Below are 72089 nucleotides of genomic sequence, written 5' to 3' on the forward strand. Positions count from 1 at the left end.
TTTTAATGATTTTAAGCAGCCTTTTCTTTACAAAAACACTGGCATGGTTTTGCCTGTAAAATAGGCAATTCCCGGACATCGTAGACTTCGAGGGCCAGTCGTAAAAAATAATTTGATTAATCTGATTTGGTGGTGTGAGATCATAAGGTGTAATATGGGAGCCAACGGGATTATATTATAAAAGTAGAATATTGAAGTGTCTGATTTGAAGCATAAGGAGTAGATCACATCTGTGGGATTTAGTTATATTTAGCATTTATTGAAAGTCCAGGGGCACTCTACAGTAACATCGTGACAAACACATTTGGCTAATCCTGCTTAACTCAGTTTAAATTTTACTTAAGTGTCCAATAAATATATAATAAATACGCCAATTGTCCAAACAGTTGTTTCTTTTCTTTAAACTTGAACCTGTCTACATTTAACGTTTATAACATCTGTAAGCAGCTTTAATTCTCGAAGTCCAATGCGTTAGGGAAATCCTAAAAAGTAAAGTTTTTAGGGAAATAAGTGGCGACAGTTTAGAGGCCATGCAACCAAAAATGCTCTATTTAACGGTTTCGTAGAACAGATGTTTCATATGGGCAAATCATGAATCAATATGTTCAAAAGAATCTAGAGGATCTTTCCTGCCATGTTCGCAAATTTGTAACCCGCGCATTCTATTTTGTTTCCAGTGTAATGGTTAGTGCGCTAACTCTGCCAAAACTCTGCCGCCCGGCTCATTGTTAAAAAACGTAAATATGATCACATCACCCCCATACTTTATGAGCTTCATTGGCTACCCATAAAATTCCGGATTCAGTTTAAATTATGTGTGTTTGCTTACCGGCACTTTGAGGGTACCCTTCCGTCTTACCTCTCCTCGGTTCTCTGTACTTATGTTCTTCAACGCTCCCTCCGTTCATCTTCTGAAAAGCTACTCAGGACCCCGCGTGTTAATTTATCATCTGCCGGTATGCGTTCCTTTCGTTATGCTGCCCCTGTAGCTTGGAATTCCCTTCCCAACAACATCCGCAATATCACTTCTCTTGCTCAATTCAAATGTAGTCTAAAAACTAATTTTTTCCAACATGCTTTCCCTGATTCCTAAGGTTTTTTTGTGTTTCACTGTTTTTCACTGTGTGTCCTTTGGTTCTTTTTTGTTTTCGCGCCCTGAAATCTTGTTGATGATTTTTGGGCGGTATAAATCTGCTCAATATTATTATGATTATTATTATTATTATTATTATTATTATTATTATTATTATTATTATTATTAATTATTATTATTATTAAGGATTGTTGAATTTTCTTTTACCCAAAATATGTCATATTTGAAATAGCTAGGGCAGAAACTTTTGATTTATGAGTGAAAATACCATATTTTAGTGATTAATTTTTTACCAAATAAAAGTAATTTTTACATGGGATTTTTAATGACTTCTGTGTCATGAAAATGTATAAATTCATAAGATGGTTGTTTGGATCAAAAATATCAATCACAACATTGTTAATTAGGAAACGACTACTATGTGTAACTGTGCTCTCCATTGCCACTTATGGCTATGATTCTTGGGCTATGGCCAAGAATGGCACGAAATGAAGTGATATTTATAGGTGTGTTTCTACAGGGGCTTTTGCAAGTGACGTGGAAAGACAGGAAAACGAAAACCTGAATCCTAGCCAAAATAGGTACAGGTCTATCCATCAGAAATGTCATTATGAAGAGAAGTTCAAAATATTTAGCTATATTAATGTCAGGAAACATGATTGTAGAAGTAGAGAAGCAAATATTGGAAGGAGCAATAGAAGGCCAGCGTAGAAGAGGACGTCAGTCAGCATATCAGACTAATGAAGTAAAGCTGGGCATCTCACCAAGAAATGCATGATGCAAAACAATTGGCATCTGATCGAATTACTCTTGTAAAGATCACAATAGAGCTCCATAGCGCCACTTGGTAAAAAGGTAAAGGTAAAGCAGGCGATCCTATATAAACAGTGATTGGAGTGCCCATCTCTCTTTCATTGGCGATTGGGCCAGGCCCCTATGTAATGTTGCTATAGGGGGATCGCTACACCTCCTCCACAGCGAGTCTGTTTTGCTTTCTACAAAGCGAGTCAGTTTGCTTTTTACAAAGCAAAACTTCAAACGAAATTGTAAATAGTTTTACTTTAAAAAAATATATGATGCATCAATCAAAATATTTGCGTCATGATTGGAAAAGTGAGCTGGTGATTGAAAACAAATTTACGTCTCTTTTTACTCAGGCGTAAAGTAATCTTACCTATTACCTTTTCTTGTGTTTCATGAATCGTCTTATATCATACTGTACTTAATGGTTTCCGGCATTTAGTTTAGTATGATAAACTGCATCGGATATGTCACTTTGAATTATGTCACGTTAATGACTTTTATAAAACTTCATTAAGTAAAAGCACTTGAAAATGTGACTCTTACACGATATTGTTTCAAGGTATATGCAATCTGAGGCTGTATCAACTCAGAATATTTCAATAATATTTACTAAACCTTTTAAATGAAAACAGGACGTTGATCATAGTTTTTAACATAAAAGTTAAAGAAGTATTTTGAGAATTGGCACAAATAATGCGTATTTTGGAGAGATTGTAATATGTGACCGTACAGCACGAATGAGCCGTAAATGTCCTCAATTGTATTCTGAGTTACAGTGTAAAATGGGCATGATGGTCGTATTCATAGGTACCTCAATTTGGTGCTACGTGTACCTCATTTAATGAGATACACGTAGCACCAAATTGAAATACCTATGAATATGACCTTCATGCCCATCTTACACTGTAACTCAGAATACAATTGAGGACATTTACGGCTCATTCGTGCTGTACGGTCACATATATTGTGGAGAAATTGGGTCTATGTCACCCACACCAACGAAACCCGGAATAAGTCGCCAGACATGTTTTTAAGTTATAGCGTTCTAAAGATGACATTGCCATCAAAAATTAAATTTGAGATTCTTAAGTTCATGGTATATGATTGTGGGACTAAGTGGACTTTCAAATTCTTAGTATTAGCTTGTTAATAATGTTTATTTAATCAATAATTAACAGTTGAATTGGGATTATCCCTATTCACTTGTGTGTAAAGCAGAAACTAATTTCTCTGCAATTAGGCAACAACATATTGGATTTCCTCCTAAAAGGAAATGAGTATTTCAAAGAAACGGCAAAAACGGAAAATTTTGGCTGTATTCCAAAGTATCAGCAGAATTGATTTTCGGCTAAAATTTCTACGAACATGCGATTTTAAACGACTTTTTAAACGAAAAAGTCAATATCACTTGAAATATTTTAGAACAGGGAACTGAACATCGTGGGTTTTACTGTAGAAACCTATAGTGGGCCTCCTCCTCCCCCATGGGCATCTCTGATAGTCAGTCCTACTCCCAAGTAAGATGGGGTAAAAACTTTATCACTAAAGTGGTGGATCTATGATTAGCTTAAGTCGTTTGGGCGTAAAGGCGGATGAAAAACTTTAGGGGGGCGGTAGATTTAGGGTGAAGGTCGCGTATACTTGTATACACAATTAGCTCCAGCTGTTTTTTATTTGTTTTATTGTTGTTGTTTTTCATCTTGTTAACTTCATATTATGTTACCCTCTCACCTATGTTTCAGATGGACATTTTATTTTTGTAAAGGGCATTTCGTGATCCACAGCCTCATCCCCCCACTTTTCTCAAAAAAGTCGAGATTTTTATGCCACTGGATACCTCTGGCTACAGAGTTTATGTACGAAATATTTCTTGCAGATTAATTCGTTTAACAAAAATATCGTCAAATTTGAATTTCGTCGTCTGGTATACCGAAATTATGGAGCAGTGTAGTACACATCATCATGGAGAACTCGCAAACGCAAAATCAGAATCAACTGAAAGTTTGGGAATAAGGTTTTTTCGTGGATATTTACTGAAAATGTCATAAAAAGAGGATGCTAGGATCACGAATCCTCCTTTTAAAGACCATACATACCAGTGACAAACAATACATAAAAACATTTCGTATAGAGCCCCTCTCGAAAACTATTTCATTGCATACGCATTTGCTCAATTAGCATTTTGTGCAAATTTTACCATGCCGTAATTTTTTATGGACCTTTCCATTTTACATGTGAAGACCTGAGCGCAAGAAGACCGTAAGTCCACTTGGCCCCTCAACATGTATACACTAAAGTTACGTATAGTTTATTGGGGTTTTATAATGTTTAATACATGTTCCAGGTTGAAAATATCATGAAAGGTTGTGAAAGATTTGTTTTGACCCCTGAACATGTATAAAACATTACCAAACTACACGAAACTATACGCAACTTTAGTGTATACATGTTGAAGGACCAAGTGGACTTACGGTCTTCTTACGCTCAGGTCTTCATGTAAAGTCCATGGAGATTAATATTAGAGAAGACTTGAAAAGGCCATGATAGCCTCAGCCACTTATATGCTCATAAAAAACCCGCATCAATTTGCATCGAATTAATTTATTATAATTATATACCTCTAGAGATGGGCTATAGCTATAGCTACAACATAAAATGTCCTATACTTTAAATTACCGGTAGTGGTTTTGAAACAAAGTGCTCTATCTCTATCGTATCTTTATATCAGTGTTAACTATTCTGGAAGTATCAATTTCAGCATACAACTGAGAAGGCTTACTTGAATAATTACCTAATAAACAGTTTAAAGGAAAGTGACCTTATATATTTAGAAAATATTTTTAAAAACTTGTCAAAAATTTCATCCCTTTTAAGCACTCATGCAAAAAGAACATGTAAATGTTTTTTTTGTAAATGTGACCAATTTCTAATGGAATTTATACACAGTGATATTGGTAGTCTAAATTGTTTTTATTAATGATAATCATCATGATCATGTAATATATTGATTTCAAGTGAAAGGCCCTTTTTAATGAGGTAAAGTGGTAGGATTGTCTTTTAAGAAAGGGGTAATATATAATTAAATAATTGTTTGCTTTGTTGCTTTTTTGCTTTTTTTTGTTGTTGCTTTTTTTAATGAGGTGGAAAAACGAAAAATACATTAATTCGATTCTGTAATCTGGTCACAAGCTTTCATCACGGAAAACATAGCATTGCTCAAAAAGAAACTTATATTTCTTACAAGGTCATATCTTAAAATCCTGTCTATCAAATGAACCAAAATTACATCAATACTCTACTCTAAACATGGTTGTTTAATGGCATGTAGAATTGTAATCGTTTTAAGCAAAGTTGAACACTGATGGCGCTATTTATCTTAGATCTTGCTTTCCAAAGGGTAGACACTTTTATAATAGCATTAAAGCATCATAAAAATTAGTAACATAAAGCAAGGAAGTTTTCAAACGCATCATGAAGTCAAAGGAATAATTCATATTACTGGGGAAAATTAAATTTAAAATATATGAAAATAGCGCCCTCAATCTGCACTTAAATATACAGTTTATAGAATAAAAGTTACAACAAGAAAATCTGAGTTAAAAATAGTTTTAGATACATGTCATTGTTTACATATAGCCCTAGCCAGGCAATGCAGCAATGCATACATGTACCTGTGAGATATATGGAACAATGTTTTATAAGGGGCTTAGAGTATCCTAACTCTAGAGCATAGAGCCCTAACTTTAAACACTAACCTAAATCATAACTCTAACTCTATGACATAACCTTAAATCTAAACCCTAACCCTAAATCATAATTTCAAACCCTAACCTTATGTCATATAACCCGAACTCTAAACCCTGAAATTGTTGTATTATCCAAAGGAATGTTTGTGCCAAATCTATTGTTTTTGTCCAGAAATACACTATCATAGTGAAAATAAGGAGTCATTGGCTATTTGCTTTCTTCTAAGAGAAGTTTTTTACTGTTCACTCACGTTTTGAATATTTCAAAGAAACCATTCTCCGTCATCATTGATGACTGATTGATGACTCACCATGCTCAGTGAAATAAACCAACGCGGTATATTGGTGGATTACCGGCCTGTACATGGTACGTATGACGTCATATTCTAATGTCCAAGCAGCAGGCTTAATTGGTCATGCGCCGAGTACGATCAAAGTTTCATCCTATGAAATGTGTCATTATGAAGCGAATGTGTGATAGAAATGCGACGGAGTTGTCCATTTGATGCCGAGTATGTATCTCCACACCACCACATTGGGTTCGTATATTTTAATGCACTCGGTGTTTCTACCGTCCCGACTCAAACGATTCTAGAAGTTTTTCTCACAAGCCCCGCCTACTTTCCCTGCCTTCTCGGCAACCCGGAAGTAACTTTTTCCATTGGTTTGTGTGGTGCAAAATGAGGAAAATACCAATATTTGGCAACGAATTACAGGAATTCCAGTCATAGATCTCGACATAGAATGGATACATTAGGTAAGTAACACTTTCATTTATGTCATATCAAAAAATTGTAGGAGATCTATGACCAGTTTGGTAGATAATCGAGTTAAAATGTGGGCATGTTTTTGGCATGGTCTAGGTGGGAATAACAGGTTCGTACATGTAAACTCAATGGGAATCTCTTACGACTAGGCTAAGGCCCTTCACAATTAATTCTTAGTTTCCTGTTTCATGGTTGAAAACCAGGGATGAGGCGATTTTTAATTATTAATTATTAATTATCTTTTATTTTCTTTATTTTAAAATAAGTGGTCGCAACCTACATCAAGCCATTTTGACAAGGAGCATGCATTTAATTATTTTACTACTATGTTTGATTTTATACATAAGTAATGGTACAATTAGGTTCTATGTTTATTCATCATTATAGATGATATGATAAAAGTCAGAAAGTAGCAAATGGTAGTCATTAAAAGTTATTTTTAAAGAGAAAATCCAAAATATAAATAAAATAATTAAATATTTTGCAATTCTCTACTTTGGATGCGAGCGGGAAACAGGAAACTAAGAATCAATTGTAATTGGCCTAAAATACAACAATATTTTGTAAATTTTCCTCGTAAAGAAAAGATCGGTCAAGGAAACCTATATGAATATGTTGTCAATACTTCACTTGACCCAAATATATGATTTATTTTTGTAATGAGAGAATCGCACATGGAATTTTAGAGGATTTTGATAGCAGTTCCGCACCGTAGAAAAGCTGCTCTGTCATGAGCCGGAAATTCCATCATGAGCCTAGATCCTGATGTGTTTTGCCAATTGAAGCTTCTAACGTTGGCTGAATGTTTTGATGATATCATGAAAGTCAATCTGTGACAAGATGTAATTTTGCTACGGAAAGTGCTATGACAAAACGATTTTCAGTTTTGGCTTTCTTTATAATCAAGGAGTTTAATTTGATATAAAATGATGCAGTGTTTGATGGCAAAATTTGACTGAATTCACCTTTCAGGGGATGTAATTTTCTTCGGCAGGGGTCATGAATATGTCGGTGACTGAAGTCAATTTTTATGACCCCCCTCCATCGCGGATCGCGGGCTAAAATTTTACGACCCCCTATCGTGGGTCAAAAATTTTAGGACCCCCTTCTGTCAAAATTTTAGAGCGGAGTACACGAAACGCGTTAAAATTTTTGACCATAAGCGTAAAGAAGGCGCACGGAGAGCGCAAAAATCTTGCATTGTATAAAGATTGTGTGCACATTTTGTTCAAAAAAAGTGTAAGAAAAGTTACACCAGTCGCCAGCCCTTAATAATTCTATAACCCCCCTATTTTGATTGCAACAAAAATTATAACCCCCCTATTTTTGGTCTTAAAATTCTATGACCCCCAGTATATTCATGACCCCCCCTTCTGAAGAAAATGATAGCCCCCTTATACCTATAAGGGGCTCAGCTGTGCAATAATTATGAGCCCTGGAAGGAGGGTAAAATTGGGGGGGCAAGCAAGCGATCCGAGGGGGGGGGGCAAGCAATTTTTGGCACACATTCATGGGGTGCCTTTTAAATAAAATGCTCTAAAAAGGCTTAGGAAAACAGTATGGAAACGCTGAAATATGCAAATTTTCATGCTCGCTGTGCTCGCAACATATCTAGACCTTTTAAGGTTTGCAAATTGGGATCCCAAAAATTTGGCATGTGTTGGGGGCAAAGATTTTTGGCAGGCCAAAAGAGGGAGGAAAGCGATTATTTGGCAGGCTGAGAGGGGGGGCAAGCTATTTTTGGTGGGTCGTTCGGACATTTTATTACCCCCGATAATTATTGCACAGCCCCTAGCCCCTAATATGGCACATAAATGAACCCTGTGGTGTGCAACCGATGGTGGAGGGGGGATTGGGGGCACCAGTGGCAAAACTACACTTTCATTGCAATCAAGGGAACAGCTAGCTGGGGTAAATCTGCCACCACCGCCAAGGGGGGGGCTGGGGAATACAGATGCATGTGCTCATTTGGGGAAGTGGGTGGGCAAGGATTTCAAACCAAGCCGCTGTAACAGCCCCATGCGGGGGATTGTGCCACTGTCCCAGCTTTACCCTGACAAATTTTCTAAAATCCTCTTTTTTCTTTTTCAGGCCTACTAAAAGGTCAGAGCTACACTGTACAAGTAACAACCAACTGCCAGACACCATTAACCAATGCCACTGTGAGCCATTTCATGTCACATTTTGCAGTGGAGGCAGATGGAAGTCATGGAACAAATGAAATATTAAAAAGGACTGAAATAATGACCGGATTCAGAAACGCACTTCAATCTCACTAATTGAAGAACAATACTTGTGTTGAAAGTCGGGACTCATAAATTAGGTGTAACAGAATGTGTGAAAATTTATTAAGATCTATTAGAAATATTCAATCCAATAGATTAGAATTCAATCTAATTCAATTTTAATATATGGGATTAAAATTGCTTAGATTGATTTTTAACCCCTTAAGATTAAAATCAAATTAGATGTATTCAAATTAGATTTTTAAAAATCCATCCAAATGTTTTTTAGATTAAAAATCAAATAAGATTGAATTCTAGATTGAATATTTCTAATAGATTAGATCCAATTTTGGATTTGTCCCAGATCACAATCACTTAGAGGAATATGCTGAATTGTATTATAAAAATAAAGACTGCACAAAAAGTAACGCAGCTGTTATAAACATGCCTGTAGCGTTTGAACTAATAATTGTGTTCACAATATTTCAACATAGAAAGAAGGATGATTTATTTACGCGCATTTTGATACCCCATTAGTCCAATCTCGTTCAATAATAACAACACAGCAGTGTTTTTAAAGAAAAATACCCGAATTGAAAGTTGCGGTTATTTGTATTGATATGAGGTCATTGATTGAAACCATTGATTGCTGTAAATGGCAACTTTTAAATTTGTGGTTTTTCTTTAAAAGCACTATGTACTGTGTTATCAGTATTGAACGACATTTCACAAATGGGGTATCAAAATGAGCGTAAATAAATCATCCTTCTTTCTATGTAGAAATATTGTGGAAACGATTACTAGTTCTGAACTTATAGGCATATTTCAGCTGTGTTACTTTTTGTGCAGACTTTTTATTGGATATCTTCCGTCACACAATAGAGGATACATGTAGTAAAAAAATCCCCATCATTTATTATCTATTAAGTAGGTGTGTTCAACTGTTTTGGTTTGTTGGACTTCCTTCTTCATACTTTTTAATGAAAAAAAATAGTGCTTTTATTTTTTTTTACTTCCTTACAGATCTCAAAATAAATTAAAACAATGATCAAAGCTACATATTCACCATGCATTTTTGTTTATTTCATGAACTCTTGTCTTTCTAATAATTATGTACCAGAGAAATAGGTGTAAAAATACATTTAGTAATGAAGTATGAGATAATGAGTGCAAAAAGACCACTTATTTACAGTCTATTGGCAGCCACTAGCCTTTTGAGAAGGCTTTTGTTCAGACCTTCATTTGGGGGGGGGGGACCCTTTGTCAAGGCCATTTGGCACCACTTGTCAAGAGGAATGAAGAACACCTTGAAGTTAACAAAGATCAGGGGCACAAAGGCCAAAACTGAAAAACTGCAGGCAATGGCCCTGACTGAAATTCGAGTCCAGCTTGTGTGTTAATATGGTGCCTTCACAAAAGACTACATTGTAGCATTGACTGACATCGGCTAGTCTTTCCTGAAGGCTTTGGGTGTGAATGCATTGATGCACGTCAGTCACAGCTTTCATGAAAGAAACAGTGTCTGCCAATAATAAACTATGAACACTTACACTCCTTTAAAAGCATTTATAAGTCAAGGGTTTACATGTAGGACCTTCTTTTATTTTAGTTTTATGTTAAGGGTTTACATGTAGGGTCTTCTTTTATTTATTTAATAAATAACAGACATTAACGAGGCCTTATCTGCAATAGCTGCCAAGTGTCATATTTTAGATAAATTATCAAAATGTCTATGGGGCAGCTATTGCAGTTAGGCCTTCTGGTCCTAAACCCTTGATTAGTGGACTGGATACTCATCATATTTACGGGGATGAAGGTAAACCAGTAGCAGCTACTAAACAATTTGGTCTACAATTACTCTATCCTGCATCCGCTAATCCTAAGGTGCGCTAGTCATAAATGTCACTAGTCCAAGAAAAAATGGTCGCTAGTCCTAATGGCTGCAGATTTTCCATTGCTAAGGTCTTGTAAACCTTATTTATTTTTGGACTTGTGAACCATTTCCTATTTTTTCGGACTAGCGATCCGTATTTTTGGACTAGGGAAACTTGGCTATACATTGGTTCCCCTCAAGTTCAGTAGTGACGTAGGTGCATATTTTAGTGGGCACCGTATTGAATCGTGTGCGTATAGTTAATTGTGTAGCAAAAAAGGGTGGTTCGTGTGGCGCAGCCATGAGAAGACATTGACGTCACTGCTGAATTTGAGGCAAACCAAAGAAAAGTGCCTAGAACATTTCCAATAATTCCATGCAACTTTTACAGCCTGTAAGGAACTATGCATTACGATTACATCACATGATGTCAGAGTCATTTGTTGAGGTCCTTATTATTTTAATAATTGGAGCAAACATTTACTAGTTAGTTTATGCACCACATAAATTACTATGCAAGTATTTAAGTTCTCATCAAATGTTCACCCTCCAGAAAAGATTTTCTTCAAAAAATTTAATTGTTGACATAATGTTGGGAAAGTTTTCAATGCATGCGAGTGATAGCCCTACTACGGCCTTTTGACTGTGGTGGTCCAAAACCATGCTATATCGTAAAACCTGGCTTTATCCAGAGAACTGCTAAACCCAGACTGCTAATTCCCCCTTTTGGGTGGAGCGGTTAGTGGGTTTTAGCAGTTCTCGGATATAGTGTGTTTAAAAAGCCCTATAGTACGGCTAGCGAGTGATGCGACAGATAACAGATGCCAGCTGTTGACTTCCAAACCATCATCCTCTTTGTCTTTCACGAAACCAGTATCCTCAGTAGTACTGCTGCACCTGGAAATTGGAATAAAATAAAATAATAGCCAATGATTAATTATTACACATTATTATCAGGATTATGGTATCTAGGCTGTTTGTGTGCCTTAAGGGGGTACTACACCCCTGCCCAATTTTGTGCCTATTTGTGCATTTATAGGGGCAAGGACTACAACTACTGCACTGGAAATTTTATATCAGCACAGACAACAGTTGTGATCAAAAAATCAATAACTCAATAACTACTTGCTTTGAGTTGCTGAATTTTCAGTACAGTAGTTGGGAGTCCTTGCCCCTATACATATCTTACTTGTCACCAATGTGCTATAATTTTTTTGTTTTTTTCAAAAAATAAGCACAAAATTAGCCAGGGGTGTAGTACTCTCTTAAAGCCTTAACCCTAACACCAGTAAAAACCACAAAATACCACGATGAAAAATTCATAACATGCATGCATCCCAGGGTCTGCGATGACGCAATCAACACCCGAAGTGTGATATGCTCACGGAATTGCTGGCCGGGCAGCAATAACCCGAGCAGCTACCGGTCCGCGATCGTTCGCTTGGCATGCGAGGGGTCAAAGGTTCGAACCAAAAGCCAAGTCAAAAATTCTTCTTCTTCTTGAAAAATTCGGATCTTCTCTGACTTCCGATACCAAAAAGCATGGGTCAGTGTTAGGGTTAAAAAAGATGTATTTTTCCAGATTAGAGTGTCCTCTACTGTACTATCTTTTTATATTTTTAGATTTTCCTTCCAAAATGATAAATTATTGTAGCAGAGTCATGATATGCTATTTCAATAGGTGTGAGGTCAAAGGTCATAAAGTCAAAAGTAGTCACTTGCAATCATTTTGCAATTTTAATTTTTTTATGAACTGTGAGAGCGGAGACAGATTTAAAGCACTAATCTGTAATTTACTAAGTCTACTAGTCGTGCATAGTTTCATGGGCATAGCCATCTTTTTTAGTAAGGAGGGCAAAATAAAACTTAGGTGGTACACAAAAAAACTCTGCATTGCAAAAAAAGTTGCATCATACAATTATACATAGAGAGGTTGGTATATCATCCATACCGAGCTACATGTAGTGCACACAGCTTTTTGAGCTCTGCCAACTGATCCAAAATTTGACTGCTTCCAGATTGATTTATTGCTTCATATTTATATGACATTGTAGCTGTTTGGACCAGGATCATCTTGGTGTACTTATTTTCTCAATTTGTGCAATATTTCTGGAAAAATTGGTGATTTATAGATATATTTTCTGACTGTGTGGACATATATATGGTGTATTGCTAAGGAGCTGCTATTGTCCTCCATGCATCATCACTTCCTGTTACATCTTGTGCCTAATCAATATCTTTGACAATGGACATCACAATGGACACAATGAACTTCCTCATCAACTCTGTCAATGAAACCTTCAATGGATTTACAAATAGTGCAATATTGGACTCTATGTGGGAAATTTTACCTAGGACATGTTCAACAACTGTAGCCATAAATCCAGATATTTATGACCAACTTATGTACGAACTTTATGCAAGGTATGGTAATCCTGATGATAGAAGTAAATATGGACATATCTACAGATGCCTGCAGCCAAATGATGACAACAGTGAACAATCACAAGTTACAATCACATGCTACGCCAGCACTTACAACATTTCTGTACAAGGGAAACTTCACCAACTCTGGGTTGACAATGTACTTTCGCAAATTCAGGAGAAAATTGCAGCAGAAGATATACCATGTGATCAGCCAATCACTTCTACTCCTTCGCCTACACATCAAAGATCTACAACCTTGCCATGCTTTGAACTAAATGCCAGTCTGAAAGTACTGGGCCTATGGATATCTCGCCATTCTCACCTGCAACATTGACTCAAATGCAAGAATCTCAAACCCCTGCTCCAAGATGTGTTAATGCTACAACACAAACACCCCCTACCCCTGCTCCTAGATGCATGAGTGTGGCAACTCAAACTGCTCCTATCCCTGCTCCAAGATATGTGAATGCCACGAGGCAAACTGAAACTTCCTTGTCATCGAACTTTTGTCAAACTACACCTGCAATTAAGGATCTATCACATATCCAGCCTGCTAACAAGCCAGTTCCCAAGCCTCCATGTGTAATTCCACCTGCGATAACCAGTAACCCATTTGATGTATTAGAGCTGGAGGACATATCAAATGATGAACTACATGTACCTCATGAAACTGTTTATATTCCAGCTGTACCTACCAGCAACTCATTTAGTGTGTTATATGTGGAGGATACATTGGATGAGGAACTGCCTCCTCTCCCCTTGCCATGGATTGAATCATCACCAAAACCAAGAAATAACCCTGCTGCTATCAACTCTAGATCTTCACCATCACCCAAACGCAACAATGTATCAAGAGGATTTACACCGCGCAAACGAACTGTACTATTAATCGGAGACTCGATTCCCAAGCATCTTCAGGGAAGACGCATGTCACGAACTCAACGCGTCTTAAATCGGTGCATGCCTGGTTCCAATCTGGATTATTGGAACAAACTCGGACCTGCATATATTGAACTTGATACTCCTGATGTAGTTATAATGCATCTTGGTACTAATGACATTGATTTCAACTCCCCAGCTGAATGTGCCAATCGTATTCACCAACTTGCTAAAACCTTACTTTGTTTGAGTACGAAACCTATGGATATTGTCATTTCTGGAATCACCATACAAAGGCATCATGGTCGCCGAGTGTGGATTAGGGATTTTAATACAAGAATGAGTGAACTTTGCCATGAACTTGGTTGGCACTTCATTAAAAATGACAACATACTTTCATTTCATCTTGGTGATGATGGTCTTCATTTGAAACAAACTGGTACCACCATACTTGCAAAAAACTATATTTCTATAATCCAGGATCTACGCTATTCTGCTCCTGAAAATTTTCAACTGAAGAACAACCAAACTGTAAAATAAACAAGACTACAGAATTCACTATGAACTCTAAAAAATCTAAAGAGCTTCAAATACATGAACTGAATCCTGATTGTACATTATATATGCAAAGTAAATGTGATATTAAATGTAATTATGTTCCAACAAATGTTGATGACAATAGAGACTTGATCTCAATTGATAAGAATAAGGATGTTTGTGATGTTAATTCTTTGAACTTTCATACAACAGCAAATGTGATTGACAGTATAACTTCAAATAATAATTTAAAAAAATGTGCTGCCAAAGGTATATCATCTTCTTTTGCTAGTCATTCTGAGAATTCTATTTGTGGAACTTGTAATTGTAAAATAAGAGCATCCCAATCTGAAACCACTTGTATTCAATGCTCTCTAAATTACCATATTGATTGTGTATCTATTGAAAATGATAATGCCTCTTACTGGTGCCACTCATGCTTTTACAGAACATGTCTCATTGAACTTCCTTTTTGTAATGAACCATTTATTGATTATAATTGTAAAATGTCTAAGGGGTTTACAATTGCTCATCTTAATATTCAAAGTTTACGAAACAAAGTGGACCATGTCAGAATTTTACTTGATGAAAATAATATTGATATTTTGTGCTTGACAGAAACTTGGCTGAATAATGATGATAATGATAGTAATATTACAATTGAAGGATTTAAATTTTGTAGACTTGATAGAACAACAATGGAGCATGGTGGATTATTATGTTATGTAAAGATGGTATTGTTTTCAAAGAGAAATCTGATTTGCATGATAATGAAGTTGAAGCTCTCTGGGTTGAAATCAATCTTCCTCACACTAGGCCAATTCTCCTTGGAACTGTATACAGAGTTCCTGATTCAAAGGCTGCCTATTTAGACAAATTAGATTTAGTCTTTCAAAACTGTACTTCTATTTATGATGATGTTGTAATAGTTGGTGATTTTAATTTGGATTTATGTAAAAAATGTAACAGTAGTAAATAAATAAAGTTGCTTCTCATTGTAACATGAAGCAACTTATTGATGATTATACACGAATTACTGAAACAACCAAAACAAAATTAGATCTTGCTTTTGTTTCTAATCCTAATCGAGTTTCTGACTCGGGTGTTCATAGTTTTGGTATCAGCGATCACTCCTTAATATACTTGGTACGGAAAAATAAAAAACCAAAAGCTCCTTCAAAAACAATTAAGTATCGCTCAATGAAAAAATTTAATGATAATGATTTTGTTAACTCTATTAAGGGTAAAAATTGGGATAAGGTTTTAAATTGTAATAATGTTAATGATGCATTAAGTGTTTGGAAAGAACTATTCAATGATGTTTGTGATGATCATGCACCTATAAAAGAAAAAGCTTGTGAAAGGATCACCACTTCCTGAATGGATTACTAGGGACTTCATTCAATTAACTAAAGATAGAGATTACCACTTCAAGAAAGCACACAAAACCAACAATCCTGAAGATTGGAAGACTGCTAAAGTGTTAAGAAATAAGGTTAATAATATGAATAAGTCTTTGAAAAAGACTTACTGCTGTAATGCTATTAATGAAAATGTAAATAATTCTAAAAAGTTGTGGTCTACTATTAAAAAGTTGATTCCTGACAATAAGTCTTCCGTTCATGCTGTCAAATCTAATGAGGGAATCACAGCTAATGATAAAGAAACTGCGGACAAATTCAATGAGTTTTTTGCATCAATTGGAAACAGTCTCGCCACTAAATTTAACAGTAATGATTATGATGACAAAGAATGTGCTCTGGGTAATCGTGTTAATGCTCAATTTTGTTTTGATTATATTACACCTGAATTTGTCTTTGATGAAATTTGTAAGATGAATAACAGCAAATCACCTGGTATTAGTAATTTCGATGTAAGGCTTTTAAAATTGGCTGCTCCAGTTATTTGTAAATCTCTGGCTTATATTTGTAATCTTTCGCTTTATACATCTTGTTTTCCAAATGACTGGAAGCAAGCCAAAATTACTCCTATTCATAAGGAAGGTGATAAGTATGATGTAAATAATTATAGACCAATTTCTGTGCTTCCTGTCCTTTCTAAGATTATTGAGCGAGCTATTCACGATCAACTTTACAATTTCTTCACTGAAAATAGCATTTTAAACCCTTGTCAGTCTGGCTTCAGACGTAATCACTCTACTGCTACTACTCTTATTGATGTTTCCGATTACATTTTAAATAACATGAATCAGGGTGTTGTCACAGGAGCATTGTTCCTGGACCTCAAAAAGCTTTTGATACTGTAAATCACAAAATTCTTCTTCAAAAGCTTCATAGCTATGGTGTCACTGGTAATACTTTAAATTGGTTTAGGTCATACTTAAGTGGTAGAATACAATCAGTCAATGTTAACTCTACACTCTCTGATTTTAAGAATGTAAACATCGGCATTCCACAGGGTTCGATCTTAGGTCCACTGTTGTTTATAATTTATGTTAATTCTCTTCCTGAATGTATTGATTGTAAATGTGTTATGTATGCTGATGATACAACTTTGCTTTTCAAATCATCAGACCCATATGCTCTTCAGTCTCAGATGAATGATAGCTTGTTAAAAATTGCTCGGTGGTTCGAAATCAACAAGCTTACTCTTAACATTAAGAAAACTAAGTACATGCTTTTTGGAACAAATCATACTTTGAAAAATTTTGATGACATTTCACTTATCTATGGTAATGAGTCTATCGAAAAGGTTGATAAATTTAAGTATTTGGGGGTCATATTTGATCCAATCTTAACTTGGAATGAACATATCAATTATATTTCTTCAGTTATTTCTAAACGTATTGGTGTCATTCGCAGAGTTAAGTTCTATCTTCCTCCAGCCACATTAAATTTACTTGCCAATGCATTGGTCTTCCCACATTTTGATTATTGCAGTCCTGTTTGGTCAAACTGCATTTCTGAACATTGTAATTCTCTCCAAATTCTTCAAAACAACTTGCTCGTGTTCTTTTGTCTGCTGACATTAGAACACCCATTTCTGATATGATGCACACTCTTTCCTGGGACAGATTAAATGAAAGATGGGATAAACAGCTCCTTGTAACTGTTTTTAAATGTCTTCATCGTGATGCTCCTTCTTACCTCTCATGGCAATTTATTTTTACTTCTTCAATTCACTCAAAATGTACCAGAAGTCAATCTTGTAATACACTTGTCTTGCCATCTTGGAATAATAATTCAGGGAAACGAACTTTTTCTTACAGAGGGTGCCTCAGTGTGGAACAAACTGTCTTCTGATGTTCGAATTAATCTTACATCAATGAATGTGAATATGTTAAAATCACAGATAAGCATATAATTCACACCTTTTCACCTCTGTTAGTATTAAATTTCACTTCCTGTTTGTTAAAATTCATGTCTTATAAAATGCATTTTATCATCTTGATTTGTAATATTACCTACGTGTACATATATGTACACATTTTTCAATTTTGCTTTTCTTTTGTATTATGTAATTTATCTCTTGATATGTAAATTGTTAAAATCTTATATTATTTAATTATTATCAGGGTCTCATGGGAGACCAGTTTTTGTAAACTGAATGAAATACCCTGAATAAAGATTGTTATCTATCTATCTCTATCTCTATCTTTGAGCTTCTAAAAAAGGCTTTATTGGGACGTAGCACGCAAAAATTTCGTATTTTACACTATTTTCGGTCATGATCAGGTTAATTTCGGTAGAAAAGGGTTCCTTGTCCCTTTTCTTTTCTTTTGCCCTTCTGATTTTCTCTTTTATTTTTTGTCAGAGGGGCACTTTCATTTCATATATACCTGTCGTGCCTGAGAATTAAATATAGGAACACATAGGAATAAGGTATTGGCATTTTGTGTGGTGTGCTGCACCCATTTGGCTACAACTTTGTAAATGAAATTACTTACATCCTCCTCAATAAGGAAAGCTGTGCTGTTCGGTTGCAGGTGCTTTGCTTCAGCGTGTGTTTATAGTTCAGATTTTTGGAAGATATGCCTTGCAGAATGGACCTTTCGTGTGCCAGTTTCTGGAAAGACAATACAGTATGACATTGTAATTAAAGCCCTGAATGATTTTTCAAAATTCTGTTTTTACACGATTGCTTTGTAAACATATAGTAGGCCTACATACTCTGCAAAAATCAAGACTTTATGTTTGCTCACTTGCTGTGGGTTGGGATTGAGACTGAAGATGAAGTCAAAATCATATTTTCCTATAGACGAATCAAATTTCACACATTCCTGCACCTCAATGGCGGCCATAGCCGCGACGGGGACCAAACTATCTCACCTAAAATGTGAAATGATGCGCCCTTGAAGGATATTTTAAACTGCATTCTACCACCCGTGTTACACGCAGACAAAAGAATGATGACAGTTTACAACACAAAAGAATCTCACATCAAATTTTAAGCGGTTTAATCCACCCAATTGGGCACTCACAACACCTGTTTGGTGCATGCAGGGACCCTAATAAGGCCAAATAAAAAAATAAACATGTTTCACGTCCCCTCCCGCTTCCTTTTTTGAGGTTTCTTCAAATAAATTTTTATTTTTTGAAATTCGGTTATAACTTTTCAAAATATATGTCTAGGAAGTTAGGATGCTTTCTATAGCCTTGTTAAGATACAAGAAACACGTTAGGAAGGTTTTGTGATCATTTGAGGGGTGTAACTCTCCTCCTTTTCCAGGCATTATTGTATACGCTAAAACACTGAGCTCTAAGTATGGCTATTTACACCAATTTTGTGATAAAAATAGAAAATAAAAAAGACCCTCTTCCTCCTTTTTTTTCGAAAACCCGGACGTGAAACATGTTTTTTATTTTACTTGGCCTAACGGCCGACCAAATCCTGACCATGACTTGGCTCGTTGGATTCGTCTAACTATAGCGAATCCTCACTGCCAGTTAAAATTAATGTTGTGTCGTTTAGTTTTACTTGTGCATTAAAAAAATTAATGAGTTATAAAAAGAAACTCACCTTGCAGAGTCGAGGTACAAACAACACACCCAACATACTCAGCCAGGAGAACGGTATACACATACACGACATACACTGTATTGCAATGATCATGAATGTACAGTCATGACAGTGCATGAACAACAGATCTGTGTGATGCAGTGGTGAATGGGACAAATCTCGTCATGTTTTCGTGTAGTCCGAGGTGCTCTGACGATAACACTCCGATCGCCAGGCAATCTACGTGTACTAGTAGGCCAGTGGGACAACGAAAACGCTACGTGAACGAGCTAGTTTTCGTGGTATATTCGATGTCCGTGGCCTTAAACTGTCCTTATCCATCATGTCATTTGCTTCTCTAAATATTCAGTGAATTGAATACTAATATTACTATTGCAAACTAGTCCAAGCACGTCGCTAAAATGAGGCAAATAATTCGATTTTCGCAACTGGATACTTCTGTCAAGACTACTTCTGTCAGTGTTATGACTGTCGCAAAAACAGCTGATCGAGGTCAGAGGTGAAATCTGTCAATCAAACTACTTTCGCGCATGCGCAAATGGCACACCTGAACTTAGGGAAATATTTTGCCGAAGGCATTGAGGTGGTGTGATGTATCTCAAGGCAGACATGCACGGGGAGGACGTGAGCGATATCTGCATTATTGATTTTGCTGACAGGCAAAGTAGGACAAGGCAACTGGAGATTGGTGGCCGTTATGCGCCATTAGACGCTTGATGCGCATTGGTCACTAAAAGCGAGGCTACAGGATGTGATTGGAACATCGTCTCGCTACATCTAACACACTGTTCCTGACATGCCTAAGGCATGTAGGCCTTTATAAGGCCGGAGTATATGAACGACAGTGACGGTTACATGAAAAGTAAAGCCAATGGGGAAATGTCCACTTAATTTGCAATTGATTTATGATATCGATTTTAACTCGCACAACATCTGTATACGTATGTGACCCAAAGTGACCAAACCAGTTAAAAGTCGCTCGGATATTTGTAAAAAAAACAATATGGGCCATAAAACATGCCTAAAACAATTAAAAACGAACAAGAAATAGTATACATATTTTTAGAGGAAAACAGTGTATTTGACCGGCATGTCATATTTCAACATAAACCTGATAGCTTTAGCACTTTTACAACACCCTCAATCTAAAATAAAGATAAATGAAGTAGATTTGTCAACTTTTGCCTGGTTTGGCCGTGGTGAATTACATATGTGACACATGGAAATAATTTAGTTATATAGATTGAAACTTGAAACTTAAAAAGTAATTTGGGTGCTATATCCTAAGGTTTGCTACATGCTTATATTTTTTTTTAAACATTATATTAATTAAAGCCCATTTCGTTGAAAACAAATCTGGCATATGAAAAGGTATGGCTACAAAAATGATTTTCTTATGCATCTACGCACAGTTTCCACTTCGATACACCCGGGCACACCCCTTTCCAGCACAGCGCGTCTAGCCTACTACGCAGTCGGTGTTATACTACACAGTTAAGTATAGCATTAGATCTCACACCACCAAATCAGAGTCCCATAGAGATATGTGCTAAATTTGCCTTAAGAAAACGTCATTTTTTCTTCACAGGAGCGACTCAGTTTTAAACGACAGCTATGATGGTTGAAATCAGCCCTTGCCTGGTCATTATTTTTTACGACTGGCCCTAGAAGTCTAAGATGTCCGGAAATTGCCTATTTTATTTTATTCAAGATGGCACCGGCGGCCACCATCTTGGATTTCTGGATAAATATGAGTTCGTAATGTCAAAGTAATGTCAAATTTGAAATCCTTGTGGTCGACTTATCCAAAAGAGTGTCTTTGTACCCAATTTTAGGTCCTCTTGTTCAAAACTAAATTTTTCAAGATGATGCCGGCCACCATCTTGGATTTCTGGGTGAAAATGATGCCGTAATGTCAAACTAATGTCAGAATCGGAATCCTTGTACTCGACATACCCGAAAAAGTGTCTTTGTGCATGATTATAGGTGTTCTGGTTCAAAACTTAAATTTTCAAAATGGTGGCGGCGGCCATTTTGGATTTTGGCATCTAGCGAAAAATGCCGGGATTTTCGCGAGGGACATGGTGGCTATTTTTTTTCTAAATGGTCCATAGAAGTCGAATCAATCGTCAGTGGTCACCAAATTGAACTTTTTCACCTAACTATAAGGCTTAATTACTGACCTTAACTCTAACCTAACACTAACCCTAACCCTAACCTTAATACTAATCCTAACCCTAATTTTAACCCTAACCCTAACCCCTTTTCTATATTCGGACTAGAGAACCTCGGATTAGCGAACTTAATTTAGTTTTCGGACTTGCGACTCTTCGGACTAGAGAACCTTCGGACTAGCGACCCTTCGGACTAGTGAGAAGTCACGGTGAAATGAGTGACTGACGTAATACAGTCTTGACATTTAATATGGAATATTTCTTCACGGGTCTGCATAAACCGGCCTAAATATTAATTGGGGTGTGTCGTGAGATGGCGTAAAATAATTGTTTGATAGAAAATGTGCTTTCCGTGAGTTTACAAATTGCGGATTTAAGGAGGTTGAATTAATTTCGGACTTTATGCAACATTGTTCTGTTATTATCAAATTTATTGAGGTTTGAGGTGATATTTACTCAACTTCGTCAGAAACTGGTATTCGGCAGAGCTAAAATGCACTTAAATAGAGGAGCTTAAAATATGGCTCTTAAAAGTATTCAGAAAATTTGAATGTCACCCATTGCAATCTCATTCATGAATTTTTTTAAGCTTTAGGGACCGATCGTTATTTACGGCAGGGGGGGGAATGGGTGTTTTGGCAAAAATATCGACAACAAATTTCGCGTTCCCCCCTCGCGTCCGCTCAAAATTTTCGCGTTCCCCTTGTTTTCCCAATTTTCTCCATTTAAAATTTAACAATCCCCCTCCTGGTTCAACTAAAATTTCAGGTTCCCCCTCAAGACCACAAAAAATTCGTGTTCCCCCTACATTTACCCATTCCCCCCTGCCATAAATAACGATCGCTCCCTTAGGATCGCTAGTACCCTTACGTTCAAAGGTTTGATCTACAATTCTAATTGGTGCGATATGAATAGCTCCCTCTGTAGAGGTGAGAACGTAAACGTCTTAGCATTGTCGGTTTCGTAATTGGAAGGTAATCTGTTTGATTTTGCGTTGATTGGTTATTTGAAGCAGACTTGAAATGTTCAGACAAAACAATACATTATTGAATCAGGCTGACACACCGAGGGCTCAATCCATTTAGGGAGGGACTTTGTAAGACTTGGGCTCCCGCACTGCAATTTGTATATTTAGCACTGTTTGGCATCCCATGATTAAAAAGTAGACATTTACTGTAGGCCTATATCCTATGTTGATATAAAGTATAATACGTTTACGGGACCTTTGGACGTCCAACCGATCGATTTGAACGTACCATTGGCCTGGAGAGGAGGTATCTCTGTAGACGATAAATCAATATGACCTTCATCAAGTGAGGATCAGCCAAGCATAAAAAGTTTCTTGTTTAGCGTCACTAGCATATTATCTTTTAAGTATTTTTACCGTAGGCCTATAATCATAATACAAGCCTGCCTCAAGTGTAATGTGCGAGTAGGATGATTTCTTTGATATTCTTCTTGATCTGATTAATATTATACCTATTTCTTTTCTTTTAATATCTTTACATCATATGGCTATAACTTGTATTAGTGAAAATATAGTCTAAAACAAAATAAGATTTCCCTCCACCTTTTCTTTTTCAAAGATAGTTTTCAAGCTGGATATAAAAATGTCACAGATATTTTTGTTGCCATGTTTAAAGATACGAAATACTTGTGTGATGGTTGGTGAAGGCTCCGATATCAACTATTATGACATGGGAAATATATCAATTGTGTGAAGAATACTTTGTGGGAACAAGTTAAATTTAATGTAGGCCTACTATATTCTGATTTGCAAAGTATTGGTTAGTACTTTTGTAATTATTCCAATTGGTGTTAAACATGTTTAATACACGCCTGCATTTGTAATGTTTGTTAGGGAGTAAACAAAATATTCTGTTGGCGTGGCCTGAACTAAAGGTCTGTAGTGCAAATCTGTCTATTTATCCAGCGTTTAGAGAATGTGTACTCAACCGTTGCTGTCAAAAGACCTTTGATTCTGAATACTTGTCTGAGTGTTTAATGACATTATACCATATATGCCTACTGCGGATGCGGTGGCATAGCATAATTCTCCACTGACGCATATAGAACATCATTAACAAACTTTAGTACTTCTCGGACCTAAAGATTATAAGAGATTATACACTTGGATGATGTTGTATTCATCTACCAGCATCTACTGCGACGTCGCCCGAAGCTAGCCTTTCAAATATGCCTCTCGTGTGGCATGTGTAAATAAACGAATTAGTATGAAGCATGCGCATAAGGCTAACATCGTCACACGTCTGCTCATGTCCGTAGGTGTTAGGCCAAGTATAAACTTTCATTTAACATTCTAACCAAGCACATGCACCTCAAATATAACCTTCTACCTCTCTTCCGGCAAACATAGTCCAAGGGTCCCTTAAACGTACTTTTTTATAGTAGAACTGAAACTATTTCATCACTTGACGAACCGACCTGCATTTGAATGATATATAACGTTTCAAAGTTAAAATAAGTGGAACGAAACATAGTATAGTTTTTACGCTAAAAACCTGAGAAAATATTTTAGTGCAATCTTATACCAAAGTATAATTCTAGAAAGCTAGTTTTTTTATTTTTTAAAGCTGCCAAATGTACAAATATGTGACCGTACAGCACGAATGAGCCGTAAATTCCCTAAATTGTATTCTGAGTTACAGCGTAAAATGTGTACGAATGTCGTATTCAATGTCGTTGAAGGAGCAAAGTTTAACAAACTATAACCCCGCTTTTGGGTATCGATTGAAGTCAAATGATATACCATTTTAAAGCTTATGATGTATATTTGTTAAACATGAAATAAAACAAAATTGACCGGGGGAGGAATTTACGGCTCATTCGCCGTGAACGGTCACATATGTGATGTGATCAAGCAAAATTAGTCGGAAGTCATAACTATTTGTTTCAAGATATAGTCAAATACCACATATAATCATGTTATCAATAAAACCCACGGTTGTTTACAGCGCCCCTATTAATAACAAAAATATGAACAGATCTGATATAAACCAAACACTGCATCTCAACATAGTAGAGTATACAAGTTAACATCTTTAATACCTAAGTAGTCATGGTTAATCATAAGATTTAAACAAAAAAGACATAAGAAATAGCTCACTGGCATTTATATGGAGATCACGGACAACTGGACATCCTATCCATTATCAGTATGTTGTCCAAATACCATGAATACGTAGACACCTCCTTATAACATCAAGTATGGACATTTGGGAATTATTTGATTGATTCGTAACTCAAAGCACGTGTTGCGACTTCAAATGTAAAATGTCAGGTACACATTAAACATAGGTTTATGCATTTAAGGGTAGACTAAGTGTTGTTTGTCGCGGCAGCATAAAAGCTCAATATTCATTGTCAAAATCCATTATTGAAAAATAACAACTTGGTGTTTTCGCCAGCACATAGGGCGCTGGTACCTAATTCTGAGATGGGGTTTGTGTACACTAAAGATTAGCTAAGATTATAGCCTTCTTCTATTGGTATGAATTATTTTTTTTACTTCTCGTGGTGGAAATGTTTTTGATGTCTGCTAATTCGATTTGCAAGGAAAAGAAAGTATGTTTTGCCGTTTCAACGAACGAAAACGATTGAGTATTGCCAAAGTTATGTTTGAATTAATTATGACTTAAAAGTTATCATAGGTTAGGCCTACACATATAAACATAAACTTGTTCAGCAATCAGCATATCAAAAAAATGACATGGTCAAAGCGGGGGCATGATGATCACGAGGTCATATCAGTGGACTACTGACTCGCATAGCATGATGTTTGGTTGCCTGTGAGTGCATAATTGATATGTTGATAACAGATCTAATAATGTTGTGGAATCAAAATCTTCATTATATGGACCACATTGAAGTCAAAGTAATTATCTATCCTATCCTGTATCGTTTTATGGATAAAATTGACTCAAAATGTTATTGATGATATTATTGCTATCTTTAACATCAGTTTTGTCTTTTCAACGGAAAAATCCGATTGAAAATAAAGTTTTTAGGGGCTAGCTATAATATTGAACAATATATCCCATATTTTGACATGCACTTATAGAAAATAAATAAATTATTGTCTTACTTTATAAATGATAAATACTGTAAAATGACACACAACTAAAGTGAGGCCAATTTCTATCTTTTTTATTTGATTCATAAAATAACATTCAACAAAATGATTGAAGACTGAGAAAACACACAATGCAGACTGCAGAATGGAGTAGGTAAGATGTCATGTCCATAGCTTTGCAGGAGTTTCGGACTAACAATCAACACATTCAAAAAATACAGTTTAAAAGTGAAGATTGTAGTGAATGATCAGTCCTTTATCATGTGCTTGCCACTATCTACTTTATAGTAAACTATACATTGCGAAATAATATAAAATTATTTTAAAATAAAATATGCATGTAAGTTGAGTTAACATAGCGAATTAACTAACAACTGCAGTGTATTTCTTGATTTTTATAATAAGCATGGGTAAAAAGCAGTAAAGACAAAAATACAGAACAATTTGGAGTAATGAATTAAAGAGTTGACAGGAGTTATAGGAGTTAATGTGTTTTGCTGTTTCAGTGTGCATGTTCTCACCATTGATGGTTTGGTGAACTGTCATGTAACATGGATGTAAGCGTGATCCTAAAAATGCCTTTCACGGTGACCCAAACTATTTACAAGACCTCTTCTGCATTGACGCTGGCCTTCCCTTTTAAAGGGAATTTTTATGAAGCAGGTCATTCTGCAAAACGTACACATTGAAATCCTGCTTGATTTATTGTTGTTAATTATTTATGTACATTTTACGAAGGTGCATCATAACTCAAGAACCACAAAACCTACAAAAGTATATCTGTGTTATTTATATGCTTCGTCACGCTCGCTTCGCTTGAAAGTGATTATTGCAATTTTTGCCAGAGCGCACTGTCATTTGCAGGATACTGCGAACGACCAAATCGCAACAATTGAAAAATTCCAGTATGCTTAAGGGATCTAAAATGAGCGTTTATTGCGTTTCGACAGTATTTTTTGTGGGACATGAGAGCACCTCAGACCTATCGAATTGCATTCTGAATACGAAGCATGTCTTTCTGATATCAAATAATTTTCATTTTTGAAAATCACAATATAATACCAATTTTATGACAAATTATAAAAATTTGATATTTTTCAAATTTTTGATATATAACAGTCCTCGAAGTAAAATATATAAATCTAATGATATAGTCTTAAAGAGTATGAAGCAGGGAGGAAAAGCCGACGTCAATTGAAAATTTTGACCTTTCATATTGAAGATATGGATTTTTTCCCAAAAGACCAATTTTTTTTGGTGTTTTGGGAAAAAATCCATATCTTCAATACAAAAGGTCAAAATTTTCAATTGATCGTCGGCTTTTCATCCCACCTACGTACACTTTAAGTATAAATCATCAGATTTACAAAGTTTACTTCAAGTACTGTTAAATATCAAAATATCAATTTTTAATGATTTGCCATAAAATGTGTATTAAATTGCGAATTTCAAAAATCAAAATTATTTGATATCAGAATGACATTCTTCGTATTTAGAATGCAATTCGATATGTCTGATGTGCTCTAATGTCCCAAAATAAGTACTGTCCAAACGTTCATACCCCAGCCCTTAAACGACTTTAGATGTGATCACACTCTTCTTGTTGATTTCATGTTTGAAAATATGGGTTGCTTTATTATGGAATGTTTAGTACCGGCACAAAACAATAGGTCCACAATAGGCTTATAAGCAGGTAAAAAACACAAATAAATAAATACGATATTTAGTCTGGACTTGTATCTCACGTTCGTAGTCAAAACAACATTTGAGCTGTTGTAATAAGTATAATTAAATTACCAGAATTAACCTGCTTAATTTTGAAATAACACATTTCGCATTATAAACTTATAAGAGCGTCTTTCATCGCAAAAAATAATATTTTGCTCTAATTTATACATTACTTATTACTGCTTTAAGAGTTTGTTTAAGCACTTGGATATGGAAAATAATATTGTAAAATATACTTGAAAAAAGAAAATAGTATAAATGTGCCATCAAGTGTCACAGAAGTACTATTTTTTTATTATTATACTTACGGGTAAAAGTAACAAAATATCATAATGTCATTGCAGCAGTGAGTTGCATACAGTCATGGACAAAAGTTTGGAATATTTTTATTTTTTGGCATAACCCTGTTTTTAAGTGCAGATTTCTTACCATCAATAACCCGTCAGCCATGCAAAATGGATCGCGAGTGTCTGGCAAGGTGCTAGGTACCATTCCATATCACACAATACCTAATGTAGGACAATGGCTTCTTATGCCTGACCAATGAACCACCGGGCATCGTTTTTGCAGTTATTAGCGATATGATTCATAAGCTTACATTGGCTTTTGCATTACCGTGTGAAGAAACCAGCTTTACTTTGTTGCATCTGTCTGTTGCCCACGATATTTCTGATCATAGGGTACGAGTTGAGCGCAGATTGTGGCGCCCCCCTAAGGGTGGCACCCGGGGCATGTTGCCCCCTCTACCCCCCTCCCGTAGTTACGCCCCTGCACCAACCAAAACAACTCTTACCATGCAAACCACAATTGCAAATGTATTATTTAGAAATTATAATGAAAAAGGTTGCTGGTTTACCCAACATATTTCTCTATAAATTATCCATTGACTGCATGGCAATTTGGCTTTTAGCAAATGGCAGTTTACCATAGATGTAGTTACCTAATCGAGTCATGTGAGAGGATGTAGAACGGCCAGTTTTGGGATATGTCTCAAATATTCCATTGCAATTTCCGGACATGGGCCTATCCCATTAGCACTAATGGGTCCTTTTTTAGTGCAACATATCCCATTAAGTACCCGCAAGCGGGTGCTATTCCAACAACACAAATCTTTTTGCTAGTATCCCGTCTAATAATAGCGGGAACATTATACAATCTGTACACTCCAGTTATCATTGATTGATTGATTGATTGATTGATTGATTGATTGATTGATTGATTGATTGGTTGGTTGATTGATTGATTGATTGATTGATTGATTGTCGCTTGATTGATTGATTGATTGTTTGATTGATTGATTGATTGATTGATTGATTGATTGATTGATTGATTGATTGATTGATTGATTGATTGATATATTGATTGATTGGGATAATTCATGTTTAGCAAGCTCCTATAAGATTCTCTTGTTTAAGCGATATGTTATATTTCAGTATTTTGTTTTAATATGTGACTTATGTGAATCTTGAAAGATCTTAATGTTGGTTCTGAAATCAATGAGGCACATTGAATGTCGAATATGAATCATAATGTACCTCATTCAAAGTGGAGATTTACTATACGGGGAGAGTGGTGGGATTGAAGAACGGTTGAATCGGTATCTTGTTGAAGTCGTATAATCTTCAAAATGTTCGCTAACCCATATACAGACTTGACATTTAATATGGAATATTTTTTCACAAAATGCCAAGGCCAAATATATATTAGGGTGTGTCGGGAGATGGTGTAAAATAATTGTCTGATAGATAATTGCTTTCCATAAGTTTACATAATGGTGCTCATAATGTAGTGAAATTGCCTAAAATGGCGGGTTTAGGGAGGCTGAATTTGAGCTTTGTGGGGGACATAATTTCGGACTTTATGCAACATTTTTCAGTTAATATCAAATTCATAGGGGTTTAAGGTGATATTTCTTAAACTTCGTCAGCAACTGGCATTCATCACAGCTGAAATACACTTGCAATGTACCAATTTTTTGAACATGGGAGGAGCTTAAAAATAAGGCTCTTAAAAGTGGTACTTACTCAGAAAGTTTGAATGGCCCCACTGGGGTCAAATGTTTTAATCTTACGGAACAAAACAAGTGCGCTGATTCCTTGTTGTCCAATGAACTCACGCTGTTTCTTTGTGTACAGTACGTTTATAAAATTAGACTTCCTGAGTGCGTACCACTTTTAATAGCCATATTTTTAAAGCTCCTCCCACTTTCAAAACTGGTAGATTACAAGTGCATTTCAGTTCTGACGAACACTTATTGGTATTTAGGTTCAGTAAATATCGCTTCAAACCTCAATAAATTTGATAATATCAGAATAATGCTGCTCAAATTCAGAAATTCTACCCCCCTCAAAAATCAAATTCAGTCTCCTTAAATCCGCCATTCTAGGCTAATTCACTACATAATGAGCGCCATAATGTAAACTAATGGAAAGTACATTTTCTGTCGAACAATTATTTTACACCATCTCCCGGCACACCCCAAATAGTATTTAGCCCGTGCGGTTTATGCAGACTCATACCAGACCAGTCTTGGAATTTTGCGAAAAAATATTCCATATTAAATGTCAAGTCTGTACAATGCATCAGCATGAGGTTGAAAGGCAATGTAATTTCAAACACAATGTAATGTAATGTAATTTCAATACCAAATCCCTATGATATATGGAGGGAATTACATCGGTCAGAAGGCAATTATGAACAAAGAAATAGAATGCTTTATAGGTTAGTCACACCATTAGTAACAGACAAAGAAATCATACAGTAGCATTAAGTGCTTCAGGGGAATGCTCAAGTATTCAGAACGGGTATAACGTTAGTTATTAACTTCAAATACATACCACCACTAATGAAAGATACATCAAGCAGGATTTTAAATACAATACATTTTCCTTTTGTCGGGTATCTAAGTAGTGATATACAAATCTATCTTTCATGGAAAGGCATTACCATTTCTAACGGTTCTGATACGCAAGTATCATTTCCCAACCTTAATCCAGGGGCAAAAAACCATAACCGATATAGCTTACATCACGTAACCCGAATTTACAATCGTAACCCGGGTTTATTAAATCAACCTTTGCTGATTTCTTTTCTTTAGTTTTTTTTTTCATCTGTAAGTGGTTGTATCTGTACACGACACCAGATAATATAATTATATCTTACAACTTATATGGATAATTTCGCTAAACCCATATTGGTATTGGTATACTTCTATTAAACAAAGTCGAACATGAATACCTTTTTAAAGTCCAACATTTTCTTTTTGGTGTTCATGGCTTTATAAGAACTATCACTAAACTTTGTATTTTTTTTATTATTATACTTACGGGTAAAAGTAACAAAATATCATAATGTCATTGCAGCAGTGAGTTGCATACAGTCATGGACAAAAGTTTGGAATATTTTTATTTTTTGGCATAACCCTGTTTTTAAGTGCAGATTTCTTACCATCAATAACCCGTCAGCCATGCAAAATGGATCGCGAGTGTCTGGCAAGGTGCTAGATACCATTCCATATCACACAATACCTAATGTAGGACAATGGCTTCTTATGCCTGACCAATGAACCACCGGGCATCGTTTTTGCAGTTATTAGCGATATGATTCATAAGCTTACATTGGCTTTTGCATTACCGTGTGAAGAAACCAGCTTTACTTTGTTGCATCTGTCTGTTGCCCACGATATTTCTGATCATAGGGTACGAGTTGAGCGCAGATTGTGGCGCCCCCTAAGGGTGGCACCGGGGCATGTTGCCCCTCTACCCCCTCCCGTAGTTACGCCGCTGCACCAACCAAAACAACTCTTACCATGCAAACCACAATTGCAAATGTATTATTTAGAAATTATAATGAAAAAGGTTGCTGGTTTACCCAACATATTTCTCTATAAATTATCCATTGACTGCATGGCAATTTGGCTTTTAGCAAATGGCAGTTTACCATAGATGTAGTTACCTAATCGAGTCATGTGAGAGGATGTAGAACGGCCAGTTTTGGGATATGTCTCAAATATTCCATTGCAATTTCCGGACATGGGCCTATCCCATTAGCACTAATGGGTCCTTTTTTAGTGCAACATATCCCATTAAGTACATACATACATACATACATACACAATTCTTTTATAAAGCGCCGTTACATCTAGACCACAGCGCATAAACAAATTCAAAGCATAAATACAATATAACAAAACAAAGTGAGCAATAAAAACAGTCAACTTTTTGGGAAGAGATGTGATTTCAATAATTTCTTAAAGACTGGTAATGAGTTTGCAGTACGAATGGTGATGGGTAAATTGTTCCACAGTCCAGGAGCAGCCAGAGAAAAAGCTTTATTTGCGGCAGAATGAAGAGATTTGGCATTGAACTTATGTATAGTAAGCCGTGTTGTATCTGAAGCAGAGCGAAGTCCAGTACGCGATTGATGGTAGGGTGTGAAACAAGAAGCTAAATAACCTGGAGCATGTCCATTCAAGCATGTAAACACATACAGAAGTACTTTAACCACATACAGAAGCGGGTGCTATTCCAACAACACAAATCTTTTTGCTAGTATCCCGTCTAATAATAGCGGGAACATTATACAATCTGTACACTCCAGTTATCATTGATTGATTGATTGATTGAGTGATTGATTGATTGATTGATTGATTGATTGATTGATTGATTGATTGATTGATTGATTGATTGATTGGTTGATTGATTGATCGATTGATTGGTCGCTTGATTGATTGATTGATTGATTGATTGATTGATTGATTGATTGATTGATTGATTGATTGATTGATTGATTGATTGATTTATAGATTGATTGATTTATATATTGATTTATAGATATATTGATTGATTGGGATAATTCATGTTTAGCAAGCTCCTATAAGATTCTCTTGTTTAAGCGATATGTTATATTTCAGTATTTTGTTTTAATATGTGACTTATGTGAATCTTGAAAGATATTAATGTTGGTTCTGAAATCAATGAGGCACATTGAATGTCGAATATGAATCATAATGTACCTCATTCAAAGTGGAGATTTACTATACGGGGAGAGTGGTGGGATTGAAGAACGGTTGAATCGGTATCTTGTTGAAGTCGTATAATCTTCAAAATGTTCGCTAACCCATATACAATGCATCAGCATGAGGTTGAAAGGCAATGTAATTTCAAACACAATGTAATGTAATGTAATTTCAATACCAAATCCCTATGATATATGGAGGGAATTACATCGGTCAGAAGGCAATTATGAACAAAGAAATAGAATGCTTTATAGGTTAGTCACACCATTAGTAACAGACAAAGAAATCATACAGTAGCATTAAGTGCTTCAGGGGAATGCTCAAGTATTCAGAACGGGTATAACGTTAGTTATTAACTTAAAATACATACCACCACTAATGAAAGATACATCAAGCAGGATTTTAAATACAATACATTTTCCTTTTGTCGGGTATCTAAGTAGTGATATACAAATCTATCTTTCATGGAAAGGCATTACCATTTCTAACGGTTCTGATACGCAAGTATCATTTCCCAACCTTAATCCAGGGGCAAAAAACCATAACCGCTATAGCTTACATCACGTAACCCGAATTTACAATCGTAACCCGGGTTTATTAAATCAACCTTTGCTGATTTCTTTTCTTTAGTTTTTTAACATCATCTGTAAGTGGTTGTATCTGTACACGACACCAGATAATATATAATTATCTTACAACTTATATGGATAATTTCGCTAAACCCATATTGGTATTGGTATACTTCTATTAAACAAAGTCGAACATGAATACCTTTTTAAAGTCCAACATTTTCTTTTTGGTGTTCATGGCTTTATAAAACTTTGTACCGCAAAGTTTCAAATATCTTTCAAAAGCCCTTGCCCTACGGTAGTTTTAACTTCCGATCTAAACGAATGGAGCATATTGGAGAGTTTGCGAAATGCCGTCCCAAATTTACATCAATTTCGTTGATCATTAACTGTAGGGAGTTTTACAGTAGAATGGTTTTGAATAGATTAGCTTCTAAACGGTAAATTGCATTTCGCAAACGCTTCTATTATCCCTATACTTTCCAAGGTAGTTATATTATTAATGAAAAAAGCATTAGAGACCAAAAGTAATCTCACTAGGAGAGATTGAATTCACTCGTGTGCCTGTTGACATTTGCCTGCAGATGCAACATTAATGTATAGCACGCTATTTAATGTTCTGTTTCCCATGTTCATGGTAATAATAACACTGTGATAAAGTTGGCTTTTGAGACTTTGAAATGTTAAGTGGCAGCATGATTGTAAATTTGAGAAGCGGTGTTTTTATGAGTTGTGGCTTATTTGATCAGTTGGTGATACCTTTTCTTTTTATCTTCCCCAAAACCTGAGAATTTAATTTAATCATTTTCGTTGGCGCTAGAGTATAGTCAGCTTGCTTAAAACTATTTACATGTAAGTTGTGGTTGCTTTTGTTGCTGCTACTACTGTTTTTGCTGCTGCTGCTGCTTTTGACAATGTTATTCCTGTTGCTGCTGTTATTGTTGTGGTTCAATGTTTGATATGTATACTACACCAAAAGAGTATCTTTACACTTGGTTTTGGGTAAATTTCTTTTTTAATGGGTGCACTATCTAATCCTGCACATTATGGCACCCCATCGAATCCAATGTGACCTCAAGAAGTAAAGTAAGGTTACAAGCAATTGATTACACTAAGGGCCAGTTTTAAAAGTGAATAACTGGCTTATATACAGGGCTTAAAGATTCTAACAAGCGCAACAAAGATACATCGCAGTTTCGTCAATGAAGCTTTATTTAAAGCAGAAAGCTTTTTATTCCAGTTTTTTTCTTATGTACTTTTATAACTTTCATTTTATGTGTCAGTCCTTTTGTTTCAGTTTTCCTTTGTTCCTTATGTTTTTAATTAAATGCGCGCATTATTTAACCAAGATGTCTAGTTCGTAGATGTTATTTGAATAGGCCAGTTTGTTACTTTTAAAACGGGACCTTCGTCCCATCGAATGCTTGTAACTTTACTTCTTGAGGTCACATTCGATTCAACGGGGTGTCATAATGTGCAAGATCAGATAATAAATCTATTAAACAAATAAATAAGTTTTAAAATTGGGATGTGGCATTTTAAGGGATTGTGGTTTTCGGTGATATTCTTGTTATCTTCCTCAAGAACTGGTTAAATGAAAGATGATATTACCATTTTGTATAAAGTATTTAATTGCTTATTAATTTAAAAAAAGAAGATATTTTTGTTATTGTTGTTAGTATTGTTATTATTATAGTTTTTATTTTATATTTTTTATTATTATTGTTGTAATCTATATTAATCGAGCTTTGAACATAAAAACGTTATAATTCAAGGTGCTACTTTTAAATTGAAATGATCTCAAAGCGCTGTTGTCGAGTGCACATTATCGACTGCTCAGTACCAGAAGTATGTAAGTGCAATAGCTGTCCTATGAACATTTGGCAATTTATACACAATATATTGTTCTCATCTACATATAGCAGTTACACATTGCAGCTATTGTATTTATCCACTTCTGGCACATATAAGTCGATATATGCAGCTGGCTACAACGAGAAGAACCGATAAAAAAACCGGGACATAACTGTGGCAGATGTTCGATTTGTGGACTAACTTGCAATGTGCTACACACGTTCCGGATTTCATTACGCATACCTTGATTGATTGGATGTTAAGATGATGTGTTAGCTGGAAGTCGACACTTTTACTTTTCTTCTAAATCGTCTTCTGCCTTTTAAGATATGTAATAATAATAAATATCACTTACTATAGCGCATTTCTAAAGCTTGATCAAAGCACTTTACAGAAATACAAGATATATACAAAACAGAATACTACCTGGATTATGAACAAATAAACAAAAAGGCATTATACAGCAGCAATCAGTACAGGTGAGTTTTAAGGCTACCCTTGACTATATCTACAGTGGAGAGATACTCTGATGATTAGACAGATTCTGCACCATACACTAAAAGCCTATCACCAATTCGTCTGCTGTTCCTGTGGACATCTAGAAGAGTTATGACTAACGCAGGTGGTCTCCAGGATTTTTTGGGTACCCATGCTAGATCCAGGGTTCCATGAGGTAACCTACCAGGACTTGTTATAAGTAAAAATATACCCTAGAGGGATCATTTTCATTTTGCCAACCTTTATAGTTCTTACTCAGAATGTTCCAAGTTCGATTCACACCAGATCTATGAAATTCAACGCTTCTTTCCGTTCTCCTTTGAAAACAATGCTTGTTATTGTAAATAAATCACAATCTTAAATACGTATAGATTGATGAATTCTCCTTTTTATCTTGTGTATATGAAGGAAACAATAATCGAGTTTCTTGAAGAAATAAATTGACTATACATAGGGAACTTAATATACTGCTGCAAGTATGATATATACATGTATGTACTCTTTGCGAGAGCGGACACGTGACACTCTAATTCTTTAATTTATTATAAAGAGAAAATTGCATATGTCTGATCCCTACATCGACACGCATCTCGTGTTATGTAACGTGTCGCGAATTGTTTATGATATGGAGGTAAAACGTGATATAAGATATTTTTACAATCATGTCAACAACCATGGTTGTGTCCCAAATCATAAGAGCCATCAGTTGGATAGTTTCCATGTTATTTCAAAGTTTTATGACCTCCATGATATGTTGCAAAATTTATTAAATATTCAAGCTTATTTTATACAGCTACTGATATGTCTTTGAAACACTTGTTACAGCTGTAACATCCATTCTTTCTCAATTCCATGATAAAAATAGAACATTGTGTTTTACATTTAAGGTACACGATGTATTGTTGGGCGAAGCAGCCAAAAAAAATCGATTTTCATTATCAAAACCAATTATTGAAAAATACCACTTTGAAGTTTTTAAAAAGTTCAAATCATATACTTTGAAAACTTGATTGATTGTTAGTTAAAGAGTTATGTACGTTTTACAAAAGTGTCGTTGTTTCAGCCCTCTCTAACACACTCGCTATGAAATGATCAATGCAAATTTTGCCAAAGCTCTCTACCATTCGCGAGATGCTGTGAACAACCAAATCACCAAAACAGTTTAAAATAGTTGCTAACCTTAAGGTTCCATAAACATTACTACTATAGCAGTGTATGCAAGTGCGACAAACGAGTCCATTATTTCCGAATAATGTATTGTGATTTTGAAGCACTCGACCTTGGCCTAGGGAACGACATAATTCGTTTAACATTATTTCATTTCCATATTTTACCTACGGCAAGTAATAACATCATGCAAAATGACCAGAGGGATAACAAGACATCGCTTCCCTTTTATGTTCGCTTCTTTCTTTCGGATCGCAGTAGGTAAAACCGCAAGTTGATAGAGACGCAGGTGTTTCGGCAAGAGTAGATAAAAGATCAGCAAAGAGCAGATAGTTTTCATCCCTCAAAGAGTTTTTCGACATTACCAAATAAATCCAATAGAAAACAGCCTTTTCAAATAATAAAGGTTCTGCGATACTCTCAATTTTCTGGGAAACATGATAGCTTAATGGCAAATTTCGCCATCTCCATGCATTCTTAAGGATCAAAGATATAGAAATAATGACCAAGATAGCATATTCGTGTTTACACCGTGATACATATCAATTTGTAAGCGCTCTTTAGCAAAGTCATTGTTCATTGAATTTACAATCTTATGACAAAAAAGGCGAAAATAGTAATTGAAATAAAGCTAGTATATGAACAATATAAGTGTGCTCTTTCATTTAATATCGTAAAATTTTGCAAAATGCTGTAAGGAACACTTGAGGTTTTGACTTTTAAAACCCACATTTTGGTCAAAAATTGTGCTTGGTTAGGTCGTTTTCAATAGATTTACCACATTCGCCTTGCTATAAACATTCAATTACATTATCTGTTGACGTAATGAAACAAAGGGTTTTTATGGGAGTGTGTTAGCTTTCGTTCGATATAAAATAATATCTGATTGGATTAAGGGAGGTTTTGATAAAAACCAATCACAGATGCCTATTTTCCACTAGATATGATGCTATGTACTCAACCGTGAAACACAGACTGCGTAGAGCTGTGCTTGGAAATATATGTGTACTCGGATGCGTCGAGGTGGAAACTGTGCGTAGATGCATTTACAAGAGAATCATTTTAGTAGCCAAACCTTTTCATATGTTATGAACCTCTTATGCTTTGCGATCCCCGCTAAAAACTGTGATTTTAATTTTATAAAAAAGATTTGAAATTACTCTGAGCTATTTATACTGACAAGACTATAATATCATTTATTCAGCGAAGTTTGTTAATTTTTCTATGCACACAATTATAGATCACACTGTGCAAAGTGGAGGTCATGTTATGCATTGTCATGCTTCAGTGAGTAAGTACCTCGACTGTTAGTGAGTGTGATTCGGTCGTTTCACATATTGAGTTTCAGTATTGTTTTGGTTTTGGTCCCCAAAGCTCTTGACTGACTTCATTATCGATAGTTTTGATATTTTTAGTGGACGACCAGAACGTTGTGAAGAGTGGGAACACCAAAGTGGACTATACAACCCGCATGCTTTGATGTCGGCCGCTGAGTCACGTCATAAAATAAAATAAATAAATGTTGATATTTATACAGCACCTTTCACATGTATCAAAGCGCTTTACATTTATTCCGCTGTCATTAGAACATGTCAGCTGCCATACAATGCTTAAGGCATGCTCATACATTTGGGCGGCGCTTAATGGACAATATTCCTAACAGCTCCCCATTTCACCCCTGGGTAGAGAGAGGCAAGTGAGGTAAAGCGCCTTGCCTAAGTGCACAACACGATGGCACCGCTGGGGCTCGTACCCGCAACACTCCGATTGCGAGGTAGAGCATGTACCGCTTCGCCACCGTGCCCGCATCATCATCGCCGCAATCCACCGTCAGCTGCCGTTCCTTGCCGCAAGCAAATCCGCTGCCAGCCGTCTGACCTCGTTGCTTGTTGTCAGGCTCCGTCGAGACATCGTCACTCGCCGCCCAGACAACGTCCGGTTTTGGTCGCTAGTCTCCGTTTCCTGCAGCAGCCTTTCGTCCCTTGCCGTCGTGTTGTCGCTGAAGGTCGTTCCCACTCGTCAGCGAATCTTGTTTTTCCTCTTTTTGTGGCCGCTTTGCCGTCAACAATTTGTGATTATCACGTTCGTCACCTTTCGTTGGTTATCGTCCGTCATAATGTGACCGGGCCTTTATGAATTAATAAACATACCTGGTTCGTTTGCAGTACAAAAAACATCAATGTTATAAAGAAATAAAATTAAAATATTTTTTTCGATCATTTTAGACGTCTCTACAGCTCAACACATGATCGTTTTTCCTTTAGAGGTTAGCCACTTCAATCATGTGAAAAGGAGCTGGTTCCCGTAGTATTCCTCATTCAAATCAATTCCTCGGAGTTACCTGCGTGACTTTGGCGGGCTATTTTGAAACAGTCAAGGTTGCACATGTACGTCGTATTCGATTTTCTTGTTCCGTTTGGCGCTTATTTCCGTGTTGCCAATATCGCTTGTCACACAACCTAAACAATGTGACGTCACTACAGCCCAAGTATCGAAACATGGCGACTTCCACTGATGATATTAATTAATTGATTACACTAATTAACAAAAGTGTTTGATTCCTACAATACTGTCAATGTAACTAGAAAGGCAAGTACAGCAAATTATGTTCTTTTTAAAAATATCGTCCTGCTGTTTCCTTTATTATGAAGTAAGGAAGCAAGTTTCAAGATGTTTTATTCACATATTCCTCAAGACAAAGAGTAAACGAGTTTAATTGTGCATATGAATGATACAAGGAATGGTATTTACTTATATTATTGTAATTCAATTCAATTCAAGTTGATTGACATAATTAAGGTACATACAGGGTGTCCCAGAAAAAAATACCGAGTGAATAAAATTGAACGTAAGTCGAGAAATACACATCAGAATCAAAATATTTAAAATGTAGCGCATAGCTTATTTTATTGTGCATTACATACGAACATTTAATTTGATTCGGTTCACTGGTTGCAAAGAAATTAACGATTACATAATACGCGCATCAATGCAGTTCATTCCAAGTTTGTTCAACAGGCGCTTCTTTCATACTAGCTCACCGCTTCCTAAAATGTGTGTATCTCATTAAATTTAGTCCACATTATCTATTTCGTAATCCGACGGTGTTATGTTATTCATGCTTTCACTGAAGATGAATAGCAGTTTTTCCGAGAAAACTTAGATTTCTGCCATTGCAAGCTTTCCAACTTTAATTCTTTAGATTGTGCAATTATGTTACATTTTGACTTTCCAAAGAACATTTGAGCCAAGAATGACAATTATCAAGTGCTTACAACTTTACATGTGATATTTGATACCTCGCAACATTTATGTTGAAGTTTTAAAAGTTTAAACTTTGCATTACAATTTCTTGGAAATATTCCAAAAACATTAATGTGTGAGAGAAAATTTTAATCCAGCTGGAATTCTTTATGCAATAATTCTTTTTGCAACATTTATATCAACATTAACGAAAAAAGATATTTACAAGTAGCGAGCATCATCTTACATGCAAGCTTTCATTTTCAATGTCGTGCAGGTGTAACGTTTTCAAATTTAAACAAAACCTAATTGAATGTTTTGCAAGAAACATATTGTTTAAAAAGAACGAAAAGGATTGCGTGGAACAAATTATGAAGCCCATTGACAGTTAACCAGTGCGCATTGTGTTGAATGATCTTTCTTTCAAACTTGGAATGAAGTGAATTGACGCATGCGTTATGTAATCCCTTATTTCTTCGCAATCAGTAAACCGATTCCAGTAAAATTGACGTATAAGATGTAGAACAAGATGGGCTACACGCTGATGTTTAGATTTTTGGATTTGGATGTCTATTTATCGACTTACGTCCAAATTTATTCGCCCGGTAATTTTTTCTGCGACACCCTGTATAATAACAGTGCCATAATTTATTAAAGGGAACGTAATTCACATTATAAATGTTTTAATGCATTCAGCAGAGGGAAATTGAGTACTAGGGGCAATTGAAATGGGCAGTAATATGAAGCCGGGTAAGCTCAGCTCAGGGTTATCCTCACCTAGAAAAAAATAAAGAGAACGAAAATATGATGGTAGATAAACATTGAACAGTACAGGACGAAGGCATTTTGTAGATCATGTTAATATTGATAGAAAAATACGTAAGGGCTAGCTCATATTTTTGTTTCGCATAAAACCAAACAAAATATATATTCTCAGAGTTTGCTTAGAAATTGTTGACTTGTTTTAGATTACTTACTATTATTATTGTTAGTATTATTATCATTACTATTATTGCTATTAGTATTAGTATTAGTATTAGTATTAGTATTAGTATTATTAGTAGTAGTATATTATTATTATGAAATAAATCCATTCCAAGTGCATTTTCCCTTTCGCAAATCTTCTTTTGTGCCTATAAGTGAACCGTTTGTTATTTCATCGTTCTTTATCTTGTTTTTCTAGTTGTTGCTTGTACTTTACCTGTATGTTTCTTTTGATGCTTTTGTTTAATTTGTCCAGTTTCATAGTCCCATGAAAGCATAAAGATGTAAAGGATAAAAATGTGCAATTGTGTGGTTTGAAAACAATCATTTCCTAGTCAGCATCCACTGCAGCTATGGATGTTTACTTTAGATTACACCGTGTGTTGCTTTTGTTGTGCTTATGTTTTATTAATATATTAGCTATGTGTCAGCAAAATCTTAAATCAGATCACAGTGTTTTTTCCATGCTGTAAAGATGCTCCAACCGAACCATCACATTCTCATTTGCAATGTAAAATGTCACATAATGGATATTGTGTCATCTTCATCGAACCAATCTATGTTTTAGTCATGTTTTCAATAAATGTGAACTCCTACGCTTTCGTCTCTTAGTTTCAAAATAAATCCATGTGATTATGTACTTGGTTGACAGACTCACGCGCAAACAGACACTTGTTCAAGGTTGTATTATACACACGATTACTTCTTCCTTGAATGTGTCTGATCATATAACATCTTTGTGTAAACATGGTAAATCAATCAGCTTTCCCCCCTCCGGAACTTTCTAGCACTCTAGCTACAGTATTTGCAGATTTACCAACAAGGCCAGGATGCATGCTAGTGGGTTTAAACGGTACTTGAGTTATCCAAGTTGGATTACGTCAAATCCATTCTATCTGCATTGCAAAATAAGGTGCTCACGACCAAAAAATTGGACGCACTCAATGGGATACCAGTACCTAAATAAACCCATATCTAAAGAATGTGTGCGTAACTTCATTGCATAATCAATCACTTGTATGTATATAACATCGAAACCTAAAATATTGATAACTCCATTTATATCTTCTCTTGCCATTGCTTTTCGTAGAATTGTTTTTTACTGTTTTATTTGCTTCGCTTATTTGTTGCTTTTGTCTATATTACTTCTGTTGCGATCGTTATTGTTGTCAACAAAATCAGTGAACTGGACATCGTACACATCAACAAATGAATGCAAGTATAGAATGATATCTTGAATGTTTGATATTTGATATTAATGTCGTTTTCCCTACACCAACGTATGCAATGCAATCATACCTGTTTCAAGTATAATGTCACAGCACACCTTTAAAATAAAATAAAAAAGTAAACCAATAAAATGTTAATATGTTACTTTTCAAAATCAGCGGTGAATACCTTATTCAAAATTTTTTGCAACATAGATTTCGAAATGTCCAATTAATCTATACAGCAAACTCATTACGTAATTGAAAGGAGCAAAGTGATATGCTATACTGCCGTTGCCCTTCGACAAGTTAAGGAATATTTTCTGTAATTATTTGGTATGTATAGGATCCACAAACTTTGTGTCAAAAATTGAGCACGACGAGTATTTCTTTCAATTAGTCTGTCTGCGACGTGTGAATAAGAAAAAGCTATAGCTGCCGTTAACATTAAATTCAACGACAGACTTCTTAGTAATGAGTTGTTAGTCACCACCTGGGATTCAAATTGTGGTTGTACTGCATTTTACCACAGATATCTGTGATTTTACACGGAGCAGTTATTTAACACTCCATTTCACACAAGATGATCTTATACCCTAAGCAAATTCTTACGAAATCATAAGTTCGTTTCAACTCAAGAGTCAGTTTATGCCGCAAGCCTGCCAACTGCTATAAATCGTCTGGTCTCCAGACAAGGTCTGCCGCTAGTGCCTAATAAAGCATAAAATGCACGATTCAACTCAATGTCAGTTTTTGATATCTGCGACAGATTGCTCTAAACATATATTTGTTATGGATTGCCCGATATAGTCTGCCACGCAAGACCCGTTTTGCAACATTCCCCGGGCATCCATTTTTAAAGAATTTTCTCTTTAAAAAGGGACATAAAATCATAAATAAATATTGGCATATGTACGGTCGTACAGAGCCTTCCACGTGTATCAAAGTGCTTTATGTTTATTTCGATGTCGTTAGAATAATCAGCTACCATACAATACCCAAGGTATGCTATAACCTTTAGGCAGAGCTTGAAGGACTACATTCACAACAGCTCCCCATTTCACGCCTGGATAGAGAGAGACAAGTGAGGTAAAGCGAATTGTCCATGTGCACAACACGATGACACCGAGAGAAAAAAATGGCGATGTTGTATATCCATATGTTGACACATGTCACAAGAGCCGCATAACATTTTGAACAGAGAATATTTTTTAAAGCCTGATACGTATTACTTTGAATTTGGAATTATTTGATCAATTGAATGTGCTTTAATATCGGTATTAACTACAACCTATATTCTATATTCTTTATTGCGAAACCTGATAATAAGTAAGCATCACGCACGTACATTATTAATCATTCAATTTCCCATGATATCCCTGAGCAATCTGAAAGATCAAATAAGCTTTATTAACCCGTAATTCCTTCTAGAACCAAGGGTTATCTTGGGCATTTGTTGTAGCTACATTGACAGTTTCCTATCTGATTTATTTAGTACTTAAATTGGCTTTGTCTTTGCTTCGACGATTCCTAAAGCTACTTCTTGTTTTGTGAGCAGACTTGGTACACTTTTCCTTCTATTTATTAGTTAGGAGTATAACCCTTTTTACGACGAATTGGGGTTGACAATAAATTAACCTTCATCTGCCTGTTAGTACTCTAATAACCCAGTAAAATTAAGAAAAAAGGGGGTAAACCCGCCACTAATTGCAACAGAATTTATAATACATCAATAGTTCCTGAAAACCCAAGTAGTGAAACATGGCCTGATTTGCATAAATCCAAAATGGCTGCATATACAGGGTGAAATTTTAACCAGTCTCTTAAATAGTTCTTGTAATATAGTCAAAAAGATCAAATGTCAAATTGGCCCTGATTTGGTAAAACGATCGAACGTGAAATTTGGACATTTTGAGATAAATGGGTATTGCGAGGGCGTTCTAACTGTTGGTGACATCCTCAAATCACCACCGTACTTTGTTTGGAAGATAGCAGCAAGAAGCAGCTTTTGGAAGATATCTTGACACTTTTTGTCATTTTCTGTGTATTTTATGTGGTGAAATGAGCCATTTTAAAGTTCAATCATTTTACCAAATTAGCCAAGCCCCTCTAGAAGGCGTCATGCATTAATGATAACTCTGCAAAACAACCTATCTCTGGATATATTATTTTACCGTATTAATGTGTCGTGTTGTGTCTTTGTTTATATGTATTTCGAAGTAAATCAATGTAAACCTGTCTAACTTCCTATAAGTGGTTGTTATGTCAAAATTACTCAACCAAATTAGTCAAATTTTTGCGAGCAATAAGTCTGTCGAAACAGCGATTTCCAACTTAGATCGTGTTACCAAATCAGGGCGGAAATGTTGGGGTTCGTTAATATGCATTTACAAATATGTTCCAATTTTGATCCAACTTGTCTGTAATTGAGAAAAATTAGAAAAATAGCATTGTTCTGCATGCTTTGCTACATAGGTAACAGAGTAAACGGGATGTGATCTTCTTTGCCACGTTACCAAGGTTACAAACCATCTGAGATATGGCAAACTATTCTTTTTTTAATGTTTTTGCAATATTAATAAAATCACAGAGTTTTTGAATATTTTCCCCCGTGGAATCCACATTGTGATGTTTGACATTTTCCCCTATAACGCCTTATGACGAGAGGAATACATTGGAATGTTTTTTGTTTTTGTTTTTTAATGATTAATCGTCCATTTTGGGTTAATGCAAATAAGATACTGTTCCGCTGTGCATTGATTTGATGGGACTTTTGATACCCATTATGAATAACATAAGTGAAATAAACAAATGAAAACAAAATTGAAAGAAAAACATACTTCAATAAAATTTGACTGAAGGAAATAATAAATGTAGTATTTTTTTTTGTTACCCATGTTGGAATGTTGTCTTCAACCTTTGCCTATTCAAATGATTGCAACTTTGTTTATAGAGGTCGCAGCAGATTTAAAGATGTATCAAACTGTGGAGTACACGATACGACATCAAGACATACAGTTACCCAGTTGTCTAGTCATGAGCTATTTTTCAAGCGTTAAGATACCTTGTGTGCAGTATGCATGTCCTCAGGCGTGTCAATAGCCCAATGCTATATCTCATTTTCCTTGTGCGTTGAGGTTGCACTTTCTTCTTTTATATCCCGTGCTATATTACCCTGGCTAGTCATTTGCAATCCAATCAAATTAAGGATACATAAAAGGTAACACATCGCATTTGGTAATATATAACTAGATTGAAATAAAAGCTTTAATGCAAGTTCAGAATGCACCCTTATCTTACAAAAATGTTTCAGTTCGTCATCCTGTCATCTTGTCAAAACATACGGTGACTATCGCATATTTGAGAACGATTATTGGTCACAGCCTCGTGTTCATTTAGAATTTTGTATGACGATGTGTGGAAATTATTGGTATTTATATCTAAAGAATGCCTAATTTAAATATGTGATCCGTAGCTACAATATGGTTAATACATACATTCGTACAATTTGATCGAAAGAATACAAGTCTAATTTCAGATTCAAATAAAAGGTACACAAAAACGGATTCCAGCGCAGCAACAACGATGCTCAACGAGACACATACGACGAGGTAAGACAACGAAACACCTCGCAGTTCTCTTTTTTTTATATCTCCGTTCTTTAATGTATTGAAAGATAATCAGTATTATAAGCATACCCCTGTCAGTATGTTGCAATTGCAATTATTTTAGACCAGACCTTTCTTATACAAAATGGTCAAATAATTTATTCTGACATGAACAAATGATCTCACATAGTAAAGCAAACAAAACATACGGACATTGTCAATTTCAACTCACTATCAAAAACAATTCGATTGTGTTAGACATGACCTGTATTACGTTATGGGTACACGATGTATTGTTGGTCGAAGCAGCCTAAAAAAAATTATTATCTAAATCAATATATTATTGAAAAAAACAAACAAAAGTTCATTCTACAAATCATATATGTGACCGTACAGCACGAATGAGCCGTAAATGTCCTCAATTGTATTCTGAGTTACAGTGTAAAATGGGCATGAAGGTCGTATTCATAGGTACCTCAATTTGGTGCTACGTGTACCTCATTTAATGAGATACACGTAGCACCAAATTGAAATACCTATGAATATGACCTTCATGCCCATTTTACACTGTAACTCAGAATACAATTGAGGACATTTACGGCTCATTCGTGCTGTACGGTCACATATATACTTTGAGAACTTGCCCGGATTATTGTTGTTAATGAGTTATGTACGTTTACAAAAGTGTTGTTTCAGCCTTCTTTACACACTCGCCACGAAAAGCTCAATGCCATTCAGAAGAGGCTCTGAACTGCCAAATCGCAACAGTTTAAAATAGTTGCTAACCTTAAAGCATTTCTATGAATACGTGTGTTATCACAATACCGGTACAGGCAGTCCATGTGCGAGTGGTTTAGCTTTCGGCAAATATGTCCATGCGCGTATTTGGGGGGAGGGCTTTGGGGCGCCAGCCCCCTGGGGTCAAAGAAGGGGGCGGCAAAAACGAAGGGGCGGCGGAAGAAGAAGGGGCTGCAAAAACAGGGGCGGCAAAACGAAGGGGCGGCAAAACGAATTAGCAAAGAAAAAAGGGCGCCAAAAATTGTGAAAAAGCATAAAAAATTGTACAAAAAGGTTGCTTTTGCGACGCTAGCGCCTAAATTCCTTTTTTTTTTTTTTTTGCTCTTCACTTTTTCAAACGACCGTGAAAAAATTGGGTCAACCTTTTCGGGCTGTTAAGGAAGGGGCGGCAAAATTGTTTCTTCTTCAGCCCCCCGGGGTTGGGGCGGCCACGGTACGCCACTGATGTCTCCCGTCAAGAAAGTCTATCTATTTACAAACTCATCGTATTTGTTTTAACTTTACAATGTCCTACATTTATGTATAATTTTGTAAGTGCTGTTACCTGTTAATTTACATATTCATGTTTACCACTTTACCGCATTGAATGGTTTAAGATTTTATCTCTGCAAATATTACATCCAAATAAAGTTGTGCTTTGTTTACTGTCTGTATTATTTTGCTTGTTTGTTCGAATTCACCGGAAACTGAAAGCATTTGAATCCACCGGGAAATGAAAGGATTTTTGTAATCTCTCGCTGTAATATATGCTAAATTGCTTTCACTTTTCCAGTTAAGTCGTGTCCCATAAAGTACTACCTGTTGTCTTGCTTATTCTTCAATCCGAATGTTGCTCTGATGTTGTGGTTGATGATGCTGTTGTTGCATAGCTGATTGAAGAAGGTATCAAAGCCGAAAGTGGGATTGTTTTGCGTAATCTGTTAACATTGGCTTCTCCGCCAGTGAATATAGATTTATATTAGTGTTTTAGCCAAATTGAATTCTTTGTATTTATTCATTTATTTAAGGCTATTAACTATTTTAAACTGTTGTGATTTGGTAGTTCACATCATCTTACGAATGGTACTGAGCTTTGGCAAAAACTGCATTGCTCAATTCATAGCGAGCGTGTAGAAAATGTGTTTTACCCAACACGAATATCTATGCCCGTGACCATACCTAACCCCCTTCCCCTAATCACAAACGAAAACTTGGTGAGCACCATGTGAAAGCACTTGTTTTAAGCTTTCATTTGATATACATGTAATGCTCATAACACTGGACTGGCCCACACTCTCTCTAATACCCTACCAAGCCTTCACTCTCTTTTATACCCCATCAGACCATCACTCTCTCTAAAACACCACCAGACTGGACCACACTCTCTCTTATACCCCATCAGACCCTCACTCTCTCTTATACTCCACCAGACCATCACTCTCTCTCTCTCTCTCTGAAACACCACAAGGCTAGACCACACACTCTCTAATACCCCACCAGACCCTCACTCTCTAATACCCCACCAGACCCTCACTCTCTCTAATACCACCAGACCCTCAATCTCTCTTATACTCCATCAGACACTCACTCGCTCTAAAACATCACCAGACTGACCCATACTCTCTCTAATACCCCACCAAGCCTTCACTCTCTCTTATACTCCATCAGACACACTCGCTGTAAAACATCACCAGACTGACCCATACTCTCTCTAATACCCCACCAAGCCTTCACTCTCTCTTATACTCCACTATACACACACTCTCTCTAAAACACCACCAGACTGGACCACACTCTCTAATACCCCACCAGACCCTTACTCTCTCTTATACTCCACCAGACACTCACTAAACCCCATTTAAGAGACATGAACCCCAGATAAGGCGGAAATGACACACTTATGATTCTGCTCTCATTCAAAAATCACATTTACGCTCTACCAAATGGGGGGCCATCTTGGATTTCTGGGCAAAATTTATGTTGTAACGTAAAATTAATGTCAGATTCGGATTTCTTGGGGTCGACTTACCAGAAAAAGTGCCTTTGTACACGATTTTAGGTAATCTGGTTCAAAACTTATTTTTTTCAAGATGGCGCCGGCGCGCCACCATCTTGGATTTCTGGGTAAATATGAGTTCGTAATGTCAAAGTAATGTCAAATTTGAAATCCTTGTGGTCGACTTATCCAAAAAAGTGTCTTTGTACACGATTTTAGGTCCTCTTGTTCAAAACTAATTTTTTCAAGATGGTGCCGGCCACCATCTTGGATTTCTGGGTGAAAATGATGCCGTAATGTCAAACTAACGTCAGAATCGGAATCCTTGTACTCGACATATCCGAAAAAGTGTCTTTGTGCATGATTATAGGTGCTCTGGTTCAAAACTTAAATTTTCAAAAATGGTGGCGGCGGCCATTTTGGATTTTGGCCTCTAGCGAAAAATGCCGGGATTTTCGCGAGGGACATGGTGGCTATTTTTTTCCTAAATGGTCCATAGAAGTCGAATCAATCGTCAAACCTTACTAGCCAGAGAGTGGACACCAAATTGAACTTTTTCACCTAACTATTAACAACAATAAATTAAGCAAGTTTGCAAAGTATACGATTTGTAGAATGAACTTTTGCAAAACATCAAGGTGTTATTTTTCAATAATATATTGATCTTGATAATGAAAATCGATTTTTAGGTTGCTTCGACCAACAATACCTCGTCTACCGTTAAATTAAACCAAAAGCACTAACATTCTCATATACAGGGTGTAACAATAAAATTTATACAATTGCATTTTGACTTCTCAAGAAAAAACTAAAAGAGTTATGGCATAAATGTTATATGCAATACAATCAGTAATATCTTGGCTAAAAGAAGACGTTTAGTTGGTTTCTTTACTAGCTTGGGTTCAAAAGTTATGTCCGATTAATTAAATAGTCCAGAAAACGTGTTGGGCCACTTTTGCCATGTTTGCGCATATCAAGTTTGAACCGCGTAGATATATTTATCGTGCATTAAACATCAAAGAACTGACACAAAAGAATTATAATTGATGTTTCTTCATATAATTAACATGAACGTAATAATAATATGATATTTCTTTAAAATCTATAAATGAAGTCATGAAATTTTTCTCATATCCCTGAGTTATCATTGGTAAAACTGAGAACAGTTTTTGCACCCATAAGTACAAAACAATAAAATTTTGAAATTAAGTTCAGCTGGGCTTCTAGCTGTTCTGGGGCATTTCTGTTAACAAATTCTACATACTTCTCATAGTTATATGTAATTGTATGCCTTGATGGAAGATGCGAATTTGGAAAATGAGCTATAAACAATCGTATATGGTTTCTGCTTGACTCCATGCTACCGAATGTCACAACCATAAAAATACGCTCTTCCAAAGTGAATTGAAGTTGTTGAGCTGCAGCCACGATTTCTAGTAAATGAGGTTGTTTTCAGTGCTTATAGTTGTGACTTTCAAAAACTCAAGGTGATATTCTATTATGTAATCATTTGATTCATTTCTACCACTTTGAATACCCCATTGTTTAAAACTACCTATCATAAGAGCGCCGTCCAACTGGTCCATGGTTCAACTCTATTCAGTCACTTTTGTAACACTTAGACAAAAGTGGCCCAAGCAGTTTTAAGACTAGGTTACATAATTGGCCATATCTTCACTTGTATACCATCGATTTTATTGGAGCAAAGCTTATCTGGTGGCTAAAGAAATTATCTTGATAGACATATAAATATCAAACCAAAAAATAAGCGGCATGCTTGTGTCATTCTATTTTCAAAATTGTACAAATTGTATTGTTACACCCTGTATTTCAATCATGTTATAAATCATATCAACTGATTCTGAACATTGGCTTTGCAATGTCTACGATCACACCCTATGTATCATAAACATTGGCAAATCAATCAGCTTTCCCCCTCCGGATCCTATCTAGCACTCTAGCTACAGTATTCGCAGATTTACCAACAAGGCCAGGATGCATGCCAGTGGGTACTAAACGCTACCTGGGTTATCCAAGTTGGATTACGTCAAATCCATTCTATCTGCGTGCAAAATAAGCCGTGAGGCTGTTTAACAACGCCTACCTGTTTACCAAAAACTGGACTCGCTTTGTACTAGGATACCAGTAGCCAGCCAAATAGATTCATTTTTAAAAGAATGCGTGCTCCACATCATCGAAACCCAGAATGTTGAAAACTCTATTCCATTTTGTTGCCGTTGTCATTATTTTCAGCAAACTCAGTAAACTGGACTTCGTACACAGCAACAAATGAACGCAATTATAGAATAATATCTTGAATGTTTGATATTTGATACTAATGTCGTTTTCCCTACACCAACGTATGCAATGCAATCATATCTATTTCATGTATCACGTCACACACATAGCGCACATTACTCTATATTTATTCTTTTGTAATCATTTTGTCCTATAAATGCGTAAAACCATTAAAATGGTGAATTTTAATGTGTTACTATAGTCTATAGCTGCCGTTTGCATTAAATTCAATGAATCGACTTACTAGTGATGAATAATGTTAGTCACCACCTTTGATACAATCTGTCGTTTCAAATTATAAGTTTTAGTATAAGTTTTAGTTTTGATCACGTGGTTTCCTATTGTCCTGCTCTAAGCTCTTGTCCTGCCTAAGCTCTTGACTGAAAAAAATATAGAAAGAAATACAATTGTGTAAGTTCATACGTGCAGGTAGTAAACAAGAAGTAAAAAGATTAAAACTTTCAACTGCACTCACCAGGTTATTTTCCCAAATATTTCGGAACCAACTGGTTCCTTCCTCAGTGGGTGATGGTGTGTGAGATGCTGCTGAGATCAGTGTTTCTAGAAGATCTTCTACTAGAGTTGCCAGTTGGTTTCACTGGTTACACATCCGTCTCCAGTGTACAACAGCTTGCTGAAACCAACTGACAACTCATGTCTACGCGTGATTGATATCCGATCCATATTATAGTTATCTACATTGAATTTGAACACAAAGGTGGGTATGTATCCGATAATTATAATAAGCACAATAGGCTATATTTGAATGTATTACTCTATTACTGGGCGAATGAGGTAGTGGTGTTTCTCCCAACAACGCATCATAAAGCGCTCTACCTCATTGGGTTAAAAACCAATCACTGTCGCTCAGCGATGTAGAATAAATTGAGCGTTAGATGTTATGATTGCAGACAAGTTCTTCCCCTCTTTTTAATCCCCTGATTTTTAGTATTTGAACAAAAGAGAAATAAAAACTCATAACTTGAAACGAGGGACTGGAGATAGATAGTTAGCATCTTACAAATTGTGGATGTGCTGCGTTCTACACGGAGCAGTTATTTAACACTCTATTTCACCCAAGATGGTCTTACCCTTTATACGCTGATTCTAACTTCACCCGAAGTCATAAGCGCGATTCAACTCTATAGTCGGATATGCCGTGGGCCTACCGCCTGCTGTAAATTGTCTAGTCTCCAGACAAGACCTGCCACTACTGACGAATTGCCAGCATAAAATGCACGATTCTACTCAAGGTCAGCTTGTGACATCTGCTACCGATTGCCCTAAACATATAATTTTATGGATTGCCCGATATAGTCTGCCACGCAAGACACAGGTGTGCGGCTAAATATAAACCCGTTTTGCAAGGATCCAGTTCTAAGGACCCGGGCTAAGGACCTTTCTCTTCAAAAAGGGACACAGAATCATAAATAAATAATAACGAAATTTAGTATTTATACTTTCAAGTGTATCAAGCGCTTTATATTTATTTATTCCGCTATCGTTAGAATAATCAGCCACCATAACAAGACATGCTATAGGCAGCGGTCGAAGGACTATATTCATAACCATGATAACAGCTCACCATTTCACCCCTGGGTAGAGAGAGGCAAGTGAGGTAAAGCGCTTTGCCTATGTGCACAACACGATGGCACCGCTGAAAAAAATGGCAAATCTGTTTCTATCCATATGTTGACACACATCACAAGAATCGCATAACATTTTGAGCAAAAATATTTTATTTTATTTTCTTAAAAGCCTCTAATTTGGAATTATTGATCCATTGACTATGCTTTAATATCGTAATTAACTACAACCTATATTCCTTTCTGCAAAACCTGGAAATAAGTAAGCATCACGTGTACATTATTAACCATTCAATTTACCACGATATCCCTGAGCAATGCAAAGGATCAAATAAGCTTTATTTACCCGTAATTCCTTCAGGAACCAAAGCTTTTCTTGGGCATTAGTTTTAACACCATTGACAGCTATCTGTCTGATTTATTTAGTATTTATTGTGTTTGCTTCGATTCCTAAAGCTACTTCTTGTCATTAGAGCAGACTTGGTACACGTTTCCTTCTATTTATTAGTTAGGAGTGTAACCCTTCTCATGAGGAATTGGTGCAGACAATAAACCCTGATCTACCCACGTTTTTTTTTTATTGCACTTGAAAACCCAACGTTATTGCTAAACGACTCACCATATATATACCGTATTTCGTCAAATAGTCGCCCCCCCCCCGCTCAAATAAACGCCCCACCACTTTTTACAACCAAAATGTTTCAAATATGCCGATATTTCCATGCTATCTTGTGTAGTAAGCTTACCAAGTTGTCCACATGGTCGATAATAGTATCAATAATTGCCGAAAATCTGGATTGGAAACCGGAAGTGAACCAGAAGTCCGTGTTTCTAGTTCATAGTTAATGATTTTAACGGGAATTGTCGTTCTAAAATTGACCTTGAAAAAGGGGGCGTTTATTTGACGAAATACGGTAATTATGTTACTATCTTTTCAGTCATTTTATCGATATTGTCCTACCATATTTCCACGGATTAGGGCAACCCACGGTCCTATAGAACAGAGGTGGTGGGGGCGGTGCAACCTCAGCATAATTTGTGTTGGTCTTATGAATAAATTTATGCTATATGAGCTATTGATTTCAAACTTGTTTTTAGATTACAATAAAGATTTCTTTCATATTTAACGTTTCTGCGATTTTAACCAAAAGGGCGTATACTCACATAATAACATCATAATTACATGGAGACTGTTGGTACTTGTTTTGATATCAATAGATAGAGGAGACCTATAATATATAGCTATACGTTAACATGGTCAATATCAACAACAACAATAAGTTTAACATAAAAAATCAGGGAGGGCGGCTGTAAGAGCCCAGTACGTAACAAAATCCCAGTACGTATCAATTTGATACGTATTGGGCTCAACCTCTTCTACCTAGAACAAAAAGTGGCAAAAAATAATTCATCCCGCCCAATACGTAACAAAACTAAAATTTGATTAAAATTACTTTATTCATACTCCCTCCCTCTGTAGTGGTTTTTGTTACGTATTGGGCTCTATACATTTTTTTGTTACGTATTGGGCTCCGGTTGTTTTTCAAGCAAATTATGGATATTATGTGCACGTGTTTTTATAGAAGTACTTTATATTGACCCAGTAACTCATTTCGAGTCTTTCTAGAACAAAATATTTGACAGTGTTTTATCTCGAGACTTGGAATTTATTTGTTACGTATTGGCCTCTGGTTATTTTAAAAGGACATTATCATGATTAAATGCATGTTTTTGTTATAGAATTACTTTATATTGACTCAGTAAATCCTTTTGAGTCATTTTGAGTCTTTCTAGAAAAAAAAAAATTACAGTGTTTTTTTCTCTAGACTTAGAATTTTTTTTTTTTTACGTATTTGGCTCTGGTTATTTTTAAAGCAAATTATGGGTTTTAGGTGCATGTTTTTGTTATAGAATTACTTTATATTGACTCAGTAAATCCTTTTGAGTCATTTTGCGTCTTTCTAGAAAAAAACATTGACAGTGTTTTTTCTCTAGACTTAGAATTTTTTTGTTACGTATTGGGCTCTGGTTATTTTTAAAGCAAATTATGGGTTTTAGGTGCATGTTTTTGTTATAGAATTACTTTATATTGACTCAGTAAATCCTTTTGAGTCATTTTGAGTCTTTCTAGAAAAAAAAAAAATTTGACAGTGTTTTTTCTCTAGCCTTAGAATTTTTTTGTTACGTATTGGGCTCTGGTTATTTTTAAAGCAAATTATGGGTTTTAGGTGCATGTTTTTGTTATAGAATTACTTTATATTGACTCAGTAAATCCTTTTGAGTCATTTTGAGTCTTTCTAGAAAAAAAAATTTGACAGTGTTTTTTCTCTAGACTTAGAATTTTTTTTTTGTTACGTATTGGGCTCTGGTTATTTTTAAAGCAAATTATGGGTTTTAGGTGCATGTTTTTGTTATAGAATTACTTTATATTGACTCAGTAAATCCTTTTGAGTCATTTTGAGTCGTTCTAGAAAATTATTTTTTACAGTGTTTTTTCTCTAGACTTAGAATTTTTTTGTTACGTATTGGTCTCTGGTTATTTTTAAAGCATATTATGGGTTTTAGGTGCATGTTTTTGTTATAGAATTACTTTATATTGACTCAGTAAATCCTTTTGAGTCATTTTGAGTCGTAATTTTTGTTACGTATTGGTCTCTGGTTATTGTGATGATTAGTTGCATTTTTTGTTTGCTATAAACTTACTTTATATTGACCCGGTAACTCATTTTGAGTCATTTTGAATAATTCTAGAACAAAGCTGATTATGGTTATTAGGTGCATGTTTTTGTTATAGAATTACTTTATATTGACTCAGTAACTCATTTTGAGTCATTTGTAACGCTTTCTAGAGTCATTTTGAGTATTTTTTAGAACAAAATATTTGTCAGTGTTTTTCGGCTGGATTTTTTTTTTGTTACGTATTGGGCTCTATACATTTTTTATGTGTTTTGGAGGTTACACTGTCGGTAAAGCTCTTTTATCCGGATTTTTTCGCATACATGGACATGAGCTGACCTCCAGTTAATATTTATCGAAGAAAGAAAAAAATTCGAGTGGGTCTAATTTTTTTGTTACGTATTGGGCTCTTTACATTTTTTATGCGTTTTGGAGGTTACACTGTCGGAAAAGCTCTTTAATCCGGATTTTTACGCCTATATGGACATGACTTGACCTCCGGTTAATATTTATCGAAGAAAGAAAAAAATTCGAGTGGGTCTAATTTTTTGTTAAGTATTGGGCTCTTTACATTTTTATGTGTTTTGGAGGTTACACTGTCAGTAAAGCTCTTTTATCCGGATTTTTTCGCATATATGGACATGAGCTGACCTCCAGTTAATATTTATCGAAGAAAGAAAAAAATTCGAGTGGGTCTAATTTTTTGTTACGTATTGGGCTCTTTACATTTTTTATGCGTTTTGGAGGTTACACTGTCGGAAAAGCTCTTTTATCCGGATTTGTTCGCATATATGGACATGACCTGACCTCCAGTTAATATTTATCGAACAAAGAAAAAAATTCGAGTGGGTCTAATTTTTTGTTACGTATTGGACTCTTTGCATTTTTTATGCGTTTTGGAGGTTACACTGTCGGTAAAGTTCTTTTATCCGGATTTTTTCGCAAATATGGACATGAGCTGACCTCCAGTTAATATTTATCGAACAAAGAAAAAAATTCGAGTGGGTCTAATTTTTTGTTACGTATTGGGCTCTTTGCATTTGTTATGTGTTTTGGAGGTTACACTGTCGGTAAAGTTCTTTTATCCGGATTTTGTTCGCAAATATGGACATGAGCTGACCTCCAGTTAATATTTATCGAAGAAAGAAAAAAATTCGAGTGGGTCTAACTTTTTGTTACGTATTGGGCTCTTTACATTTTTTATGCCTTTTGGAGGTTACACTGTCGGAAAAGCTCTTTTATCCGGATTTTTTTGCATATATATATGGACATGACCTGACCTCTATTTAATATTTATCGAAGAAAGAAAAAAAATCGAGTGGGTCTAATTTTTTGACCTGACCTCTATTTAATATTTATCGAAGAAAGAAAAAAAAAATCGAGTGGGTCTAATTTTTTGTTACGTATTGGGCTCTATACATTCTTTATGCGTTACACGGTCGGTAAAGCTCTTTTATCCGAATTTTTTCGCATATATGGACATGACCTGACCTCCAGTTAATATTTATCGAACAAAGAAAAAAAATTCGAGTGGGTCTAATTTTTTTGTTACGTATTGAGCTCTATACATTCTTTATGCGTTACACGGTCGGTAAAGCTCTTTTATCCGGATTTTTTGCATATATGGACATGACCGGACCTCCAGTTAATATTTATCGAACAAAGAAAAAAAATTCGAGTGGGTCTAATTTTTTGTTACGTATTGGGCTCTTTACATTTTTTATGTGTTTTGGAGGTTACACTGTCGGAAAAGCTCTTTTATCCGGATTTTTTCGCATATATGGAAATGACTTGACCACCGGTTAATATTTATCGAAGAAAGAAAACAATTCGAGTGGATCTAATTTTTTGTTACGTATTGTGCTCTATACATTTGTTATGTGTTTTGGAGGTTACACTGTCGGTAAAGCTCTTTTATCCGGATTTTTTCGCATACATGGACATGAGCTGACCTCCAGTTAATATTTATCGACGAAAGAAAAAAATTCGAGTGGGTCTAACTTTTTGTTACGTATTGGGCTCTTTACATTTTTATGCCTTTTGGAGGTTACACTGTCGGAAAAGCTCTTTTATCCGGATTTTTTTGCATATATGGACATGACCTGACCTCTATTTAATATTTATCGAAGAAAGAAAAAAAATCGAGTGGGTCTAATTGTTTGTTACGTATTGGGCTCTATACATTCTTTATGCGTTACACGGTAGGTAAAGCTCTTTTATCCGGATTGTTTCGCATATATGGACATGACCTGACCTCCAGTTAATATTTATCGAACAAAGAAAACATTTCGAGTGGGTCTAATTTTTTGTTACGTATTGGGCTCTATACATTCTTTATGCGTTACACTGTCGGTAAAGCTCCTTTATCCGGATTTTTTCGCATATATGGACATGACATGACCTCCAGTTAATATTTATCGAAGAAAGAAAAAAAATTCGAGTGGGTCTAATTTTTTGTTACGTATTGGGCTCTTTACATTTTTATGCGTTTTGGAGGTTACACTGTCGGAAAAGCTCTTTTATCCGGATTTTTTCGCATATATGGACATGACCTGACCTCCATTTAATATTTATCGAAGAAAGAAAACAATTCGAGTGGGTCTAATTTTTTGTTACGTATTGGGCTCTATACATTCTGTATGCGTAACACGGTCGGTAAAGCTCTTTTATCCGGATTTTTCGCATATATGGACATGACCTGACCTCCCGTTAATATTTTATCGAACAAAGAAAACAATTCGAGTGGGTCTAATTTTTTGTTACGTATTGGGCTCTTTACATTTTTTATGTGTTTTGGAGGTTACACTGTCGGAAAAGCTCTTTTATCCGGATTTGTTCGCATATATGGAAATTACTTGACCTCCGGTTAATATTTATCGAAGAAAGAAAACAAATCGAGTGGGTCTAATTTTTTGTTACGTATTGGGCTCTATACATTTTTGTATGCGTTTTGGAGGTTACACTGTCGGAAAAGCTCTTTTTTGAGGTAACACTGTCGGAAAAGCTCTTTTATCCGGATTTTTTCGCATATAAGGACATGACCTGACCTCCAGTTAATATTTATCGAAGAAAAAAAAATCGAGCGGTCTAATTTTTTGTTACGTTATGCGTTTTGGAGGTTACACTGTCGGAAAAGCTCTTTTATCCGGATTTTTTCTCATATATGGACATGACTTGACATCCGGTTAATATTTATCGAAGAAAGAAAAAAATTCGAGTGGGTCTAATTTTTTGTTACGTATTGGGCTCTGTATATTTTTTATGCGTTTTTGAGGTAACACTGTCGGAAAAGCTCTTTTATCCGGATTTTTTCGCATATATGGACAGGACCTGACCTCCAGTTAATATTTATCGAAGAAAGAAAAAAAATTCGAGTGGGTCTAATTTTTTGTTACGTATTGGGGTCTTTACATTTTTTATGCGTTTTGGAGGTTACACTGTCGGAAAAGTAAGGCTGTTGATAAACCTGTTTTCTGTTTGAATAGGGCTAATTTTGGTGAAATGCGTGATATTATTTCAAGTAGCCCATGGAATGTTTGTAATATGATTGATGATATAAGTAACAAATGGGACTTTATTGAACATAATATTAATGCTGCTGTTGATAAAACTGTTCCTAAGAAATTTGTTAAGAAGGGTAAGTCTGTTCCTTGGATGACAAAGGATATTAGGAAATTATGTACAAGAAAGAAGCTTATGTACAGGAGGTTTAAGAAATCTGGTAGTCATGTTGCTGAGCAACAATTTAAAGAATGTAGTAGGAATTTGAAAAAAGCTATTCGGACTAGTCATTGTAATTATTCTCTTGGTATTTCCAAACAAGCTAGGAGCAATCCTAAGAAATTTTGGAATTATGTAAGATCTAGTTCTAAGAACTCTTCCCAGCTTTCATTTACTACTGATAGTGGTGATTTGACTGACCCTGATGATATTGCTTGCGCTTTTAATAAACATTTTTCAAGTAACTTTGGGACATCCTCTACTATTGATGTAAATTGTCTTCCTAACTCTCCCCCCTCTCATGGTGGTGCTTGTCTCTCCTTTGACATGTTTTCTGTTGATGAAGTTGTTGACATTCTTAATGGGCTTGATACCAACAAGTCTCCCGGTCCTGATAGTATTCTTCCTGTTTTCTTAAAATCATGTGCAAGTGAATTAGCTCCTGTTTTGTGTACCTTCTTTAATGAATGTATTTCAAAGGGTGAAATTCCATCTGCCTGGAAGTGTGCAAATGTTGTGCCTATTTACAAAGGTTCTGGTAAGCCTAAGAATGACATTTCGAGTTATAGGCCAGTTTCCTTAACAGCAATCCTTTGTAAGGTCCTGGAAAGATTGGTTTGTAAACGTCTTCTTGGTTATCTTGATGAGCATGGCATTCTTTCAGATAATCAATTTAGTTTTCGACATGGTAGGAATTGTGAGCAGATGTTGGCTAAGTTTTATCATTTTCTCAGTGGTAACCTTGATAACAGCAAATATTGTAATTTGGTGGATGGGATTTTTCTTGACTTTAGTGCTGCTTTTGATAGGGTAGATCATACAATTTTGTTGCAAAAGCTTCATTACCATGGTATCAGGAATAATGTTCTTAACTGGATTAAAAGTTTTCTTTCAGATAGAAAACAGAGAGTTATCTTTGGCGGAGCTAAATCTGATTGGGCTTCAGTTACATCAGGAGTTCCTCAAGGTTCTGTTTTGGGGCCCATCTTGTTTCTGTTATTTGTAAATGACATTAATGAGAACCTATCCACTCCCTTATTTCAATTTGCTGATGACCATACACTTGTACGTTCTATTCGCACTTTTGAGGATCACCTTGTTCTGCAGAAAGATCTTGACAGAATTCACAGGTGGACCATTGAGAATAATCTCCCCCTTAATGCTTCTAAGTGTGCTGTTGTTCATTTTTCGAGGTCTAGGGCTTGCAGTCTTTTTACATACAAGTTAGGTGGTATTCCAATTAAGGTTGTTGATGAGTATAAACTACTTGGTGTTGTTTTCAACTCTTCCTTATCGTTCACTTCACATGTTGATAATATCTGTAAAAAGGTTTCTCGCCTAACTGGTTTTGTCATCAGAACTTCTCGCCATATGCACTTCAGTGCTCTTCTGCATCTATTTAAAGCATTGATACTCCCTCATCTTACATACTGTGCTGTAATTTGGAATCCTTGTCAGACTGGCCTGCTTGATAGGTTAGATAAGAGTCAGAGAAAGATTTCTAAAGTCTTGATGTATAGGAAGAGGTGTCCTTCTGATCTTTCATATGAGTCTAGATTAGACGAATTTGGATTACTTAAAACATGCGACTTATTTGATTTGTTAAGGTTGATCTTCTGCTTTAAATTGATTAATGGAATTGGTCCTTTTTCTTCCTTTTGCCAATTTTTCAAGCCTTCTAAGGTTAAAGAGCTTAGATATCTCCACTGTAGTTCTCATACCAATGCCTTTTTCAATTCTGTTTTGTTTCCTTTCCACGTTTGTGGAATGAACTTCCCAACTGATGTCCGCTCTGCGCCCTCCCTTAACTTGTTTAAGGCAATGTGTAAAGAACATTTTATGATGTAATTATGTTTTTCATACGCATGTATATCTAAAATGTTTTGGAAACTTACATAGTTCCAATAGTTGTATAATTTGAGTTACATGTAGGCCCACTCTAAGGTAGTAACATTATTCACATGTGTATTAATTTATTTTGCTGCCGCGGCCTATCTTGTGCTCTTTTGATACATCCTATGTGCATATGTTATGTCTTAGAGTGTTCACTCTTTTTTTTTTTTTTTTTTTCTAAAAATGTTTTTTATTTTAATGTGTACATGTATCTTGAATTTATTATTATTTTTATATGTACTTATAATCAGGAAAGAAGAACACATTGTGTTTGGACTGTTTAGTCTATTTCTTCTTTCCTGGATTGTCATTTAAATTGCTTTTAGTGTTTTTTTTTTTTCATGTTTGTAATTTATGACAATTGAAATAAATATTATTATTATTATAAAGCTCTTTTATCCGGATTTTTTCGCATATATGGACATGACCTGACCTCCATTTAATATTTATCGAAGAAAGAAAAAAAAAATTCGAGTGGGTCTAATTTTTTGTTACGTATTGGGCTCTATACATTCTGTATGCGTAACACGGTCGGTAAAGCTCTTTTATCCGGATTTTTCGCATATATGGACATGACCTGACCTCCCGTTAATATTTTATCGAACAAAGAAAACAATTCGAGTGGGTCTAATTTTTTGTTACGTATTGGGCTCTTTACATTTTTTATGTGTTTTGGAGGTTACACTGTCGGAAAAGCTCTTTTATCCGGATTTTTTCGCATATGGAAATTACTTGACCTCCGGTTAATATTTATCGAAGAAAGAAAACAATTCGAGTGGGTCTAATTTTTTGTTACGTATTGGGCTCTATACATTTTTGTATGCGTTTTGGAGGTTACACTGTCGGAAAAGCTCTTTTTTGAGGTAACACTGTCGGAAAAGCTCTTTTATCCGGATTTTTTCGCATATAAGGACATGACCTGACCTCCAGTTAATATTTATTGAAGAAAAAAAAAATCGAGCGGTCTAATTTTTTGTTACGTTATGCGTTTTGGAGGTTACACTGTCGGAAAAGCTCTTTTATCCGGATTTTTTCTCATATATGGACATGACTTGACATCCGGTTAATATTTATCGAAGAAAGAAAAAAAAATTCGAGTGGGTCTAATTTTTTGTTACGTATTGGGCTCTGTATATTTTTTATGCGTTTTTGAGGTAACACTGTCGGAAAAGCTCTTTTATCCGGATTTTTTCGCATATATAGACATGACCTGACCTCCATTTAATATTTATCGAAGAAAGAAAAAAATTCGAGGGGTCTAATTTTTGGTTACGTATTGGGCTCTATACATTCTGTATGCGTAACACGGTCGGTAAAGCTCTTTTATCCGGATTTTTCGCATATAAGGACATGACCTGACCTCCGGTTAATATTTATCGAAGAAAGAAAACAATTCGAGTGGGTCTAATTTTTTGTTACGTATTGGGCTCTATACATTTTTGTATGCGTTTTGGAGGTTACACTGGCGGAAAAGCTCTTTTTTGAGGTAACACTGTCGGAAAAGCTCTTTTATCCGCATTTTTTCGCATATAAGGACATGACCTGACCTCCAGTTAATATTTATCGAAGAAAAAAAAATCGAGCGGTCTAATTTTTTGTTACGTTATGCGTTTTGGAGGTTACACTGTCGGAAAAGCTCTTTTATCCGGATTTTTCTCATATATGGACATGACTTGACATCCGGTTAATATTTATCGAAGAAAGAAAAAAATTCGAGTGGGTCTAATTTTTTGTTACGTATTGGGCTCTGTATATTTTTATGCGTTTTTGAGGTAACACTGTCGGAAAAGCTCTTTTATCCGGATTTTTTCGCATATATGGACAGGACCTGACCTCCAGTTAATATTTATCGAAGAAAGAAAAAAAAAATTCGAGTGGGTCTAATTTTTTGTTACGTTATGCGTTTTGGAGGTTACACTGTCGGAAAAGCTCTTTTATCCGGATTTTTACGCATATATGGACATGACCTGACCTCCAGTTAATATTTTATTGAGCAAAGAAAAAAATTCGAGTGGGTCTAATTTTTTGTAACGTATTGGGCTCTTTACATTTTTATGTGTTTTGGAGGTTACACCGTCGGAAAAGCTCTTTTATCCGGATTTTTTCGCATATATGGAAATGACTTGACCTCAGGTTAATATTTATCGAAGAAAGAAAACAATTCGAGTGGGTCGAATTTTTTGTTACTTATTGGGCTCTATACATTTTTTATGTGTTTTGGAGGTTACACCATCGGAAAAGCTCTTTTATCCGGATTTTTTCGCATATATGGACATGACCTGACCTCCAGTTAATATTTATCGAAGAAAGGAAAAAATTGGAGTGGTTCTAATTTTTTGTTACGTATTGGGCTCTATACATTTTTTATGCTTTTTGGAGGTTACACTGTCGGAAAAACTCTTTTATCCTTATTTTTTCGCATATATGGACATGACTTGACCTCCGGTTAATATTTATCGAAGAAAGAAAAAATTCGAGTGGGTCTAATTTTTTTGTTACGTATTGGGCTTTTATGCGTTTTGGAGGTTACACCGTCGGAAAAGCTCTTTTATCCGGATTTTTTCTCATATATGGACATGACTTGACATCCGGTTAATATTTATCGAAGAAAGAAAAAAATTCGAGTGGGTCTAATTTTTTGTTACGTATTGGGCTCTGTATATTTTTTTATGCGTTTTTGAGGTAACACTGTCGGAAAAGCTCTTTTATCCGGATTTTTTCGCATAAGGACATGACCTGACCTCCAGTTAATATTTATCGAAGAAAGAAAAAAATCCGAGTGGGTCTAATTTTTTGTTACGTTATGCGTTTTGGAGGTTACACTGTCGGAAAAGCTCTTTTATCCGGATTTTTTCTCATATATGGACATGACTTGACATCCGGTTAATATTTATCGAAGAAAGAAAAAAATTCGAGTGGGTCTAATTTTTTGTTACGTATTGGGCTCTATACATTTTTGTATGCGTTTTGGAGGTTACACTGTCGGAAAAGCTCTTTTATCCGGATTTTTTCTCATAATGGACATGACTTGACCTCCAGTTAATATTTATCGAAGAAAGAAAAAAAATTCGAGTGGGTCTAATTTTTTGTTACGTATTTGGCTCTATATATTTTTTATGTGTTTTGGAGGTTACACTGTCGGAAAAACTCTTTTATCCGGATTTTTTTCGCATATATGGACATGACCTGACCTCCAGTTAATATTTATCGAAAAAAAAAAAAAATCGAGTGGGTCTAATTTTTTGTTACGTATTGGGCTCTCTATATTTTATGCGTTTTTGAGGTAACACTGTCGGAAAACTCTTTTATCCGGATTTTTTCGCATATAAGGACATGACCTGACCTCCAGTTAATATTTATCGAAGAAAGAAAAAACATCGAGCGGATCTAATTTTTTGTTGCGTTATGCGTTTTGGAGGTTACACTGTCGGAAAAGCTCTTTTATCCGGATTTTTTCTCATATATGGACATGACTTGACATCCGGTTAATATTTATCGAAGAAAGAAAAAAAAATCGAGTGGGTCTAATTTTTTTGTTACGTATTGGGCTCTGTATATTTTTATGCGTTTTTGAGGTAACACTGTCGGACAAGCTCTTTTATCCGGATTTGTTCGCATATATGGACAGGACCTGACCTCCAGTTAATATTTATCGAAGAAAGAAAGAAATCCGAGTGGGTCTAATTTTTTGTTACGTTATGCGTTTTGGAGGTTACACTGTCGGAAAAGCTCTTTTATCCGGATTTTTTCTCATATATGGACATGACTTGACATCCGGTTAATATTTATCGAAGAAAGAAAAAAATTCGAGTGGGTCTAATTTTTTGTTACGTATTGGGCTCTATACATTTTTGTATGCGTTTTGGAGGTTACACTGTCGGAAAAGCTCTTTTATCCGGATTTTTTCTCATAATGGACATGACTTGACCTCCAGTTAATATTTATCGAAGAAAGAAAAAAATTCGAGTGGGTCTAATTTTTTGTTACGTATTTGGCTCTGTATATTTTTTATGCGTTTTTGAGGTAACACTGTCGGAAAAACTCTTTTATCCGGATTTTTTCGCATATATGGACATGACCTGACCTCCAGTTAATATTTATCGAAGAAAGAAAAAAAAATCGAGTGGGTCTAATTTTTTGTTACGTATTGGGCTCTCTATATTTTATGCGTTTTTGAGGTAACACTGTCGGAAAAACTCTTTTATCCGGATTTTTTCGCATATAAGGACATGACCTGACCTCCAGTTAATATTTATCGAAGAAAGAAAAAACATCGAGCGGATCTAATTTTTTGTTGCGTTATGCGTTTTGGAGGTTACACTGTCGGAAAAGCTCTTTTATCCGGATTTTTTCTCATATATGGACATGACTTGACATCCGGTTAATATTTATCGAAGAAAGAAAAAAAATCGAGTGGGTCTAATTTTTTGTTACGTATTGGGCTCTGTATATTTTTATGCGTTTTTGAGGTAACACTGTCGGACAAGCTCTTTTATCCGGATTTGTTCGCATATATGGACAGGACCTGACCTCCAGTTAATATTTATCGAAGAAAGAAAGAAATTCGAGTGGGTCTAATTTGTTGTTACGTTATGCGTTTTGGAGGTTACACTGCCGGAAAAGCTCTTTTATCCGGATTTTTTCGCATATATGGACAGGACCTGACCTCCATTTAATATTTATCGAAGAAAGAAAATAATTCGAGTGGGTCTAATTTTTTGTTACGTATTGGGCTCTATAAATTCTTTATGCGTTACACGGTCGGTAAAGCTCTTTTATCCGGATTTTTCGCATATATGGACATGACCTGACCTCCAGTTAATATTTATCGAAGAAAGAAAAAAAAAAAAATCGAGTGGGTCTAATTTTTTGTTACGTATTGGGCTCTATACATTCTTTATGTGTTACACGGTCGGTAAAGCTCTTTTATCTGGATTTTTCGCATATATGGACATGACCTGACCTCCAGTTAATATTTATCGAGCAAAGAAAAAAAATTCGAGTGGGTCTAATTTTTTTGTTACGTATTGGGCTCTTTTCATTTTTTATGTGTTTTGGAGGTTACACTGTCGGAAAAGCTCTTTAATCCGGATTTTTTCACATATATGGAAATGACTTGACCTCCGGTTAATATTTATCGAAGAAAGAAAACAATTCGAGTGGGTCTAATTTTTTATTACGTATTGGGCTCTATACATTTTTGTATGCGTTTTTGAGGTAACACTGTCGGAAAAACTCTTTTATCCGGATTTTTTCGCATATATGGACATGACCTGACCTCCAGTTAATATTTATCGAAGAAAGAAAAAATATCGGGTGGGAGTCTAATTTTTTGTTACGTTATGCGTTTTGGAGGTTACACTGTCGGAAAAGCTCTTTTATCCGGATTTTTTCTCATATATGGACATGACTTGACATCCGGTTAATATTTATCGAAGAAAGAAAAAAATTCGAGTGGGTCTAATTTTTTGTTACGTATTGGGCTCTGTATATTTTTTATGCGTTTTTGAGGTAACACTGTCGGAAAAGCTCTTTTATCCGGATTTTTTCGCATATATAGACAGGACCTGACCTCCAGTTAATATTTATCGAAGAAAGAAAAAAATTCGAGTGGGTCTAATTTTTTGTTACGTTATGCGTTTTGGAGGTTACACTGTCGGAAAAGCTCTTTTATCCGGATTTTTTCGCATATATGGACATGACCTGACCTCCAGTTAATATTTATTGAGCAAAGAAAAAAATTCGAGTGGGTCTAATTTTTTTGTAACGTATTGGGCTCTTTACATTTTTATGTGTTTTGGAGGTTACACCGTCGGAAAGCTCTTTTATCCGGATTTTTTCGCATATATGGAAATGACTTGACCTCAGGTTAATATTTATCGAAGAAAGAAAACAATTCGAGTGGGTCGAATTTTTTGTTACTTATTGGGCTCTATACATTTTTTATGTGTTTTGGAGGATACACCATCGGAAAAGCTCTTTTATCCGGATTTTTTCGCATATATGGACATGACCTGACCTCCAGTTAATATTTATCGAAGAAAGGAAAAAATTCGAGTGGTTCTAATTTTTTGTTACGTATTGGGCTCTATACATTTTTTATGCTTTTTGGAGGTTACACTGTCGGAAAAAGTCTTTTATCCTTATTTTTTCGCATATATGGACATGACTTGACCTCCGGTTAATATGTATCGAAGAAAGAAAAAAATTCGAGTGGGTCTAATTTTTTGTTACGTATTGGGCTTTTATGCGTTTTGGAGGTTACACCGTCGGAAAAGCTCTTTTATCCGGATTTTTTCTCATATATGGACATGACTTGACATCCGGTTAATATTTATCGAAGAAAGAAAAAAAAAATTCGAGTGGGTCTAATTTTTTGTTACGTATTGGGCTCTGTATATTTTTTTATGCGTTTTTGAGGTAACACTGTCGGAAAAGCTCTTTTATCCGGATTTTTTCGCATAAGGACATGACCTGACCTCCAGTTAATATTTATCGAAGAAAGAAAAAAATTCGAGTGGGTCTAATTTTTTGTTACGTTATGCGTTTTGGAGGTTACACTGTCGGAAAAGCTCTTTTATCCGGATTTTTTCTCATATATGGACATGACTTGACATCCGGTTAATATGTATCGAAGAAAGAAAAAAATTCGAGTGGGTCTAATTTTTTGTTACGTATTGGGCTTTTATGCGTTTTGGAGGTTACACCGTCGGAAAAGCTCTTTTATCCGGATTTTTCTCATATATGGACATGACTTGACATCCGGTTAATATTTATCGAAGAAAGAAAAAAAAAAAGAATTCGAGTGGGTCTAATTTTTTGTTACGTTATACATTTTTATGCTTTTTGGAGGTTACACTGTCGGAAAAAGTCTTTTATCCTTATTTTTTCGCATATATGGACATGACTTGACCTCCGGTTAATATGTATCGAAGAAAGAAAAAAAAATTCGAGTGGGTCTAATTTTTTGTTACGTATTGGGCTTTTATGCGTTTTGGAGGTTACACCGTCGGAAAAGCTCTTTTATCCGGATTTTTTCTCATATATGGACATGACTTGACATCCGGTTAATATTTATCGAAGAAAGAAAAAAATTCGAGTGGGTCTAATGTTTTGTTACGTATTGGGCTCTATACATTTTTGTATGCGTTTTGGAGGTTACACTGTCGGAAAAGCTCTTTTATCCGGATTTTTTCTCATAATGGACATGACTTGACCTCCAGTTAATATTTATCGAAGAAAGAAAAAAATTCGAGTGGGTCTAATTTTTTTGTTACGTATTTGGCTCTGTATATTTTTTATGCGTTTTTGAGGTAACACTGTCGGAAAAACTCTTTTATCCGGATTTTTTCGCATATATGGACATGACCTGACCTCCAGTTAATATTTATCGAAGAAAGAAAAAAAAAATCGAGTGAGTCTAATTTTTGTTACGTATTGGGCTCTCTATATTTTATGCGTTTTTGAGGTAACACTGTCGGAAAAACTTTTTTATCCGGATTTTTTCGCATATAAGGACATGACCTGACCTCCAGTTAATATTTATCGAAGAAAGAAAAAACATCGAGCGGATCTAATTTTTTGTTACGTTATGCGTTTTGGAGGTTACACTGTCGGAAAAGCTCTTTTATCCGGATTTTTTCTCATATATGGACATGACTTGACATCCGGTTAATATTTATCGAAGAAAGAAAAAAAATCGAGTGGGTCTAATTTTTTGTTACGTATTGGGCTCTGTATATTTTTTATGCGTTTTTGAGGTAACACTGTCGGACAAGCTCTTTTATCCGGATTTTTTCGCATATATGGACAGGACCTGACCTCCAGTTAATATTTATCGAAGAAAGAAAAAAATTCGAGTGGGTCTAATTTTTTGTTACGTTATGCGTTTTGGAGGTTACACTGCCGCAAAAGCTCTTTTATCCGGATTTTTTCGCATATATGGACAGGACCTGACCTCCATTTAATATTTATCGAAGAAAGAAAATAATTCGAGTGGGTCTAATTTTTTGTTACGTATTGGGCTCTATAAATTCTTTATGCGTTACACGGTCGGTAAAGCTCTTTTATCCGGATTTTTCGCATATATGGACATGACCTGACCTCCAGTTAATATTTATCGAAGAAAGAAAAAAAAAAAATCGAGTGGGTCTAATTTTTTGTTACGTATTGGGCTCTATACATTCTTTATGCGTTACACGGTCGGTAAAGCTCTTTTATCCGGATTTTTCGCATATATGGACATGACCTGACCTCCAGTTAATATTTATCGAGCAAAGAAAAAAAATTCGAGTGGGTCTAATTTTTTGTTACGTATTGGGCTCTTTTCATTTTTTTTATGTGTTTTGGAGGTTACACTGTCGAAAAAGCTCTTTAATCCGGATTTTTTCGCATATATGGAAATGACTTGACCTCCGGTTAATATTTATCGAAGAAAGAAAACAATTCGAGTGGGTCTAATTTTTTATTACGTATTGGGCTCTATACATTTTTGTATGCGTTTTTGAGGTAACACTGTCGGAAAAACTCTTTTATCCGGATTTTTTCGCATATATGGACATGACCTGACCTCCAGTTAATTTTATCGAAGAAAGAAAAAAAATCGAGTGGTCTAATTTTTTGTTACGTATTGGGCTCTCTATATTTTTATGCGTTTTTGAGGTAACACTGTCGGAAAAAATCTTTTATCCGGATTTTTTCGCATATAAGGACATGACCTGACCTCCAGTTAATATTTATCGAAGAAAGAAAACAAAATCGAGCGGGTCTAATTTTTTGTTACGTTATGCGTTTTGGAGGTTACACTGTCGGAAAAGCTCTTTTATCCGGATTTTTTCTCATATATGGACATGACTTGACATCCGGTTAATATTTATCGAAGAAAGAAAAAAATTCGAGTGGGTCTAATTTTTTGTTACGTATTGGGCTCTGTATATTTTTTATGCGTTTTTGAGGTAACACTGTCGGACAAGCTCTTTTATCCGGATTTTTTCGCATATATGGACAGGACCTGACCTCCAGTTAATTTTTATCGAAGAAAAAAAAAATTCGAGTGGGTCTAATTTTTGTTACGTTATGCGTTTTGGAGGTTACACTGTCGGAAAAGCTCTTTTATCCGGATTTTTTCGCATATATGGACAGGACCTGACCTCCATTTAATATTTATCGAAGAAAGAAAATAATTCGAGTGGGTCTAATTTTTTGTTACGTATTGGGCTCTATACATTCTTTATGCGTTGCACGGTCGGTAAAGCTCTTTTATCCGGATTTTTCGCATATATGGACATGACCTGACCTCCAGTTAATATTTATCGAAGAAAGAAAAAAAATCGAGTTACGTATTGGGCTCTCTATATTTTTATGCGTTTTTGAGGTAACACTGTCGGAAAAACTCTTTTATCCGGATTTTTTCGCATATAAGGACATGACCTGACCTCCAGTTAATATTTATCGAAGAAAGAAAAAAAAATCGAGCGGGTCTAATTTTTTGTTACGTTATGCGTTTTTGAGGTAACACTGTCGGAAAAACTCTTTTATCCGGATTTTTTCGCATATAAGGACATGACCTGACCTCCAGTTAATATTTATCGAAGAAAGAAAAAAAATCGAGCGGGTCTAATTTTTTGTTACGTTATGCGTTTTGGAGGTTACACTGTCGGAAAAGCTCTTTTATCCGGATTTTTTCTCATATATGGACGTGACTTGACATCCGCTTAATATTTATCGGAGAAAGAAAAAAATTCGAGTGGGTCTAATTTTTTGTTACGTATTGGGCTCTGTATATTTTTTATGCGTTTTTGAGGTAACACTGTCGGAAAAGCTCTTTTATCCGGATTTTTACGCATATATGGACAGGACCTGACCTCCAGTTAATATTTATCGAAGAAAGAAAAAAATTCGAGTGGGTCTAATTTTTTGTTACGTTATGTGTTTTGGAGGTTACACTGTCGGAAAAGCTCTTTTATCCGGATGTTACGTATTGGGCTCTATACATTTTTATGCGTTTTTGGAGGTTACACTGTCGGAAAAGCTCTTTTATCCAGATTTTTTCGCATATATGGACATGAACTCTCCTCCAGTTAATATTTATAGAAGAAAAAAAAAAAATTCGAGTGGGTCTAATTTTTTGTTACGTATTGGGCTCTATACATTTTTATGCGTTTTGGAGGTTACACTGTCGGAAAAGCTCTTTTATCCGGATTTTTTCGCATATATGGACATGACCTGACCCCAGTTAATATTTATCGAAGAAAGAAAAAAATCGGGTGGGGGTCTAATTTTTTGTTACGTTATGCGTTTTGAGGTTACACTGTCGGAAAAAGTTCTTTTATCCGGATTTTTTCGCAAGGATTTACTTGATTTGATCTCCAATTAATATTTATTTATTGAAGAAACATGAAGTACCGACTATTTCTTTTATAGGCGCATACCGTATTGGAATGTCATCTTTCCCTGGGTAAGATCTGACACCAGGCCAGCCCATGGCCCGAGGGTAACATGAGTATGTTTGTTTTACCTTGAAGGCAAGGATAGTCTTGCAAATATGGGCTAACTTTCCCTAGGCCATCCAATATGGACTAAAAGTTCACAGATTTTGTTATGGTATGCGATTGGAGGTTTGCGTGTCAAAAAATGGGGTTTATAGGATTTTTTGGTTTCATGGTTCGACTTCATTTGATATCCCATTCATATTAGTTATAGACAAAAAAAGTGTTATTTTTGATAGGTTATTCCATGTGTAGGTGTTAATGTAAAATAAATGGTTTTATTCTGATATTTTTAGCGGCGAAGCCAACTGAAGCAATACCCGTGTAACAAATCGCTTGTTAAAACCATAGTGCAGTTATGTCCACGACAAATTCACCGTGACATTTCCAACCATAAACCCGCTTAGGCACAAGAGCACACACTGGCTGCACTATAGCGCAGCCGGCTGCACTCTGACTGCACTCTAATCTTTGCGGGGCCAGGCGAGGCCAACTCAAGGTTGGCCCCGCTACCTGCGGCCGGCTGCGCTAGTAATAGTTTTCTGTTATCACCCACCTTGCGACCCATATCCAAGACCCAGTGAATTGGATCTAAGGCATAAAATGCTTATTGTGTACTAGTAAATAGCCCAGAGAAACCACAAATCCTTATTACTACAAAGTGGAGAAAAGGAAATCAAGAGACTATAAACATTATAATGACTGTTTCCTAGATTCCTAGATTCGTTGTGCAAAGTATACTTCACATTAAACAGAACCCTGTTTGTTTAGTATTATTTTGTTACACTGTAAATAACTTTTTGATATTTTTTCATTGAATGCTTATTTCAGTTCTGTCATGTTTCTGTAGTATGACTTTGTAAAAATTATATCTCGCTTATTTATTATAACAATCAATTGTCACTTATTGGGCCTATTTGCATTAGGCCTACTACTATGGTTGATTAATCTATATTGTCAAGTTCTAATGGTTTGCATTTTTAACTATGTTGTATGATATTATTCTGTATTGCCTACGTTTTCTGATAACGTTGAATATAACTGATGAATGAATGAATGATTTTAGGTGTCCGTGTTTTTATTATTTTATGTATTTCACATAATTATTAAATGTACTATGCATTTGACATAAAGATATGCAGTAAGAATGCAAAACATATAAAAATAGCATACCAGTATATG

General features: G+C 35.6%; 1 long non-coding RNA gene across 1 annotated transcript; it reads right to left on the reverse strand.

The window, feature by feature from the left end:
• Positions 1 to 9696: 9696 nt before the first annotated feature.
• On the reverse strand, positions 9697 to 19774 carry LOC140160699 (uncharacterized). Its single transcript, XR_011860002.1, has 3 exons — positions 19332 to 19774; positions 18259 to 18377; positions 9697 to 11405 (listed from the first exon to the last, which is right to left on the reverse strand). It is a non-coding gene; the product is annotated as an uncharacterized lncRNA (long non-coding RNA).
• Between the last annotated feature and the right edge of the window lie 52315 nt (positions 19775 to 72089).

The sequence above is a fragment of the Amphiura filiformis genome, chromosome 9 (genome assembly GCF_039555335.1).
Source record: "Amphiura filiformis chromosome 9, Afil_fr2py, whole genome shotgun sequence".
In the NCBI taxonomy this organism is placed as follows: domain Eukaryota; kingdom Metazoa; phylum Echinodermata; class Ophiuroidea; order Amphilepidida; family Amphiuridae; genus Amphiura; species Amphiura filiformis.